This window comes from Physella acuta, unplaced genomic scaffold, assembly GCF_028476545.2.
Source record: "Physella acuta isolate Inbredline_101_S28 unplaced genomic scaffold, ASM2847654v3 ptg000561l, whole genome shotgun sequence".
Taxonomy (NCBI): Eukaryota; Metazoa; Mollusca; class Gastropoda; family Physidae; genus Physella; species Physella acuta.
This window is the reverse complement of record NW_026732080.1, coordinates 194,611-265,500: the sequence shown is the minus strand read 5'-3', so window position 1 is coordinate 265,500 and position 70,890 is coordinate 194,611. Positions and strand designations below refer to the sequence as shown.

At 40.7% G+C, this 70,890-nt stretch overlaps 5 protein-coding genes and 5 non-coding genes across 12 annotated transcripts; 7 read left to right on the top strand and 3 right to left on the bottom strand.

Annotated features, from left to right (window-relative positions):
• Window positions 1-17,947: 17,947 nt before the first annotated feature.
• Window positions 17,948-37,873, bottom strand: LOC131946441 (lim and transglutaminase domain protein ltd-1-like). 2 transcript variants are annotated; one of them, XM_059307207.1, is made up of 13 exons: window positions 37,234-37,873; window positions 33,996-34,123; window positions 33,478-33,692; window positions 29,672-29,843; window positions 29,157-29,251; window positions 28,965-29,044; window positions 28,159-28,330; window positions 27,459-27,538; window positions 27,104-27,272; window positions 25,239-25,321; window positions 23,615-23,758; window positions 23,121-23,321; window positions 17,948-21,681 (listed from the first exon to the last, which is right to left on the bottom strand). In XM_059307207.1, the coding sequence occupies exons 1-13, from the start codon at window positions 37,365-37,367 to the stop codon at window positions 20,523-20,525; spliced, it is 2,832 nt and encodes a 943-aa protein (XP_059163190.1). In that variant the 5' UTR covers window positions 37,368-37,873; the 3' UTR covers window positions 17,948-20,522. The 2 variants fall into 2 exon arrangements, with proteins under 2 accessions (XP_059163190.1, XP_059163191.1); XM_059307208.1 differs by lacking the exons at window positions 33,478-33,692; window positions 33,996-34,123; window positions 37,234-37,873 and adding an exon at window positions 31,295-31,473.
• Window positions 37,874-39,088: 1,215 nt separating this feature from the next.
• Window positions 39,089-39,161, top strand: Trnar-acg (transfer RNA arginine (anticodon ACG)). The gene has a single exon. It is a non-coding gene; the product is annotated as a tRNA-Arg (tRNA).
• A 309-nt stretch (window positions 39,162-39,470) lies between these two features.
• Window positions 39,471-39,543, top strand: Trnar-acg (transfer RNA arginine (anticodon ACG)). Its single transcript has one exon. It is a non-coding gene; the product is annotated as a tRNA-Arg (tRNA).
• Window positions 39,544-41,052: 1,509 nt separating this feature from the next.
• Trnar-acg (transfer RNA arginine (anticodon ACG)) lies at window positions 41,053-41,125 on the top strand. The gene has a single exon. It is a non-coding gene; the product is annotated as a tRNA-Arg (tRNA).
• Window positions 41,126-41,462: 337 nt separating this feature from the next.
• Window positions 41,463-41,535, top strand: Trnar-acg (transfer RNA arginine (anticodon ACG)). Its single transcript has one exon. It is a non-coding gene; the product is annotated as a tRNA-Arg (tRNA).
• A 607-nt stretch (window positions 41,536-42,142) lies between these two features.
• Window positions 42,143-42,215, top strand: Trnar-acg (transfer RNA arginine (anticodon ACG)). Its single transcript has one exon. It is a non-coding gene; the product is annotated as a tRNA-Arg (tRNA).
• Window positions 42,216-43,615: 1,400 nt separating this feature from the next.
• On the top strand, window positions 43,616-47,153 carry LOC131946428 (tubulin delta chain). Of its 2 annotated transcripts, none has more exons than XM_059307186.1 (5): window positions 43,616-43,682; window positions 44,431-44,969; window positions 45,253-45,508; window positions 45,854-46,018; window positions 46,313-47,153. In XM_059307186.1, exons 2-5 carry the CDS (start codon window positions 44,442-44,444, stop codon window positions 46,714-46,716), a joined length of 1,353 nt encoding a protein of 450 aa, XP_059163169.1. In that variant the 5' UTR covers window positions 43,616-43,682; window positions 44,431-44,441; the 3' UTR covers window positions 46,717-47,153. The 2 variants fall into 2 exon arrangements, with proteins under 2 accessions (XP_059163169.1, XP_059163168.1); XM_059307185.1 differs by having other exon boundaries at window positions 43,628-43,776.
• An 84-nt stretch (window positions 47,154-47,237) lies between these two features.
• LOC131946433 (protein ABHD11) lies at window positions 47,238-54,350 on the bottom strand. Its single transcript, XM_059307194.1, has 6 exons — window positions 54,267-54,350; window positions 51,629-51,779; window positions 49,690-49,863; window positions 49,270-49,440; window positions 47,937-48,124; window positions 47,238-47,452 (listed from the first exon to the last, which is right to left on the bottom strand). Exons 1-6 carry the CDS (start codon window positions 54,344-54,346, stop codon window positions 47,299-47,301), a joined length of 918 nt encoding a protein of 305 aa, XP_059163177.1. The 5' UTR covers window positions 54,347-54,350; the 3' UTR covers window positions 47,238-47,298.
• Window positions 54,351-56,765: 2,415 nt separating this feature from the next.
• LOC131946438 (protein ABHD11-like) lies at window positions 56,766-63,067 on the bottom strand. Its single transcript, XM_059307205.1, has 6 exons — window positions 62,887-63,067; window positions 62,431-62,581; window positions 58,258-58,431; window positions 57,819-57,989; window positions 57,483-57,670; window positions 56,766-57,133 (listed from the first exon to the last, which is right to left on the bottom strand). The coding sequence occupies exons 1-6, from the start codon at window positions 63,009-63,011 to the stop codon at window positions 56,980-56,982; spliced, it is 963 nt and encodes a 320-aa protein (XP_059163188.1). The 5' UTR covers window positions 63,012-63,067; the 3' UTR covers window positions 56,766-56,979.
• A 69-nt stretch (window positions 63,068-63,136) lies between these two features.
• LOC131946440 (intraflagellar transport protein 22 homolog) lies at window positions 63,137-69,725 on the top strand. The gene is made up of 6 exons (XM_059307206.1): window positions 63,137-63,269; window positions 64,947-65,029; window positions 65,765-65,848; window positions 66,533-66,631; window positions 67,188-67,285; window positions 69,116-69,725. Exons 1-6 carry the CDS (start codon window positions 63,231-63,233, stop codon window positions 69,265-69,267), a joined length of 555 nt encoding a protein of 184 aa, XP_059163189.1. The 5' UTR covers window positions 63,137-63,230; the 3' UTR covers window positions 69,268-69,725.
• The last annotated feature ends 1,165 nt before the right edge of the window (window positions 69,726-70,890 follow it).

Below are 70,890 nucleotides of genomic sequence, written 5' to 3'. Positions count from 1 at the left end.
ACATTAATGCAACTTTCTGCCCACACAAGTTATACAACAGAAATGTTGAGATAAACCAGTTGTAGTGTGTCGGTCGGTTTATGGGTTGAATCGTGGTTTAGTGGATTGGATCGTGTGGCTGAGTGTGGTTGTGGCGAGGTATTTCGGCTGTATGTGTATGTTAGTGTAGTTAGATGGTTGATGTGGTAGTTAAAATGGTAGTTGTATGTTAACAAAGGCACAATTTACCGTCGAAATATGAGCTTCTTCAATTCTACTGGGCCGTGGAGGCTGATGAAGTGGGATCAGGGGTGGGGGAGGTTGATGAAGGGGGGTCAGGGGTGTGGGAGGTTGATGGAGGGGGTCAGGGGTGGGGGAGGTTGATGGAGGGGGTCAGGGGTGTGGGAGGTTGATGGAGGGGGTCAGGGGTGTGGGAGGTTGATGGAGGGGGTCAGGGGTGTGGGAGGTTGATGGAGGGGGTCAGGGGTGTGGGAGGTTGATGGAGGGGGTCAGGGGTGTGGGAGGTTGATGGAGGGGGTCAGGGGTGGAGGGGAGGGCGGGGGTAGATAGAAGGAGAGTAGAGAATGAAGGTGTCACTCGGTGTATTGTAAAACAAAATTTCTCGTTGTTAAATATTTGATTTTATCAATAAAGGCGATCAATATTGACGGTACGTCACGTGGTCAACTGTGGTGGGGGAGGGGGGGACGGGGTGCTTATAAGAACAGGGCGAGTGGGGTTGAGAGTTCCATATAATCAATACTGTTATGACAGAACGAAGATGGCCGTTGATTTTTTCTTAGACTGAAATGGCTGACATTTTTTTCAAGACTTTTTTGATCTGCTTGAACGGTCAGCCTTATGATTTCAGATTGTGTTTCATCAGTTTGGTGGGGAGGGGAGGGGTCTGGTGGGGTGTAGGGTTGGTTAAAACAGGTCTGGTGGGGGAGATGTACGGTTGGTTAAAACAGATGCGGTGGGGAAACATTGCTTCATATACGGGAGTTAGTCTTTAGCCACACACCACCACATGCCCTGCCCCACACACCACCACATGCCCTGCCCCACACACCACCATATGCCCTGCCCCACACACCACCATATGCCCTGCCCCACACACCACCACATGCCCTGCCCCACACACCACCATATGCCCTGCCCCACACACCACCATATGCCCTGCCCCACACACCACCAAAGCCCTGCCCCACACACCACCTAATCAACTCCACATCCACTACATCACCTCCACATTCTCACTCCACTAGTTCTACAGCACCCTCGACCAACTCTCAAAACACCCCACCCTCTACACCATCAACCACAGCAATCAACACACCAACACACCACCCTCTACAATACCACCAACTAACGCAATCAACACCCCCCCTCACATTACAACACCCCCCAACCTCTTTCAATTCTTCTCCCTTCCCCTCCCCACCACCCCTTTCACCCGGCCAGCTCATCAATTCCCCCCTCCCCCCTCCCCCTGACCACCAGAGCAAGTTTATTACCTCCCATCTTAATTTATTTCTCTATTAGCCCGGCCCTCGTGTCCAGACACTGTTGATTACGTAATGTCTTTTACTATTCCAGACCGGCTGGCAACAGTCGGCACTGCGATTACACGCGGTATCGATACAGCCGCAGGTATCGACTATTGGTGGTCTCGCGAAGGACAAAGGCACAGTATCGATACCGGAGATATAGTGACGCGAGTCTGTACATCCAATAGTTTGGTAGCATTTGATTAGGCTTACAACACCAAGGAATTAGAATGAAGATTAGGGGCGTGGTTAGGATTAGTGATAGGTTACGTTTGGTGTGATATGGCTTAGGATTAAGGTGTTTGTTGGCTTCTTTACTGAGCCGTTTTTGGCAAATTAGACTTCAATAAAGGAGAAAGTGAAATGTTAGTACTCACGATCACACAACACCACAACATCACCACAACACCACCACACCACCACTACAACTCATTGTCTGTTTTCAAATAAACCCTAGACGATAATGTCACTGAAGTTTGTCGTTTTATAAAACCTTACGGCCTTACGTCAATTTCGGCTGATGTCCAGTTAGTTTTGTAGTCGGCCTGAATGTAGTCGGCCTTATTTCCTGTCGGCGTTTTGTTTATGTCGGCCTTTTGTCCATGTCGGCCTTTTGTCCATGTCGGCCTTTTGTCCATGTCGGCCTTTAGTCCATGTCGGCCTTTTGTCCATGTCGGCCTTTTGTCCATGTCGGCCTTTTGTTTATGTCGGCCTTTAGTCCATGTCGGCCTTTAGTCCATGTCGGCCTTTAGTCCATGTCGGCCTTTAGTCCATGTCGGCCTTTAGTCCATGTCGGCCTTTTGTCCATGTAGGCCTTTAGTCCATGTCGGCATTTTGTCCATGTCGGCATTTTGTCCTGATTCCGCTGTTTTGTATCAAGTCCAACCACGCCCAAGAGACGAGCTAGAATGATTCAGTCACTAGGTGTGAGGGGTCACTACTGTATCTAAGCTAACATTTACACCACATGCTGTGACGGCCTCCATCCCCACCCTCTCCTTCTCACTAACCACCGTGTTAGCTCCTCTCCCCCACCCCACCCCCCACCCCCCCTAGCTGCTATATACCTAACCTCCACACTACCAAACACCCCATCCTCCTAGCTGATGTGTTGCCCCTTCAACCCTCACCCTTGTTGACGTGTACCCCTCCCCCCCCCCCCCCAGCTAGCGTGTTAGCCCCAGACACGGATTAGTGTCCGTGTGCTCACCCGGATCAATGCGGATTAGATCAAAGCTTCCAGAGCAGGCAGCACGAGGCTCGCGTGGGAAGATGGCCTGCAACCTTGACCTTGCTAAATAGAACAACATCGTTTTAGCCGTGACGCAACAGGGCGAGTCACGAAAGGCGCGCTACAAGCTTGGGTTCTACGTCTAGCGAGCCAAGCACGGGTAGGTGAAGCAGAGCTCATCTTATTTTTCCCCGTCGCAGTTTTATAAAAAACCAAGACTTAATTAACACGGCGTGCTCTTGATTACACAACAGCTGCACGGTGAAATCAGTGAAAATAATAATAGACATATGGAGATGTTACATAGACACATGGTGATGTTACAAAGACACGATGTTGCTATTTAGCCACACGATGTTGTTATTTAGTCACACAATGTTGTTAGTCATACGATGTTGTTACTTAATCACACGATGTTGCTACTCAGTCACACGATGTTTCTATTTATTCACGTGATAAAATAACTCAGTCACGTGATGTTGCTATATGACCACGACGGCCAACACTGAGCTACAAAGTCTTGCACGTCCCAGCTACCTGTGGGTCTATCGAAGAGCTTTAGCTGAGTGGCCCAGGAAACCTTTGAGGAGACCATACAGTATTGTTGGCTTACCCGTCCAAATTACTCGAGTAATTACCCCACCACACCACACCCAGCCACACACACAACATCCCACCAAACCACACACCACCACACACCGCCACACACACAACACCCCACCACACCACACCCCTGCCACACACACAACACCCCACCACACCACACACCACACACCACCACACACCACCACACACACAACACCCACCACAACACACCCCGAAAAACACACCACATCACAATTGTGGTGTGCCAGAATCAACACACCGTGGGGGTCGTAGGATGGACCCAGAGATCAATTTCTCAAGGATCCAGAGATTGTCAACACGTCATTTATCTTGGTGTCAAAAGGCGGACACAAACTGTTAGGGACTGACATGTCACACTGACCAAGGTCACCTAGTGTAGTGACGTGTCACACATTACTGGCCGAGGTCACATATTGCAGTGACATTTCAGACTGACCACTGTCACCTAGTATAGTGACGTGTCACTCTAACCATACTTCAAGCTAGGTAGCGGATGACGCGCATCATTGCACATCGCATTCAGCCAATCAGATTACTGATTTCCTTCGCGTGCCATTCCTGATTGGTTGATTCAAATTTAGAATGAATGACCGTCCAGCAAGCGCCGCTGTTACAATAACATGACATACATGATATAACATGACATGCATGACATGACATGACATGACATGACATGGCATGGCATGGCATGACATGACACACGGTGTAGCAGTACATAACAATACACACACTGACATTGTACAGCTGTCAGTGTCCACCTTAAACTAGGTCAAGAGCTGACCTCATCAAATGATGTCTGTTGCATCAGTCAGCCCATCAAAAACTTAATTAGCTAACAATTTCCGCCTTCTAGTTAGGATTTGAACCCGCTTCGTAACGTCCAGTCCTACATGTCTACAGCACTATCAACCCGACCACCTACATGACGTCACAAATCAATCAATTGCACGCCATCGCTGGCACCCCCACGTGATCGATCCCGCTCGATGCCAGCACACGATGCCAGAGTCCCGTGCGACGGAATGACAGCAACACACCTGCACTCACCTGTGTAGGTGAGCAGTTAATCTCTGGCTGCAGGACGCGGGGATTAGCGCGTCATCTCGCGTGCCACCGTGAGTCACAACATTGATCGGAGGGTGAGCAGCAGACGAGAGACACCAGCAACATCCGAGCTACACGTCACAACTTTCGCCTCACCCTGGGGGTGTCGTCTGCTACCATCAGCACTCGCCCCCAGCGTGGATGCACGTGCCAGAATTAGGACGGTACCTGCGGGTGACGCCACAGCGCGACCCTGCGACAACAGCCGTGGGTGAAACCTGTCAATCTAGTACTCGCGGGGTCACGTGGGGAGCCTAAGACAAGAATGAGTCATCCACATGAAACAACGGGTGGGGGGGGGGGGGGGGCATTGCGCGAGAGACGCACAACAGCGACGTGTGATAGTGGAGCATTCATTGATGGGTGGGGGGGGGGGAGAGAGACAGGGACTCAATGACGTCTTATCCTCTCGATTATAAATTTTAGGGGAAAATAATTTGTAACAAGATCACCATAAAGGCAGCCATGCGGAGTGGCAATAATGATTCAAATTACAGGGGAGGTAACTCTCAGTTCCAGACTTGTAAGCAGACGTGGATGGAGATGGCGCCAAACTACGTCAGGTGAATTCAAACTAAGGTTATAATTAGAGCTATACACGGTCTAATAGAGGGATAAATCCAGGTACGGCATGTCGCGTAAACAGAACTTAATGAGGCGTGACGACGGGTTTGAAAGTAGGTCAATTATAATTTGATGTCAGTGTGATGACGTCATGTTTAAGTTTAAATGTTTTAGTTTCAAGGGGTGGAGTGTGCTAGCTTCCCTACCCCACTGGTCTCACTTGGGGGGGGGGGACGACAGCCCGACCCTGGGGACATCCCGACCCTGGGGACAGCACAGTTAGAAAATCTGCGTCAAGTATTGTCTTGTGTGTGCTGTATTTGATCCTCAGCTGTTGGATGTTGACAAGCCTTGAAAACAATTGTGTATCGTGGTATCTACACGCCATTCCTGGTGACCGGCACTAACGACAGCTGCACATGTCAGTGTCATGGTCACGACTCACCACTGCACACATCCTGTCACCAAAGTTATTTTTAAATGGTGAGCAGCAACTCAATACCCAGCTCTAGCTTGCCCGTCCCTCCCTACCCCACCCTCCTTAACACAGCCCCCACCCTCCTACACACGACACCTTCCTGCCCCACCCTCCTACACACCACCCCCCCTCCTACACACCACCCCCCACCCCGCCTCCACCCTCCTACACACCACCCCCCCCCCCGCTCCACCCTCCTACACACCACCCCCCCCCCCGCTCCACCCTCCTACACTCCACTCCACAGCGACAACCTCCTACACACCACCCCCCCCGCTCCACCCTCCTACACCCCCCTCTCCACCCTCCTACACACCCCCCCCCCCCGCTCCACCCTCCTACACACCACCCCCCCCCCCCGCTCCACCCTCCTACACACCACCCCCCCCCCGCTCCACCCTCCTATACACCCCCCCGCTCCACCCTCCTACACACCACCACCCCCCCCCCCCCGCTCCACCCTCCAACACACCACCCCCCCCCCCGCTCCACCCTCCAACACACCACCCCCCCCTCCACCCTCCTACACACCACCCCCCCCCCCCCCGCTCCACCCTCCTACACCCCCCCCCCCCCGCTCCACCCTCCTACACACCACCCCCCCCCCCGCTCCACCCTCCTACACACCACCCCCCCCCCCCCCGCTCCACCCTCCTACACTCCACTCCACAGCGACAACCTCCTACACACCACACCTTCCTGCCCCACCCTACTACACACCGCCCCACCCCACCCCACACACACCACCCAGAGCGCCATCTACCCAGCTAAATGACAGGAAACAAAGCCCCCACAAACAATAGCCCACTCACCAATCAATTCAGCGCACCTGCATTCTTCAGCACGCTCGTGGACAGTCATACGGCTATTTTTAGCTTGTGACTAAACAGGGGACACAACTAGAATAATATCAAACAAAGAGTTGTCCCTAGGTAGCTTTTGTTGAGTTTTTTTTGCGTGTCATAACTACCGATTTAAGGACAAGATCGTCAACAATGGCGGGCGGTATCGACTACATGACAGGTTTGATTAATCGATGCGACGACTACTCTGTGGATTTACAACAGACAAGCCTGACAAGGATCGAGGAAACTTGCTCCCGATACCAGAGGAAGTACTTTAGGAAGATTTTTTTTTAACTGTTGTGTTATGTACGCAATGTTTACACTACACTTACTGCTAATTTAAACGTCGTGAGATTTTGATATTGAAATATTATCTGCATATTGTGAACATAAATATCGTACTAGTTACTCTAGTTCGTTTATTAATTGATATCAGTTTGTTTTTGTTTTTTTACATCTGTAACTACAATTCAAACGGACCGGAAATGTAAATCGAGCCACAATTTAATTACTAAACCCTACACCTAAACGTGCTCTTAAATTACCTCCAGGCCACAATATGAACCCAACCCATGGAGTAGCAGCCCTAACACAATATGAACCCAACCCGTGGGGTAGCAGCCCTAACACAATATGAACCCAACCCGTGGGGTAGCAGCACTAACACAATATGAACCCAACCAATAGGGTAGCAACACTAACACAATATGAACCCAACCCGTGGGGTAGCAACACTAACACAATATGAACCCAACCCGTCGGGTAGCAGCCCTAACACAATATGAACCCAACCCGTCGGGTAGCAGCACTAACACAATATGAACCCAACCCGTGGGGTAGCAGCACTAACACAATATAAACCCAACCCGTGGGGTAGCAGCCCTAACACAATATAAACCCAACCCGTGGGGTAGCAGCCCTAACACAATATAAACCCAACCCGTGGGGTAGCAGCCCTAACACAATATGAACCCAACCCATGGGGTAGCAGCCCTAACACAATATGAACCCAACCCGTGGGGTAGCAGCCCTAACACAATATGAACCCAACCCATGGGGTAGCAGCCCTAACACAATATGAACCCAACCCTTAGGGTAGCAGCCCTAACACAATATGAACGCAACCCATAGGGTAGCAGCCCTAACACAATATGAACCCAACCCATGGGGTAGCAGCCCTAACACAATATGAACCCAACCCATGGGGTAGCAGCCCTAACACAATATGAACCCAACCCTTAGGGTAGCAGCCCTAACACAATATGAACGCAACCCATAGGGTAGCAGCCCTAACACAATATGAACCCAACCCATGGGGTAGCAGCCCTAACACAATATGAACCCAACCCATGGGGTAGCAGCCCTAACACAATATGAACCCAACCCTTAGGGTAGCAGCCCTAACACAATATGAACCCAACCCATATGGTAGCAGCCCTAACACAATATGAACCCAACCCACAGCCCTAACACAATATGAACCCAACCCATAGGGTAGCAGCCCTAACACAATATGAACCCAACCCATGGGGTAGCAGCCCTAACACAATATGAACCCAACCCACAGCCCTAACACAATATGAACCCAACCCACAGCCCTAACACAATATGAACCCAACCCATAGGGTAGCAGCCCTAACACAATATGAACCCAACCCATAGGGTAGCAGCCCTAACACAATATGAACCCAACCCATGGGGTAGCAGCCCTAACACAATATGAACCCAACCCATATGGTAGCAGCCCTAACACAATATGAACCCAACCCACAGCCCTAACACAATATGAACCCAACCCATGGGGTAGCAGCCCTAACACAATATGAACCCAACCCATATGGTAGCAGCCCTAACACAATATGAACCCAACCCACAGCCCTAACACAATATGAACCCAACCCATGGGGTAGCAGCCCTAACACAATATGAACCCAACCCATGGGGTAGCAGCCCTAACACAATATGAACCCAACCCATGGGGTAGCAGCCCTAACACAATATGAACCCAACCCATTGGTCCCACAAATTAGACTATAAACACGGCTTACAAGTACAGTACCAAGTTTTACAACCTTGTAAACGGTAAAACAAAAAATCGGAACTTTGGCTCAAACCGAAACGAAATATATGGAAACCTCATGTTACAAGCTGAGAAAAAATGTAATTACAAACTGCAGGTGTAAAGTGGTTAAACAGTGCTCAAAACATGAACAAGAAAAACGTTAATTATTGGAAGGTAATCCTCGGTGTTTGGAGGAGGGGTAAAAAAATGTAAGCAGAATTTGTTGGACTGACGATTTCACAGAAAGCAGAACTTCAGTTAGAGCAAGAAATGTTCTAGAACTTTAGTTACAGCAAGAAATGTTCTAGAACTTTAGTTACAGCAAGAAATGTTCTAGAACTTTAGTTACAGCAAGAAATGTTCTAGAACTTCAGTTATCTCAAGAAATGTTCTAGAACTTCAGTTACCTCAAGAAATGTTCTAGAACTTTAGTTACAGCAAGAAATGTTCTAGAACTTCAGTTACCGCAAGAAATGTTCTAGAACTTCAGTTACAGCAAGAAATGTTCTAGAACTTCAGTTACAGCAAGAAATGTTCTAGAACTTCGGTTACCTGGTTGTTTACCAACTGTGAATAATTAGATCGATGTATAGATTTTAAAACTTTAGCCGGCAGCTACACGGCAGCCGGCTGGCTCACGGCTTAGATGAGCACATCGCTGTACAGCCTACTGCGGGCAGGGTACCCCAGTTTGTCCCGTCCCTCTCACGTTTTCCCTGTCTTGTCCCCTGTCTGTCACATCTTTGTTCGATGTTTGAAGCAGTCACATCTTTGTTCGATGTTTGAACCGGTCACATCTTTGTTCGATGTTTGAACATGTCACATCTTTGTTCGATGTTTGGACCGGTCACATCTTTGTTCGATGTTTGGACCGGTCACATCTTTGTTCGATGTTTGGACCGGTCACATCTTTGTTCGATGTTTGAACATGTCACATCTTTGTTCGATGTTTGGACCGGTCACATCTTTGTTCGATGTTTGGACCGGTCACATCTTTGTTCGATGTTTGGACTCGACCTGTTTGTCACCCCCAATGGGCAGGGTTTGACGAGGACATTGTCACAAGTCATACAAAGATGTCACACGTTTCCCCCCCCCCCCCCTCCCCACATACAGCTAATGAAACCAAATGATCCATCTATGAACGTCAACAAAAAAAAACGTTCTTGAAAATCGATTCGTTTTTTTTTAAGCAAATCGATAGAATTATAATTTCAGCCCTCTGCCCCAACATTTCTCTGAATGGTAAAAAAAAAGGGAAATCAACAGAAATATAGAGGGGTGGTGGGGGGAGGGGGGGTGATTTTAAAATGATTACAGCAGCGAGTTAACAGCAGGCTACCCGTCTGCTACGGTAAGCGGCTCAATGTGTAAGCAACATATGTCGTGAATTAGCGCATATGGAGGAGAGGGGTGGGGGTGCTTGATTGGAGAAACTTCTAGCAACAAAAACATGCATGAATAATATTTGATCGGCGGTATGGCCTTGGGCAAGCACAATCTACAGGCGTTGTGAGGATGGTGGGTTCAAACCCAGGGGACAATTCAGTGATAACGTGTCAATGATTTTGTCATTTGATGGCCTGACGTGTCAGTGATTTAGTCAGTTGATGGCCTGACATGTCAGTGAGCAGAGTTCAAAACCTTCTAGTGTATACATTTAGAGGGCAGGTTTTCTCATCAGGATAACGTTTTATTTGAGCTTGGATTTAAACTTAAACATTTATTTTGATGAGTTTCGGAACCATTAAGAGAATAAAATGTGTAATAAAACGATAAAACGTAACACCCTCGACACCCCCACCTCACGGGTTAAGTAAAACAAACAGAACTGCCATAGGGGTCATCCATAAATGACGTCACGCTTTTTTGACGATTTTTACCTCCCCCCTCCCCTCCGTCACACGTCGTCACAAAAAGCCAGACCCCCCCCCTAAAATGACGTCACACCTCAACCTACAACACCCCTCAAAATTGCAGTTGAATTTTTTAAAAACATCGATATTTTTCCAAAATCTTGTCTAAACTATTACAATTTATTAAAACAGTTATCTAAAACGCGAAATAACGTCTAAAATTCGTTTTCTAACATTGTTTTTTATAATGCAAAAATGTGACGTCGCAACATCTGTCCCCCCCCCCCTCCCCCTCATCACACATCGTCACAAAATTACGGACCCCCCCCCCTCCCCCCTACGAGTGTGACGTCATTTATGGATGACCCCATAGGCGAAAAAAAATTAGAAAAATAAATTTATAGAACGCACATTTTTTAGATTATAAACATGCAAATTTGATTGTTTCCACGAATTAACTGTTGGTTGTTATATAAGTTTATGTGTATACTGGCGAGAGAATGTCACAACAAAATATTACCTTACAGTACTCAGTTACTCCTAATGTCCTATGTCCACGTGACCAGTGCTAATCCAGGTCAAGAAAACAAATCCACCGAACAAATCACAAAGGCCATCCCACGGCACAACAAGACAGGAACACCATCACCACCCACATCTACATCACTCGCCCGTTCATCGCACGCTCCAGTCCCCACAACTCTAGTCTGAGTGAGTTACCTCCCCCAGTCGATCTTACTCCGACCAAAGCTAGATTTTTCTCCCCTGCGCTTCGGGGATCATTTTTTTTCCGACGCGAGTTTTTTGAATCGCGCGTCGCCCGCGCACCGCGAACTGGGTGTCGGGCGGAGGGCGGGGAGCCGGTGCCGTGTCGCGGGGAGGCAAGACCGGCTAAGATGGGACAGTGAGTCATGAGACCGGTCTAAGCGGTTTTTACCTCATCGATAAATTCTCCTTGTCTCTCCTCACGGCCGGCAGAAAACGAGATTTCATTTCTCAGGTTATTCACGGAAAACGGGTTAGATCAAATCCATAGGCTGCGGTAACGACGTTAAACGAGCAGCTCTTTAAGTCGTACTATCTCAGTAACGGCGTTAAACTAGTGGCTGTTTAAGTCGTACTATCTTAGTAACGACGTTAAACTAGTACTCTCTCTAAAGACGTTAAACGAGCAGCTCTTTAAGTCGTACTATCTCGGTAACGACGTTAAACTAGCACTCTCTCTAAAGACGTTAAACGAGAAGCATCGTATCATTTATGTGGCGAAGTTAACCGGGTAGAGTTACTAGTCACTAACGACGTTAAACGAGTACTCTATAACGTCGTTAACCGGGTGGTTCTTGAAATCGTACAATCTTTCAGTTTTAAGGCCTAACCTTTCAACTGGTTTTTATTCCATCAAGAATTTACCTCATGCTTCAATTTCTAGCAAAGAACTATTGGTACCCGTGGTCCATAAGAACCACTGGTACCCATGGTCCATTGAACAGTTCCGTACGGTTGTCACGTGACTAAATGAACAACGTCACATAACGTCGTAATGTCATCACGTGATTAAAAATTCGTGTCTTCTTCGTGAGTTCACAAGGACGGTGAGCAGACACGGGTATTTTGGGAATCGTTAATGGTGGATGTGGTGCTTGGGATGTTGCTGTAGTCGTTGTTGTAGATATTGCTGTTGTTGCTGTTGATGTTGCTGTTATTGAAGTTGTTAATGTTACTGCTGTTACTACTGTTGTTATTTTCTTACGCTCCCACCTTGCCTGATTGACTGAGTTCTAAAACCTTATTACTGTGTCTGCAACTGTGCACAAACGTGTTTAAAAGTGATCATGTGACCCCCCCCCCCCCCCACCTCCCACGTCATGCCTGGTTAAAATTCCCTGCACGCGCCGCTGTCACGCCGTGTTGATCGTGTCGTCTGCTACTGTCCAATGATTTGATTGATTCGTTCATGACCTGACGACCATCTTTGGTGTGTGGTGACGTCACGTTACGTCTGCCATTAGTCATAGTCGCCATCGACCAGGCTTTGTCTGGGCCCTTAAGACAGCGCGTGCTGGGGGTGGCACTGTGACGTCACTTACACGGGCGACTCAGCTGCTCAGTGGAGCATCCGTCAGCAGTTACGGCCCTTTGGAGCGTGCACGATACGGGTATTGCTCGTTCAAGGTCAATGTAAAGTTTGCACAAAAAAAAGTTTGTACAAAATAGAAGTAATATAATTTGTAAAAAAAAAAGTTTGTACAAAATAAATTTAATGTGTGTACAAGGTAGAGAGTATGTAGACACATGTACAAGGTGTACCAGCAGACACGTGAAGTGTACAGACTCCAATCAACTGACGACCTGGACCCGACCACTCAAGTTGTGGACAAGTGCCTGGACATGTGAACAAGTTGTCCCCCTTTAGTCGTCTGCGGGAGCTGGAGTGATTACCCTTGCTCTGTCCCCCACCCCCACGCCCTCCCCCCGGGTCTGCTTTGACATGTCACGTGCTAGGTTGCTCGTGAGTGGTTGAGTCCATCAATCGAGGTCAGTTGGGGGGAGGGGGTAGGTGGGGGCTGGGTCAGGGAGGGATTAGGACTTGTGAGGATGTAAGGGTGGGTTGGGATTAGGTGGGGGAGGGGCAGGGGATTAGGTGGGGGAGGGGCAGGGGATTAGGTGGGGGAGGGGCAGGGGATTAGGTGGGGGAGGGGCTGGACGAAGGTGACAGTCCGGGTGGATGGGGGTGGACGTGGTCATTGTATGTGGGGTTGCTAGGGGTCATTGGCGGTAGGAGCCAATGTCAGTGAGATAGGGGCTAGGGGTCAGTGCTGGTAGGGGCTAGGGGTCAGTGCTGGTAGGGGCTAGGGGTCAGTGATGGTAGGGGCTAGGGGTCAGTGATGGTAGGGGCTAGGGGTCAGTGCTGGTAGGGGCTAGGGGTCAGTGATGGTAGGGGCTAGGGGTCAGTGCTGGTAGGGGCTAGGGGTCAGTGCTGAAGTTGGGGCTAGGGGTCAGTGCTGAAGTTGGGGCTAGGGGTCAGTGATGGTAGGGGCTAGGGGTCAGTGATGGTAGGGGCTAGGGGTCAGTGCTGGTAGGGGCTAGGGGTCAGTGCTGGTAGGGGCTAGGGGTCAGTGCTGAAGTTGGGGCTAGGGGTCAGTGCTGAAGTTGGGGCTAGGGGTCAGTGCTGAAGTTGGGACTAGGGGTCAGTGCTGAAGTTGGGGCTAGGGGTCAGTGCTGAAGTTGGGACTAGGGGTCAGTGATGGGAGGAGCTAGGGGTCAGTGCTGAAGTTGGGGCTAGGGGTCAGTGCTGAAGTTGGGACTAGGGGTCAGTGATGGGAGGAGCTAGGGGTCAGTGCTGAAGTTAGGACTAGGGGTCAGTGCTGAAGTTGGGGCTAGGGCAGGGGTCGGCAACCTGCGGCTCGCGAGCCGCATGCGGCTCTTTTGATATCAAGAAGCGGCTCTCCAGCTCCTTGAACAAATACTAATAATCTTAATAAAAAAATAAAATGTTTGAAATAAAAAAAAAATGTTAGTGGCTCTTTAAAACCAGGGAAATTTTGAAAATTGTAACTTTTGGCTCTTCAGCTTCAAAAGGTTGCCGACCCCTGGGCTAGGGGTCAGTGCTGGTAGGGGCTAGGGATCAGTGCAAAAGTTGGGGCTAGGGATCTGTAATTAGGTAGGTGATAACTTTTAACTAAAGATAATAGCATGCTGTTTGCTGTTAGAAAAACAGAGACGCGAGAAGGTATATATTGATTTGTTTACAATCATCAAAGCTATTTTTGTTAATTTTCTGCTTACATTTGCAGGGTCTTGTTTAAAACTCTGATAAACGATATAAAATTATTTAATAGCTAGACCATCGGGACAGTAGGGTGAACTTGTACTGACCCTGGTCTAGATGAGAGGGGTCGGGACACGACCCGGGTCTAGTTGAGAGGGGTCGGGACACGACCCTGTGTGAGAGGGGTCGGGACACGCCCCTCTAGATGAGAGGGGTCGGGACACGACCCGGGTCTAGTTGAGAGGGGTCGGGACACGCCCCTCTAGATGAGAGGGGTTGGGACACGACCCGGGTCTAGATGAGAGGGGTCGGGACACTACCCGGGTCTAGATGAGAGGGGTCGGGACACGCCCCTCTAGATGAGAGGGGTCGGGACACGCCCCTCTAGATGAGAGGGGTCGGGACACGCCCCTGGATCTAGATGAGAGGGCAAGAGATTTGGTGGGGAGGCTAGGAGTGAACACCAAGAAACTGTCAGACGACCGTTCATTGAGCAACCATCTTTAGCACCCTGAACATACAGATCAAACTAACAGCTAATTAATTAATCCTTGCCCGTCATATTTAACATACAAAAGTTTACATACAGTTACCTCATCGAATATTTCACATAAAGTTGGACCATCAAATATTTAATTTCACACAAACACCGTCACCATCTGCGCCCCTCCCCCAGCGGTCCATTATGTCAACCATTAGTCAGGCAGACGTCGAGGCCCGCGCTTTGTTGTGTCGTCTGCTGGTGATGAAATATTTAACGAACAATGAAAACAATACCGTCATGTTCCGGTGTGTGACTTTACAAGCACAACTAATCCAGGTTCAATGATGGTGTTAGTTTCACTAGAGCTGTTATATTTTTAAGTCCAAAAATTGGGTAAAAATGTTCATGTTGCTGTGGTTAAAATCTGTGAAAAATGTTTATGTTGCTGAGATTAAAATCTGTGAAAAATGTTTATGTTGCTGAGATTAAAAGATCTGAAATATATTCATGTTGATGTGGTTAAAAGCTGTGAAAAATGTTCATGTTGCTGTGGACAGTGATTAGTAGGATCCCACAAAGTGTGTTGTGTTCACTGATGTGGCCAGTGCAGAGGCGTAGCGAAGGGGGGGGGGGGGGCAGGGGGGTACATATGTCCCCGGGCGCCGACCTTAGGGGGCGCCAAAATGGGTTGGAAAAACAAATTAAAATATTATTTTAGCTGCATTTTTGCTTTATAAATATAATAAAAATATATGAGGGGGGTGCAAATCGAAAGTTTGAGGGGGGGGGGGGGTGCAAATCGAAAGTTCGAGGGTGGGTGCAAATCGAAAATTGAAAGGTTGATTCCGAGGGGGGCGCCAAATTGAAAGTTTGTCCCCGGGTGCCGGGAAGGGTCGCTACGCCTCTGGGCCAGTGGTTCTCACACAGTTGTACACACACAGTTTGGGTGTGGGGGGGGGGGGGCGGGAGTAGTGAGGTGAGTGAGGGGAGACACATCGGAAACCTCCGCACACGAGAATACTGCATGTTGACATAAGTCTGTAAGGGGTGGGTGGGGGGGGGGGGGGGGGTGGGGATAAAACTACAGCTCCACCACACATACAAACCGTTATAATCAATCATTTTGACGTAGCAATACCACTCAACTAGCAATGTACTTACACACGCCACCATACACCACACAATCAGACACCACATAATTACACCACAGTAGCGTACCACCAAACACCATCACACATAATACACGAACACATGTCACAGGACCACACACACCACCACACACAACACACCACGCCACATCACACCACCACACCACGCACCAAACAACGCCACAACTACCACGCTAACCACAACAAAGACGTCACCACGCCATACGCTTTCTCAATCAACGGTAAAAAAAAATGCGGGAAATTCTATTCTTCCAGGTTCTTAGACAAGGGAGATCAATCTAAAGGGGAAAAACAAAGCTGAAAGGTAATTCAATTCCTGTACGACTTAAGAGATTGATACGGGGAGGAGGGGGGGGGGGGAGGATATGAAAAACCAACAGAGAAGATTATCCGACATTGGCTTAGCATTTTCTTTCAAAACAAGAACTGCATTATTTATCCTGAGTACTTTCTGCGCTGGGCATACCGAATGCAAAATGGTGTGCTGTTTGTATTGTTTTACACTCAAAGTATTAACAAAAGATTTTTTTTAAAAATGTTGTTTTAGAAAAAGTTGGAAAGATTAAGAAAAAGATAGTGAGGGGGCCGGGGTGAAAGAGATTGAGTTCCAAAAATAGCCGAATGCTCAGAGAAAATTAATTAAAGGACATCAGGCAATTGAATCCTTCCATCATTTTGTTGACATGGATAAAATTCGTTTTTTAAATATATTTTTGACTTCATAGCGGCCGTAAAAATAATAAAAAATAAAAACTCAGGCCTAAAAATAATTCAGAAATTTAATATTTTTAAAATCAATGATACACAATCAGAGAACTTGAAAATAATTTGTTGAGTTTAAGGCTACATTTCTATTTTCATCAAGCCTAAGTTATAAAGTTATAACCCTATGTTTTACTTTCATAAGACAAACCAAACGTTGATTGGCTGTACAGGAATTCCGTGATCGATAGATATTTGTTTACAAAATTTTGCAGATAAAGTTTTTAAATAACATAATGCTATTTTAAACCACATGACCTAGATCTAGTACTGCCATTTTGTTTACATTTTGTATAATGAAATGTATGCTAGCAGTGTTTCTTCCAGACTTTTTTCTCCGGGGGGGGGCACTTGAAATCTTCGGGGGGGGCGGTAAACTTTCTTCGGGGGGGCGGACACTGCTAAAAGTATATATTTTCTATATAAATTATATAAATTTCACTTCGTTCGGGGGGGCGGTAAAAATTTTTCGGGGGGGCTTCGCCCCCCCGAAGAGATGCCTGGAAGAAACTCTGTATGCTAGCCTACCTAATGTCATTGTTTATGTCCCTATTACCACGTAAAACCAAATTGCTTTTTCCTTTTTTAAAAATTCTGTTGAATTACCGAAAATACTAAAACGTCAAATACATCCATTCTATTTTAAAACCGAAAAAAACACGTCACGTTTAATCTAAACACAGAGGAAGTAGAGTTTATGCATTCGTCTTGGCTGAGTTAGGTGGGGGGGGGCGGTACACTTTCTTTGGGGGGAGGGGGGTCGAGCTCCCCGAAGAGATGCCTGGAAGAAACTCTGTCTGGGATAGACTTACCGACCAGGTTCGAAACCAAACCCTGTAGATGTAAACCTCACGACTCACATCTTGACCACCTCGCTTCGTTAAACACCATAGTTTTAAGCCCTCTATTGAAACAACCTAAAGTTAATTAGATTATGCTCTAATTAGATATATGTCAGCACTTTGCAATGTATCGTGAGTAGCTTTTATGTGTTAAGGGGTGGAGGGAGAGAGACCAACGTCCGAATTAAATGATGTCAATTTTTTTCCAAGGGAAGCAACAACCTTTAAAGCAAGGTCGGGAAAATTTCTTCGATTACCTCCCCGTAATAGTTACCACAGGTTCTATTATAAGGCATACACAAATGTGATTCATAAATAAAAAGAACAACAATCTTTTCAGAGAATCTCTGATGACGAAGTATATGGGGAAGATGAAGTAGAGTTCATCTGTTTCTCTTCTGAACACGGCATATGAAAAAAAATGTGGTCAGCCCTAAGCCCACATGTGGTTAGCCGTAAGCGCAACTGCCCTCATTAATTGATCATTTCAATATCAAATGTTGTTTTTATTCCTATGTGGTCTGTTACCATACATCAGACACATACACTGCATACATCAGACACATACACTGCATACATCAGACACATACACTGCAATAGCAAATAAGAGCGAAACACTGCTTGGTACAATGGTTGAGGTTTTAATGGTAGCCAATAATGACATGTAAAACTACTTTAAGTGTGGTAGCAAGTCTTTCAACTTTACAACAGCATACTGATGGGGGACAACAACCTTCTCATGTGAGGCCTCAGGCTACACCCACAGGCCTAGGTCATGATAGGCCTCAGGCTACACCTGTAGGCCTAGGTCATGTTAGGCCTCAGGCTACACCCGCAGGCCTAAGTCATGTTAGGCCTCAGGTTACACCCTGCCAACACAGAGACTGTAGACATCCATCAATCCTACACTATGATACACATCTACTTAACGTGGTGTCCTTACAATGACAACATGTACTACTGTTTAACACAAGTAATAACATTGATATTTAATGTACTGATTACACAGAAATGTGTACAAAACAGCTGGATTTTGTAAAGTAAAATTGCCATGGTATGTTACATATGGCAGCAAAAAGGGATAATAATATTATTAATAGTTCGCACAAACAAATAAAAAATTATTGAAACCATCACTGTAGAAAAGTTGTAGAAATAAAATAAATGTAATCATTTTAAATTTATCCCTTGTTTTAAAAAACACCACTCCCCCCCCCCGCCACCTCCCCCCACTTACATAGGGCAGTTGTTTCATGCAGATGATGATCAAAATAAAAATCACTTAACAGGGTGAGCCTGATCTAATGTTATTTAAGTAGTAGCTATCTCCACCACTAGACCAAGAAAAGTGCACTATCTCAGGATCTGACATTGACAAAATGATACCAAAAGGAAATATTAAAAAAACATTTTGTAACTTCAACAATAAAAGCAAGGCACATGGGTAATCCACAACAACAAGATGGGTGATGGATACTTTATCCAATTCATTTGATCAGTTTAAACAACAAATTTAAGGATAAAAACATCGCAAGCATCATCGGTATTTTTTGATCCATAAGAAATAAAATGGGTATTTCCTTAGAAAAGAAAGCCGTCTGCTAATTTTTAAGAAAAGCCGTCTGATATTTCTTACACTGAAATTTGTTCCAGCTAAAAGAAAAATGAAGGGAGAAAATCAAGTGAGACCAGGATCACAGAAGAGAAATGAGCAAAAGTTGGATGAGATTTTTTCGTGAAACAAAACAACAGACAAAATTAAAGGGATCACATGCCACTCAATGAAAATATTTTCAACAGCTTCAGCAAAAATATCAGGTAAATAAAAATCTTCACCAGAGACTTTTTAATGCCACAGGAAAAAAAACATTACAACCAGCACAAATGAGTAAATGAAAGTTTGACACTCCCATAGTTGAAACCAACCACAACCCAATAAAATATAATTAGCTTACAGCTTAACTAGGTTTTTTCAAATAAAGCAATGCTTTGGGACAAATATTTTTTGGTGGTAAAGTGTTAACACTTTATCCATCATTAAGCTAAGTGCAACTTAATAGTGAATTAGAAAAACAAATTATAAATGTTGTTAGTAGCACGACCTATAGTTTAAATTTTATACAATCTACAAACTGTTAAACACAAAATAAATTTTATATAATCTACAAACTATTTAACACAAAATATATTCTATACAATTTAAAATCTATTTAACATAAAAATAAATTTTATACAATCGACGAACTATTTAACACAAAAATTAATTGTATACAATCTAAAAACTATTTAACACAAAAATCAATTGTATACAATTGACACACTATTTTACATCAAAACAAAAAAAAATTAATTACAGAGAAAAAAAATGTTAGTTGAGATTCAAACCAAAATTAAAAAAACAAAACACAATAAAAATCTTCAACAGTGAGTTCAGTTAACGAATTCATCAGATTAGATCTTTCACAAATCAAACAATAAGCTAGTGTGATCTAACTACTAGGATAAATTAGACAAACAATAAGCTAGTGTGGTCTAACTACTAGGATAAATTAGACAAACAATAAGCTAGTGTCATCTAACTACTAGGATAAATTAGACAAGGCTATTAGAGGAGATTTGTTAATGAGCTAACTATATGAGTAGGACAGGAACAGATGTTGTTATGTGCTAAACACAAGGCAGATAAGAACGACAAAAATGAAACTTAGTGGTGAATACATCAGGGTTATTGGTGCTACAGGACTTACACTAATTGATATGTCAACAGGCAAATAAATAAATTAAAGTCATGGATAAGGATTTTAGTTGGCCTTACATCCAGTGGATATTGGTTCCAGTTTGCCTTACATCCAGTAAGATAAATGACATTGTTTTAACATTATATTGAGTTACATGCTAGGTGCTGTACACATTTCAAGAATGATGCCAATGTTAGTAGTACAAACATTTCATGCAAGTTTAACCCTCCACTCACCCTCCCCACCTCAGATAAACACAAAGTACAAGTCCACAATTGATTTCAATAATAAATTTTTTAAGTTCATTGTTTTAAAACAAACACTAATGGAAATTTTAAAAAGAAAATGTATGGTGACATTTTATAAAAGGAAGTTTTTAAACTTCAATGAAATAAAAGATGTTTAGAAAGTATTTTTGTTTTCATTTATAAATTTTGTAAATGCAATTTTTAAAAACTATTTTTATATCTCTGTTTCTGCATCTTCAACAATCTCATAATCCAACATCTGTGAAAAAATGGATTGGTCTTTAGTCGCCCCCTGAAATCTGGCGTAGACTTTAGCCACCCCGGGGATGGGGCCTGTGTTGATCTGCCCCTCCCAAGCACAGCCCACCTTGTGCTTGAGGTGGTGCCAGATCTCGTTGATGACCACAAAGACCTCCAGCGCCTGCGGGATGTCCATGCGGAACATGACCCTCTTGTCCGTGTTGAGGTCCCCAGTCAGAGGCTCGTACAGAGCACAACGATGCCACTTCTGGTACGTCTTGGGGAACATGGCCACCGTGGGGCTCGGCTCTTGGCAGATGATCAGGTAACGGAAGGCGCAGTCTAAGGACTGGGACTCCCCAGTCAGGTCTGCTGCGTACAGGGAGAAGATGTAGAAGCCGGCTTTATGGCAGCGGATCAGATAATTAGCACCAGCGTCATTACGAGAGCGAAGAAAAACATATCGGTCAATGTCCGTGATGGAGCCATCATTGACGTCAAAGTATTGGAATGTGTGGGTCAAGCGGATGTCTCGACTCAACAGGAAGTTTATCTCAATGAAGTCGTTGTTACAGACGACCAGAGGGTCGATGTTAGAGTCTGCTGTGATGCCAAGGTTTTCCATGACAGGCGTGGGGCCGAAGAATGGCACAGGGGGGTACGGGGGTGACGGTCGGCCTTTCATGTTGGTACACTGAAGCAGGAAGGTGCAGGCGCTCTCCAAACATTCAGACTTCCAGTAGTCTCCCGTGTAGATGGAGAAGTAGTAGAGTCCTGGGGCGGGCAGCGCTATGGTGAAGATGGCCTCGTTTTTGACAAACCTCAGCAGGGTTCTACCCTCCAGTTGCTTCGGTTCACTCGGCTGACGGTTAACCGGTTCCAGCATTGAACCGAATCCCAGAACTTTTGGTGTCAGAAGTCGAATTTCCACCATGCCGGTGTCAGTGGTGACCGTGGCGCCGTAGTTGGAATAAAACCTGAGGCCGTAGTTGAAGAAGGGAGATTTGACCACAGGCAGATTCAAGAATTCTGAGAAGGGGAGGGGAATCTCCAGGAGCTGCCAGTAGGGGTCGTCAGGGTAGTGCTGGTAGATGTGGTCCTCGGGGTCAGTCAGGAAGTAGAACTCGTCATACCTGGGAGGTAGAAAATTTAGTTAACTCTAGCTTTGTAGAACTCGTCGTACCTGGGAGGTAGAAAATTTAGTTAACTCTAGTTTTGTAGAACTCGTCGTACCTGGGAGGTAGAAAATTTAGTTAACTCTAGTTTTGTAGAACTCGTCGTACCTGGGAGGTAGAAAATTTAGTTAACTCTAGTTTTGTAGAACTCGTCGTACCTGGGAGGTAGAAAATTTAGTTAACTCTAGCTTTGTAGAACTCGTCGTACCTGGGAGGTAGAAAATTTAGTTAACTCTAGTTTTGTAGAACTCGTCATACCTGGGAGGTAGAAAATTTAGTTAACTCTAGTTTTGTAGAACTCGTCGTACCTGGGAGGTAGAAAATTTAGTTAACTCTAGTTTTGTAGAACTCGTCGTACCTGGGAGGTAGAAAATTTAGTTAACTCTAGTTTTGTAGAACTCGTCATACCTGGGAGGTAGAAAATTTAGTTACATTCTAGTTTTGTAGAGCTCGTCGTACCTGGGAGGTAGAAAATTTAGTTAACTCTAGTTTTGTAGAGCTCGTCGTACCTGGGAGGTAGAAAATTTAGTTAACTCTAGTTTTGTAGAACTCGTCGTACCTGGGAGGTAGAAAATTTAGTTACGTTCTAGTTTTGTAGCATTTATAATTTGTAGTTAAAATCTGTATCATTTAGCTGAGTGAGTTCTTCAATATCTTTCTACAAGCAAGAGTAAATTGTAATATTTCAAATTCCAAAGTAAATAGATATAGATTTTAAACTTAAATTTTATTTCACAAATTTGTAATCAAACAGCTTCAGTGTAGAGAGAGGAGCTTGAATGTTACATCTGGTGTAGAGGGAACTCACTTTACCTCTACAGGGAACTCAATTTATATTTAGAAAGAACTTACTTGATCTCTAAAAGGAACTTACCCCTAGAAGGAACGTACATGACCTCTAGAAGGAACTTACTTGACCTCTAGAAGGAACTTACTTGACCTCAATATGAAACCTACTTGACCTCAATAGGGAACTTACTTGACCTCTAGAAGGAACTTACTTGATTTCTAGAAGGAACTTACTTGACCTCTAGAAGGAACTTACTTGACCTCTAGAAGGAACTTACTTGACCTCAATAGGGAACCTACTTGACCTCAATAGGGAACCTACTTGACCTCAATAGGGAACTTACTTGACCTCAATAGGGAACTTACTTGACCTCTAGAAGGAACTTACTTGATTTCTAGAAGGAACTTACTTGACCTCTAGAAGGAACTTACTTGACCTCTAGAAGGAACTTACATGACCTCTAGAAGGAACTTACTTGACCTCAATAGGGAACCTACTTGACCTCAATAGGGAACTTACTTGACCTCTAGAAGGAACTTACTTGACCTCTAGAAGGAACTTACATGACCTCTAGAAGGAACTTACATGACCTCTAGAACCAACTTACTTGTGGTACATCTGGGGGAGATTGTCCTTGTGTCCAGTCACATGTCTGGCTGCCCAGGTACAGTTGACCAATCGCCAGCTGCCGTCTATGTTGACCACAGTCCAAGAGTTCCGGAACGTCTGACCATCCATCCTCATGCCAGGCTTGTAGCCCGCCCCCTTGGAGTAGCCTAGAACTATCTCACAGTGCAGGCCGGCGTAGCTGAAAAATACATCCAGATTAGAGAAAAGCCATTCTAAGAGGCAGGGAACAATGGACTTGTAACTTTTAGGTATCAGGTTTCAAGTAAACCTTGAGAGAGGAAAAATAATTTAAATTGGTTATAGTCATATCCAGGGCAAATGATCGGTGTATTAACCACGGACATTGACCTGTGGTCATATCCAGTAACTACAGACCTGTAGTCTTATACATAGACAACTGATCATGTCCGTGCTATAGACTGGACATGGGTCAAGCTTGTGACAGCCAATGAAAGAACGCTGTGAACTCACCTGCAGAGCTTCTTGTACAGCTGGTGATATGTCTCCTTCCCACTCTTGACCCCCTTCAGCAGCCTGTCTATGGCGTGAGGTCTGACGATCTCGTTCACAGACTGTTTGTTGATGTCTTTGGCAATCACCCATCTGAACAGGACTCTATGGAAACAATAAATGTGGCAATCACCCAAACAGGACTCTATGGAAACAATAAATGTGGCAATCACCCATCTGAACAGGACTCTAAGGAAACAATAAATGTGGCAATCACCCAAACAGGACTCTATGGAAACAACAAATGTGGCAATCACCCATCTGAACAGGACTCTATGGAAACAATAAATGTGGCAATCACCCATCTGAACAGGACTCTATGGAAACAATAAATGTGGCAATCACCCATCTGAACAGGACTCTATGGAAACAATAAATGTGGCAATCACCCAAACAGGACTCTATGGAAACAATAAATGTGGCAATCACCCAAACAGGACTCTATGGAAACAATAAATGTGGCAATCACCCAAACAGGACTTTATGGAAACAATAAATGTGGCAATCACCCAAACAGGACTCTATGGAAACAATAAATGTGGCAATCACCCAAACAGGACTCTATGGAAACAAGAAATGTGGCAATCACCCAAACAGGACTCTATGGAAACAATAAATGTGGCAATCACCCAAACAGGACTCTATGGAAACAATAAATGTGGCAATCACCCATCTGAACAGGACTCTATGGAAACAAGAAATGTGGCAATCACCCAAACAGGACTCTATGGAAACAAGAAATGTGGCAATCACCCAAACAGGACTCTATGGAAACAATAAATGTGGCAATCACCCAAACAGGACTCTATGGAAACAATAAATGTGGCAATCACCCATCTGAACAGGACTCTATGGAAACAAGAAATGTGGCAATCACCCAAACAGGACTCTATGGAAACAAGAAACCAGTCATGGTTGAACAAGTTCAGCACATGACGCAGATATCTTAAGGGTCAGCTGTACAAAATTGTGGCTAAATAGCCAGGGCCTTAATGACTAACACATAGATGAGTGGTAGAACACATGAATGCTAACCCAATAGTTTTGATTTTACCCCCCCCCCCCCCCCCAGCTGATGGGTACCTGACTCAATTAGGGAGGTGGCTGCACACAAAACTGTCCTCACTACCCTTTCCATTGAAGATTATCTTTACTATTTACTTTTACAGCTATGGACACATGCCACAAAATAGATGTATTTTTCAAGCTCTAACTACTGATGAAATGAATTACCTAGTTCTAGCTCTAATTAGTGGTTGATGAGATTAAATACCTGGCTCTAGCTCTAATTACTGCTTGATTAGATTAATTACCTGGCTCTAGCTCTAATTACTGATTGATTCGATCAATTACCTGGCTCTAGTTCTAATTAGTGGTTGGTTAGATTAATTACCTGGCTGTAGCTCTAATTAGTGGTTGATTAGATTAATTACCTGGCTCTAGATCTAATTACTGCTTGATTAGATTAATTTCTTGGCTCTAGCTCTAATTAATAATTGATTCAATTAATTACCTGGCTTTCTCTAGCTCTAATTACTGATTGATTAATTACTTGGCTCTAGCTCTAATTACTGAGATTAATTACCTAGCTTTCTCTAGTTCAGACTTGCAGGTTCTAGTGAGGTCACGCACTAGATCAGTCATGGTGCCATAGTCTTTGTTAGCAAGCTGCAAGAAATGACAACATTGGTTTAGGGGTTTAAATCCTTACTTTCAGATGGCAGAATAGTTTACTAGATGAACAAATCCTTAGACAATAAGACATGTTATCAAAAGTTAGCTAATAACTTTTTTCTTCTAAATGTTTCTTTGGTTCCTTAAAGTTCTAAGCTTCCCAAATGTTATATAAAACTGTCAGACTTCTGGTTAACTTTTGGTTAACTTTTGAAAAGTTTGAATATTCAAAACTTTAAATTATAATAAACACACTGAATTCAAATTCTTGACTTTCATTGGGTGTGGGCTAGGTTTCTTAAAGTTAGAGTAGCATTGATAAATCATAAGCTAGTGGACATTTAAAAATTTCACAGCCATCACTGGCATGGGAGGATATCCCATCATGGGATATTGGCAATATGGGGGATAGGATAGGGTGGGGGAGGGGGTGTTGACAAGAAATTGAAGGGCTGGGGTGTTGAAAAAACATGGGGGGGGGTTGATAGGACACTAGGGGGAGGTGCTGGGGTGTTGACAAGACAGGGAGGTGCTAGGGTGTTGATAAGACAGGGAGGTGCTAGGGTGTTGACAAGACAGGGAGGTGCTAGGGTGTTGACAAGACAGGGAGGTGCTAGGGTGTTGACAAGACAGGGAGGTGCTAGGGTGTTGACAAGACAGGGAGGTGCTAGGGTGTTGACAAGACAGGGAGGTGCTAGGGTGTTGACAAGACAGAGGGGTGCTAGGGTGTTGACAAGACAGAGGGGTGCTAGGGTGTTGACAAGACAGGGAGGTGCTAGGGTGTTGACAAGACAGGGAGGTGCTAGGGTGTTGACAAGACAGAGGGGTGCTAGGGTGTTGACAAGACAGAGGGGTGCTAGGGTGTTGACAAGACAGAGGGGTGCTAGGGTGTTGACAAGACAGGGAGGTGCTAGGGTGTTGACAAAACAGAGGGGTGCTAGGGTGTTGACAAGACAGAGGGGTGCTAGGGTGTTGACAAGACAGAGGGGTGCTAGGGTGTTGACAAGACAGGGAGGTGCTAGGGTGTTGACAAGACAGAGGGGTGCTAGGGTGTTGACAAGACAGAGGGGTGCTAGGGTGTTGACAAAACAGAGGGGTGCTAGGGTGTTGACAAGACAGAGGGGTGCTAGGGTGTTGACAAGACAGAGTGGTGCTAGGGTGTTGACAAAACAGAGGGGTGCTAGGGTGTTGACAAGACAGAGGGGTGCTAGGGTGTTGACAAGACAGAGGGGTGCTAGGGTGTTGACAAGACAGAGGGGTGCTAGGGTGTTGACAAGACAGAGGGGTGCTAGGGTGTTGACAAGACAGGGAGGTGCTAGGGTGTTGACAAGACAGAGGGGTGCTAGGGTGTTGACAGAGGGGTGCTAGGGTGTTGACAAGACAGGGAGGTGCTAGGGTGTTGACAAGACAGAGGGGTGCTAGGGTGTTGACAAGACAGAGGGGTGCTAGGGTGTTGACAAGACAGAGGGGTGCTAGGGTGTTGACAGAGGGGTGCTAGGGTGTTGACAAGACAGAGGGGTGCTAGGGTGTTGACAAGACAGAGGGGTGCTAGGGTGTTGACAAGACAGAGGGGTGCTAGGGTGTTGACAAGACAGAGGGGTGCTAGGGTGTTGACAAGACAGAGGGGTGCTAGGGTGTTGACAAGACAGAGGGGTGCTAGGGTGTTGACAGAGGGGTGCTAGGGTGTTGACAAGACAGAGGGGTGCTAGGGTGTTGACAAGACAGGGGGGTGCTAGGGTGTTGACAAGACAGAGGGGTGCTAGGGTGTTGACTCACATCAATGGCCCTGAGGTCTAAAGCCTCAAAGACTGCTGGAGTTTTGTAGAGGGAACTTTTCTTGCCCTCTGGGGGCTCAGGCGGTGGCTTCATGGAGTGGTCAAACAGGCACATCCTGTCCATCTCCCTGTCCTTCTCACCTATCAACATCATCATCTCCTGGCAGTGTCTGCAGGGGAGACAACATGACATGACTTGATGCAAGGGAGTTAAAAAAAAGAAGATAAGGGGAAGTAACAAATGATTTACATAAAAAAAACATTGACACGAGGTATAATTATTAGTATTTTAATTTTATGCAGTTACTATTTAAGTATAATAATATAATAAAATCAAACTTTCAAGGTAGTGTTACCTGTCTATCATTTTGCCATTTCGTGTTTTTTCTTCCGTGGCAATTTTTTCAGTGACACTTTTAAGTCTTTCTTCCTTCAGCTAAAATATATAAGAGATAACTTTAACTGACATTAATCAAATCATTTGGTCCACGATGGTAAACATCCTAATATTGGTTTTAAACTAACACAATCCCTTTCATCACACCTTCCCTGTCCCCACTCCTCACGCCTATCCACCCCTACCCCATACTCAACAATCCCACAATCTATAAACATTGTAAAGACATGAATCACTGAACCAGAACCCTCCCCCCCCCCCCATTTCAATGATTTTACCCCCATGCCTCTAGCTCGACTTTTTTGATATGTATATATTTGTAAATCAATCTTCAATCTGTTTTTGTAATAACCTTTGGAGCTTATTTAATCCCTTATGAGAACACTGCAAACCACTTTGTTTAAAATGATGGAAATGAGTTTGATGTTGTTTTATGAGAACACTGCAAACCACTTTGTTTAAAATGGTGGAAATTGAGTTTGATGTTGTTTTACTTGTTTTATAATAAAAATAAAACTATTTACAAAGTCTTAAACTTCTAAATTAGAAAACACAGTCACGGAATAAGATCTTTAAATTTTTTAAACATTCTAACTCTCAGAATGGACGAAACAGAATGAATGTGTTATGTGTAAATAAACGATTAAAAGAAGACGAACATTCCTGAAGTGTTCCTCAATCCTGTCCCTCTCGTCCACCAAACTCCGAGGGACGCTGTTGATGGACAGATTCTCCAGGGATGACAGCAGATCATCCGCAGCTTTCTCTTTCTCGTTCTCCACAGCGTCATCCAACCTCTTCAACTCTTTCTCTCTCTCCTCCAGGAGAAACCTGCAACCACGGACAAAACAAGTTTGTACAACCAGGTACTTCAAAATTTGGGTTGTACAACCAGGGACAAATCCAGCTTGTACAACCAGGGACAAATCCAGTTTGTACAACCAGGTACTTCAAAATTTGGGTTGTACAACCAGGGACAAATCCAGTTTGTACAACCAGGGACAAATCCAGTTTGTGCAACCAGGGACAAATCCAGTTTGTGCAACCACGGACAAATCCAGTTTGTACAACCAGGTACTTCAAAATTTGGGTTGTACAACCAGGGACAAATCCAGTTTGTACAACCAGGGACAAATCCAGTTTGTAAAACCAGGTACTTCAAAATTTGGGTTGTACAACCAAGGACAAATCCAGTTTGTACAACCAGGGACAAATCCAGTTTGTACAACCAGGGACAAATCCAGTTTGTGCAACCAGGGACAAATCCAGTTTGTGCAACCAGGGACAAATCCAGTTTGTGCAACCAGGGACTTCAAACTTTGGGTTGTACAACCAGGGACTTCAAACTTTGGGGTGCAAACAAGAACAAAAAAAAGACCTGAAACCTTGGTCTGACTACTAAGCCCAGCATGAGATAAATAATATGCTAAAGGTGGATTGGAAATGTTTTTGTTTAAAGTTTTACCGGAGTAGTCTCTCCTCCTCCTCCCTGTGTCTCTGCTCCAGCATAAGTTGGCCATCAAAGATTCCAGCATTTTCAAAGTCCTGCAGGAACATTTCGATTGGTTAAAATATGTCACATGTAAGGTAAATATAGAAATGTGTACTTGTATCAACAGAAAATTTTTATCAAAGACTGGCAGAAGTTTGTACTTACATCGTAGCTAACTAGTACAGACTTGGGATGGGGGGAGGGTTTGGCTGGTTGCTGGCGCTGCTGCTGATACTGGTTTGGACGATAATTCTCGTAGGCTGGAACAGGAAATAAAAACTCACTGTTTGTTTACAGTAGATAGTTGATCAATGGTAGGTTTTAGGTGTACATGCAGTGTTTAAACAAAACTGTGCAGTAGTTTTGAACCCACTGCAAAGTCATTTGTAGAAAACTAAGACTTTTTTAAGACGTTCTAAACTCTGTGCACACAAAATACCAGTGCACACTACAATTTCCCCTTAGAGGAAATGTTGTATACATGCAAGGCAGATGTTGTATACATGAATTGTATACATGCAAGACAGATGTTGTATACATGGATTTTGTACATGTAAGGCAGATGTGTACATGAATTGTGTACATGCAAGATAGACGTTGTGTATATGAATTGTGTAAATGCAAGCCAGACGAGACATTGTACTTTTCTAATGTAACCAAACAAACCCTAGTAGACTTACTTTGGTCCATGGATGCATTAGGTGAAGACTGGGTCGTCCATGCCGACGTGTCATTCAGGTTGCCTGGGGTCAGGCTGGCCAAACTGTCCCCACCAGGACTGGGACCAGGACCTTTAATGGGCTGGGGCTTGACAGGTGTGGCAGGAAGTGGGCGTGTCGCTGTGCCTGTCACCTGCAGGTAGAAAGATCTAGATGAGCATCACATATAGGTACACATACAGGTACATATACAGGTACACATACACATATCTAGATGAGCATCACATACAGGTACATATACAGGTACACATACACATATCTAGATGAGCATCACATACAGGTACACATTTAGGTACACATACAGGTACACATACAGGTACACATACAGGTACACATACAAATATCTAGATGAGCATCACATACAGGTACACATACAGGTACACACACATATATAGACGAGCATCACATACAGGTACACATTTAGGTACACATACAGGTACACATACAGGTACACATACAGGTACACATACAGGTACACACACATATATAGACGAGCATCACATACAGGTACACATTTAGGTACACATACAGGTACACATACAGGTACACATACAGGTACACATACAGGTACACATACAGTTACACATACAGGTACACATACAGGTACACATACAGGTACACATACAGGTACACATACAGGTACACATACAGGTACACATACAGGTACACATACAGGTACACATACAGGTACACATACAGGTACACATACAGGTACACATACAAATATCTAGATGAGCATCACATATAGGTACACACACAAATATCTTAATAAGTAAAAGCATTATGGCTACACAGAACACAGCTATATAGGCTACCAACACACATATCTGAATGAGCACACTGATAGCACTATGGACTTCCCACACACATATCTGATGGCACTCCCCACACACATATCTGATGGCACTACCCACAAAACATCCCCACAGCACTGAACCACTGAACTCAAATAGAGCGGGTTGTTGTTGACTGGAAGTATCCCATTACATAGCAGGTTCATCCATCCATCGATCTATCCACGGCTACAAGGTGTGCAGACAGCAAGCTAATGTTGAACCACCAGCAACTAGTTATACGCCAACAACTGGCTTCAACTTCACACCGTCACGCTTGACTAACGTCAGAAGCAACAGAGCTGAAAGCTTGCTTTAACTTGGTCCGCATCAATCGTTCCATCTCGCATTCCGCGGCCAGCAACCGTCATTCGACTACAACAGACCTAACTCAGTTGTTTCCAAACAGGTAGTTGAACCAGGTAGTTTTTTGTTTGTTTTTTAATTTATATATGTATTGGTATCTTTTTTTTTAAAGTTTGTTTTATAAAATAAAATATTGCTTATGGCAAAATTTCGGACTTCAGCAGGTAAGCAAATGGAAAGAAATTTGCTTAGTCTGTTTTTTATTATGAATAAGTTCAGTTGATAGCTTAGTTCAGGAATATGGATAGAAACCTAGTCTAGTGCTTAATGCTACAAACAAAAGTAGGGGTGGGAGGGGGATATTTGACACGTAAACTAATTGTCAACCTAAAACCAGACAGTTTTGTTCCTATCTAAAGTTGCCTAGTTTTGAAGAAAAAAATACCTCGTCGATCACAACACAGATCATAGCTCTTGGACAAATCCAAAACTTGGACGGGCAAGGAATGGCTAACTCGATGTGTACTAACGCTGGCTAACTCGAGGTGTACTAACGCTGGCTAACTCGAGGTGTACTAACACTGGCTAACTAGCACCACTAACACATCCTAACTCGGCATGTGAGGCTACCTGTGTGAGGCTACCTTTGTTTGTGTGCAGCTACCTGTGTGTGCAGCTACCTGTACAGCCCTACCAGTCGGGCACTGTGACAGCACGCGAGACCGTCTAACGGCAACACCGACCGGCTAATCTAACCGGCTAATGACCACCTGCCCGTTATCAGGTCAGGCCAGTGGTCAGCGTTATGTTGACTCGGTTACTGAACATTCGACTACAGTGAGATCGGTCTTTAAAGACGCGATGACTACTAGATTTTGTGCTAAGGTGTCATTTGGTTCGGGTAAAGTTTCGTCTCAAAGCGGTAGATCTAGACTGCTCCAGTGTGTGATTGGTGTAAAACAAAACTCGACTGTAGCCTTTAGCCGAGTTGTTGATAACCGGGTTCTAGAAGTTATCGCGCGGTTGTGGTCCTTGACCTCTGTAGCACACTCCCCCCCCCCCCCCTCCCTACCAGCCGCCTAGACAATGGAAGATTGTAGAGAGCTGATCTCTCCCCCCCCCCCCCCCCCCTATCAATTACAGAAGAAATTCAAACTTCCTGTAGGATGGCCTCAGATAACTGTGACCTCTGACCCCGCTCGCAGGCTGTCTACAATCAGTCAAAGTTGTGGGTTAATAACAGAGTGAGGAAAACTATCCCATAATTTCTCAGTGTTACCCACTACTGGAGTCAAGAAAACTATCCCATAATTTCACTATGGAGTCTGATGTGGCATGCTCAGCTTTATTGAGTACCTAGAGCGTGTTTATCTGACCCTAAACCAAACCTCACAAGGCGATGTTGGACAACTACAGCCACTCTACTGCAACTGCTTACCTTGACATAACTTTATCTCTCATCGCATCATCACATAGGCTTATAAATAATTATTTAAAGTCATCTTTAGAAAGGCTTATAATTATTTAATCTCATCACAACAAAGGTTGTTTTTAATTCTTTAATCTCATTAGTCAACTCATTATTAACACACACACAAAACACAACCTAAAAGACGTACAACTCGCAAACAACTCCCCCCCCCCCACCAGCGTTTCTTCCAGGCATTCACTCCCCCCCCCCCCCCCGAAGAGAGTCTACCACCACCCCGAACGAAATCTATATAGAAAATATGTACTTTTAACAGTGTCCGAACCCCCCCCCCCCCACTACTGGAGTCAAGAAAACTATCCCATAATTTCACTATGGAGTCTGATGTGGCATGCTCAGCTTTATTGAGTACCTAGAGCGTGTTTATCTGACCCTAAACCAAACCTCACAAGGCGATGTTGGACAACTACAGCCACTCTACTGCAACTGCTTACCTTGACATAACTTTATCTCTCATCGCATCATCACATAGGCTTATAAATAATTATTTAAAGTCATCTTTAGAAAGGCTTATAATTATTTAATCTCATCACAACAAAGGTTGTTTTTAATTCTTTAATCTCATTAGTCAACTCATTATTAACACACACACACACCACCTAAAAGACGCACCACTCGCAAACAACTTCCCCCCCCCCCCCCAGCGTTTCTCCCAGGCACCCCCCCCCCCCCCCCCAAGAAAGTCTACCACCACCCCGAACGAAATTTATATAGAAAATAAGTACTTTTAACAGTGTCCGAATACCCCCCCCCCCCCCCCAGAGAAAGAAATCTGGAAGAAACACTGTTCCCACACAGACAACAAGAGAAAAGGGCAAAACTTAACAGGGGCAATAACTCTTTTAATTTTACTTTTACAATCCAACATGATTGTTTCCCTTTCAGAATCGACCATGCAATAATTGAGTTGTTAGTGATTTTGTGTTATAAAACGTTTAATGGGGCAGGACACAACCCCACGGTCATTTACCCCAATAGAAAGGGTCTAGTCATAGCAAATATTTATGCCGCATAAATAAGCTTTCTTAAAGGGAGGCTGTTAGTGAGGGGAGAGGGGGGGGGGGGGGTTATGACCGCGGGGGGGGGGGGGGGGGGGGGGGGGGTGATGTCCTAGCACCGTATCCTAACAGACGACCCACCTGAAAGATGTATCTCTTGCCCGGGCCGGTGGACGGGCCCTCAATGCCCATGGGCGGGACCTCTCCGCTCTTGATCTGCGAGACGTTTTTCCCGACGTGTGTCCGGCAGTAGATCTCCCGGTCCCCGTCGTTGGCATCGTTCCGATGGAAGGTCTGGATGGTCAGGGGGAGGCCGCAGATCCTGCACCGGAAGCACTGCTTGTGGAAGAGTACACCTGGGGGGGGGCAGAGGTTAAATAAAAGATTAGAGTTTTGGCTTGGGGTGGAGTTCAGAAGTTAAATAAGTTAAGGTCAGAGTTTTGGGTTGAGGTGGGGGAGATGATAGATTACATTTAGTGGGAGTTGACCATTGCACTAGGGGAGTTCAGAGATATGGTATAAATGGGGGGTTAAACTTATGTTACGGGGGTTGGAGCGGGTCGAATGATAATCGGGTGTAAGGAGGGTTTAATGTTAAACTGAAGTATGGTGGGGGGGGGATAGACTGGGGTGAGTCCCAGGGTGTGACAACCACTCACCAACATCCACCTTGTCCTGGGGTAACACCCGTCTGTTGCACCTGTGACACGGGTCAGTGGCCGCGGGCTGGGGGGCTTTTTCATACTTGAACTCATACAAGGTGGCTTTCTCGTAGGTGAAGGAGTACCTGGGGGAGAGAGGTGGTAGACATCAGGAACTTTTGCCACAGGTTGTGGTACACATAACCAAAAATGAACCGGGAGTGATCTCCCCTAAACTTTCTCGAATATTCTTATATAAAACAACAGGGGATGGGAACTCGGAATTTTAGTTATGATTTTTAATCCATTTAAATACTGAAACTTTTTAAAATAGAATAGAATCTCATAGAAAAAAGAATTGCGCACCAAGCGAACGCCGAATAAAGATGTGTATAATAGTGCGGAATATTATTAGTACTTTATAAATTCACATTCGTTTTTTGAGAAATCGGAAATAGTGAAAATTACTACTTTCGGTCAACGGAAATTACTCAAAATTTGAAAGAAGGCAGAAAATTAGATCTTTTACTTACATGTGAAATTTCATTTGTCTATTTGAAATAGTACTCAAGTTATAGGCTTTTGAAAAATTCAAAGTAGAAAAAGTTCCACTTCCGGTTATCGGAAATCGCTCAAACGTTGATACGGATCTACGATTTTGATATAATACTTATATATGAAATTTCATCAACCTAGCTGTAACGGTACTCAAGTTATCGTGTTTACTCACACACACACACACAAATACACACACACACACACACACAGACATACGGACAAGATTGCAAAACTATGTTTTTCCTACTCATTGAGGTGTAAAACGTCGAGATTTGTAAAAATCTCGATTTTTTTTTTTTTGCACGATTACAATACTTTCTCTATACTTCGTATATACGAGAAAGTAACAAGTACTCCATTACACATATCGGTCGATTGGGCAGATGACCTCGGCACTTGGGGTCATCACCGTGCCTCTAGCAGTGACGTAACGTTACTGCCTCTAGCGGAGCTCCCCACCGGCGGGTCGACACAATGCTAGGCTACACACATCAAACCTAACAAATAAACCGGAAATAGAATGAAGTACCACTTCCGGTTATCTAAGGTCACAACAAATTGAAAGTAATTCAAGTATAAAAATCTTATACTTTTATATGATGTGCGTCTACCTAACTGAAACAGTTCTCATGTTATCGTGTTTCCACGGAAATGGAGCAAAGTCCACTTCCAATATCTGAATCAAAAGTAATTTTTTTAATACAATAAGGCCTAAACACATATTTTAGAAATTTCGTTCATCTAACTTAAAAAAGGTACTTAGCTTATAGACTTTTGAGAAACCGGAAGTGGAGCAAGTACCACTTCCGCATACCGGAAATCGCTTTACAAATTTCAAATAATACTTATATAGGAACTTTCGTCAGCCTAACTAAAATGGTACTCATGTTATTGTGTTAACACACAGACACATACACATACAGACGAACAGGGTGGCAAAACAAAGTGTAGCCGGCCCCGGGAGGTTATGAAGCGACAAAATTTGTCAAAATATATATCTCGATTTCTGTGCGATTAAAATACATCCTTTATATTTCGTATACAATAAAGTAGGGAGTTGTAAAACGGCGAAACCTGTTAAATTTTCATTAACATTTGTGCACGACAACAATACTTTCTCTATACTCAGTACACGATAAAAATAAAACCGTACAAATAGGAAACCTAAGACATAAACTGGTACTGAAACTGGAGAAAAATCTCTGAATAAGACGCGCAAGATGTGACGTAGGGAAGTTCTCGTCTGTCTTCACCTCCCCTCACCCGCCTGCTCTGGTTATGTTAACTTCAAATGTGCCGTCACGAAATCTAGCATGAATCAACAACTGAAACCTTACACGCTGCAGCCATGCAACCTGATACACGGCGCTAGTCAACCTAACACAGTCAAACTGACACAGTCAACCTGACACACGGCGACACACAGCGCTAGTCAGTGTGTAGGACGACCAAACTAACCAAGGGAGATGTGATGTGCTATCCTGCACATGAAACATACAGGGGTAGGGTAGTTTACCATTAGGTTGAGTTGTGTAATACGGGGTATGGGGAGACAGCACTGTCACTTTTGTTCCACATTTTGAAAACAGGTAGATGCCCTCCTAAAATAAACAGATAGCCTTTTTCACCCCCCCCCCCCCCAACACACACACCTCAATAACAATATCATTAGCTGTTTGAAACACATAATAAATGCCGCATCCCACTTTACCTCCTTCCTCACCCACAAATTCGGGCATATTACATACATTCAACGCCCCCCCCCCCCCCACAGCCATAGTTCATGCTCAGAGAGATCGTAATTGTGTAATGAAGAGAGGGAGGGGTTCAGACGTGTGACGTAATGGTATTACATTTTATTAAGAACCTTCGGAACCGAAATTGAGCAGATATTTCTGAACACTTCGGTATAACTTAAAGTTGATCAATGTACCAAAGGATGACAGAGCCCAGTTATAGAAAGACAATGTTTTGTCACATTTTGGTAAAAGTGTAGGCTGAACTGCAATGTCACATAAGGGTCTGATTTTATGTGACGATGGGTAAGGGGGGGGGGGGGTAATATGCACCTTAAGAACGACCCTTAAATCCTAACGAGCTAACTTCTCCAATCTTAATCAGCCATTTCTCCACACGAAAGTAAACAAGACACGAAGACGAACATTAAAGGACTCGATGACAGTCCAGCTAATTAAAAACATGATTAGTAATTGATAATTAGATAACGATGATAGATACCGCACGACCAATGACGCATGACCTACTTAACGGAGAGGATCAGCCGTGTACCTAATCAAATCATTCAGCAACGGCTGATTATAATTTACTTATAAAGTAATGAATCCGTTCTAAGGCTCTAGCTTGAGCCTACATACGACTTTAAGAAATACAACATAATATTTGTTTTGTTTATGTATTACTATATTTGCCGTTTTCTGATAAATCAATAAATGTTTATTCTTAACATCACTTCCGCATACCAGAAAATGTGTTCTGTCTAGAGTTTAAATTTTTTATTATTTAAATACATAGGAAATAGCTTAAATTATTCGACGTTTTAGAAAATAATTGAATTTGAAATGAACAAAAATAAGGTTGATCTTCAAACTAGTTAGATCTAGATCTAGTATATTGCCTGACTTTTAAAAGTAGACCTAAAGTCCTGAAGCCTAAAGGTAAACAATGAGATTGATCTCACCTGTAAGACTGGTCATCGCCATAAGATTCTACGATGGCCACTTTTGGTGCCAGGCTGTCGTTACTGCCCATAGATTTCTGACTTTGTTTTCTCTCATTGTTGGCGATCACTGACCCTCCGACTTTGACGGACATTTTCAGATCCGGCCACCCAACACACTACACGAGCGAGTCGACCCTAGCTCGGCGTCTTGTAAACAACACACCTGGTCACAATGTTGAATGTTAAACTTCAAATCGTCCTCTTAAAGTCTACACATTTAGTTTTTAAATGTGTTTCTTCTTAACTTTACACTATAACAAAACTGTATTTTAAACTAGATCTTGTTAAAAGGTTTTGCTTTCAATATTTAATTTTAACTGAAGGACTGATATAAGGAAGTTTAGAAACGTCCCTAAGCTACACCAGATTCTTGTTACAAGAATGACTGAAGGAAATCCAACACTTTTTTCTTATTTTAATTATTTTATATTCCACGGAAGAAGTCCAACCGAAAGTTTAAAAAACCACTTGGAATGTACAGAAATAACCGTTAGAACAGTTTCAGCAGACGTTCAATGTAAGCCGAGTCCTCGCCTCACCAAGCCAACATGTTTACAATCCTCGCAGAATGTGTCCGCCATGTTTGGTGTATACAGTAGCTGTGACAAGACACGAATAGTTGACCTACTTTACCTGACGGTCGCATTGAGTCCAGGTAGCGTGTCGTTTTTGGGAGGGTAGGATCGGCGTCACCCGTGACGTCAGTGAATCCAGATTTTTTTTTATTTTTTTGTTCTGGGATTAAAGGAAAGTATCATTCTAAATACGTGTTCAATCAGGGCTTAAGTAGTACTCGCTAATTTTTTATAGCACAGAAAACAAAACAAAAACAAACAAAAAATGAAACAGAAGGCCACGTCAAGGCTCCAAGAATCCCCAAAAAATTAACAAAGCATAAACCAGCGCTACGGTTCGGTGCTTTCAAGCGTTTTACCTGCACAAGAAAAAATATCTGGCATGAATATTGTCAGTTCTCTTCAGTCCGTACCCCAGTTTGTTAGAAATATTCAAATTAAAATGCCCTTACAGTTTGTTTTTTTTCTGAATACATGGGCATAACTTAAGAATGTATGTCTATAGATTAGAAGATTTCTAAATGCTAGGGCATAACTTAAGAAAGTATGTCTATAGATTAGAAGATTTCTAAATGCTAGGGCATAACTTAAGAAAGTATGTCTATAGATTAGAAGATTTCTAAATTCTGTGTGATTGTGATACTTGGTCAGAGTGGGGATAACAGAAGCGTACATTTTGGACAGAGGGGAAAGAATAGCTACACTACAAACTCTACTCTCAAAGATATGACACCACCAACATACATGTGGGGACAGAATGAAATAACCCAGACAAGTATAAGGACAGAGTCTACACCTGGGCGTTAAAGATGAAACATGACCAAGCCACGGTCATGTTTGGACTGTCCGATTCAACGAGCCTTTAGATTGATCCAAATGAATGCTTCAACTAATTGACCGCTTGGTTTGTTTTAAAAATAGTTTGATTCAAACCCTTGTCTGATGTCTATCATCATATTTTCCAGTTTGTGTCAAAGACACGTGGGCAGATGAAGTAGAGTTAATCTGCTACATGACCTCAGCATACACGGATATAGTGTGGTCAGCACTATGCCCAGCCGCTTCTCTAACCTGTCAGGTACCCTTACGAGCTGGGTGGACTCAGGCCCGGCATCCGAACCCGAGTCTTTGAGTAAGCGCTACCACCCGACCACGTCGTCCCATACCTGCTGACTATATCTGCTTTCCTCGTGGCAACGTCCTCATCTTTATATAAGTTAGGTGATACACTACCAGCAGGGCCTGTGGCGCAACGGATAACGCGTCTGACTACGGATCAGAAGATTCCAGGTTCGAATCCTGGCAGGCTCGTGGATAATTTTTTAAGATTCGATAGCGTCCCTTTTTACCGTCTCGTGTAGGATTGTGTGGGAGAATTTAATCTTTTTTTTTTTGAAGTAAATTATATTTCGATCGGGTGGGGGGGGGGGGGGGGGGGGGGGCACCGAAGAGATACCTGAAAGAAACACTGGCCGAGGGAAAATAGACGAAATAAGACCAATACAAAACCTCATTAACATTTATATGAGCTATACAGTTATACACTACTAAAAACTTTCGAACTTATCACAAAAAATAGATTTTTGCAAATCTAGGTCTCGTACCGTTCAGCTGTTGTAAGGGCCTGTGGCGCAACGGATAACGCGTCTGACTACGGATCAGAAGATTCCAGGTTCGAATCCTGGCAGGCTCGCCTTTAACTTTTAGATTAAGGGGAGGAGGATCATTTTGGGTAGATATTTGTTATTTTAATAACACAAAATCTTGAAACATGCATAGCGATATCAGACTAAATATATGGCTGCTTCAGTTAATCAACATACAAATGAATATGTTCCCTATCTTTGCCCATCACCTAACCAACATACAAAAAAATACTTAAAAAAAACTTTTTAAAAAACCACGTTTTTCTTGTGGACTAAAAAGTAGAAAATAAAATTTTCTTTGTGCTTCCTCGAGCTGTGCAGGTTCTTGTGATGACTGACAAAAAACGTGGGTACGTTCACCATCAAATTTCCCGACCCATCTGCCCGACCCACGTTTTTGTCAGTCATCACAAGAACCTGCACAGCTCGAGGAAGCACAAAAGAAAATTTTATTTTCTACTTTTTAGTCCACAAGAAAAACGTGGTTTTTTTAAAAAGTTTTTTTTAAGTATTTTATTTTCTCCTTTTTAGTCCGTTGCTACACATGAAAAACGTGGTTTTTAAAAAAGTGTTTATAAATACACGGACTAAAAATCTTGAGCGACCAGGATTCGAACCTGGGTTGTCGCGGCCACAACGCGAAGTACTAACCACTATACGATCACGGCCAGCGCGATCACATCGATTGGGGCCGAAGTAACTGGGTCAATAGGCCTCCAGTCTTGTCGGTATCTTTAGAAATCATGTCCTCAATTTTATGGTCCTTGGGGCGTAATTAAATTAAGCTAATTACGGTCACTAATTGCTAGTTTTTATGATTGCATCTGAAATTGTTAGGCGAAAGTAGCATGCATGCCAAATTTCAGGTCTCTAGAGCAATCAGAAGTGGGCTAATTTTCGATGTCAATTTTAACAACAAACATCCAAACAACCAAACAAACAAACGCGAAGCTGAGTTAAGAAAAAAACGTGTTAATAAATATGTTCCCTATCTTTACCCATCACCTAACCAACATACAAGTAAATATGTTCCCTATCTTTGCCCAGTACCTAACTAACATACAAATAAATATGTTCCCTATCTTTGCCCATCACCTAACCAACATACAAATAAATATGTTCCCTATCTTTGCCAGGTACCCAACCAAACCTAATTAGACAGCAACTGAAATTCAATTTGGACTTTAATTTACGCTTACCTCAGAGCTCAATCAAATTTTAAATAATTAAAGATAAAAAAATATATATCCAAAGGTTGAACAGACACATGTACCAATACAATTTCGCATGAAACTAAAATTGAAATTGATAAGGCGGTGGGGGTCGGGGCAGTGTACTTTCAGACTTTTTTCTCTCTATTGGGGGGGGGGGGTAAATTATCCGAGGGGCGCACACTGGTAAAAGTATATACTCATAATGTTTAATTCTATTTCGTTAGGTTGGGGGAGTCCCTTCGAAATACAAAACCTCATTAAAATTTATATAAGCACTACACTACTAAAAATTATCGAACTATCACAAAAACAGATTTAGGTCTTATTCCGACCGTATTTGAAGGGCCTGTGGCGCAACGGATAACGCGTCTGACTACGGATCAGAAGATTCCAGGTTCGAATCCTGGCAGGCTCGTGGATAATTTTTTAAGATTCGATAGCGTCCCTTTTTACCGTCTCGTGTAGGATTGTGTGGGAGAATTTAATCTTTTTTAATATTTGATCCGGGGGTGCACACTGGTAAAAGTATATAATTCGCTAAGTAAATTATATTTCGATCGGGTGGGTGGGGTTGCACCGAAGAGATGCCTGAAAGAAACACTGGTCGAGGGAAAATAGTCGAAATAAGACCAATACAAAACCTCATTAAAATTTATATAAGCTATACAGTTATACACTACTAAAAACTTTCGAACTTATCACAAAAAATAGATGTTTGCAAATCTAGGTCTCGTTTCATGCAAGTGTTGGAAGGGCCTGTGGCGCAACGGATAACGCGTCTGACTACGGATCAGAAGATTCCAGGTTCGAATCCTGGCAGGCTCGCCTTTAACTTTTTAGACCATGGGGAGGGGGGGGGGGTCATTTTGGGTAGATAATTGTTATTTTAATAATACAAAATCTTGAAACATGCATAGCCATATCTGACTAAATATACGGCTGCTTCAGTTAACCAACATACAAATAAATATGTTCCCTATCTTTGCCCATCACCTAACCAACATACAAATAAATGCCTATACCTTATCTTTGCCAGGTACCCAACCAAACCTAATTAGACAGCAACTGAAATTCAATCTGGACATTAATTTACGCTTACCTCAGAGCTCAATCAAATTTTAAATAATTAAAGGTAAAAAAATATATATCCAAAGGTTGAACAGACACATGTATCAATACAATTTCGCATGAAACTAAAATTGAAATTGATAAGGCGGTGGGGGTCGGGGCAGGGTACTTTCAGACTTTTTTCTCTCTACTGGGGGGGGGGGGGGTAAATTATCCGAGGGGCGCACACTGGTAAAAGTATATACTCATTATGATTAATTCTATTTCGATCGGATGGGAGAGTCCCTTCGAAATACAAAACCTCATTTAAATTTATATAAGCACTACACTAGTAAAAATTATCGAACTATCACAAAATATAGATGGGCCTGTGGCTCAATGGATAACGCGTCTGACTACGGATCAGAAGATTCCAGGTTCGAATCCTGGCAGGCTCGCATTACTTTTTTACTTTTGGAGGTAAGATTCTTGATTTGTTTTCTGCAAAACCAAAATTTCTTGTCCTATGCGTTCTGACGTTTGACCTATTTTGTAATACATTTCTCAAACCCTAATATATTGTCTGTTAAAATACAGGTTCCAAAACTTGAAATCTCGATATATTTCAAACTACGTGAAAATCTCGATTGTAATTTTAATCTTTTGTATCTATTCAATTTAGCTCGTCTCACACAATGATTACAATTTTAATAACAACCTCAATGAAGGCCTATTTCACTCACCAAACTATTTTTTTTTACTTGGAGTGGGCTTGATAGGGTCATTGGGGTCGTCCATAAATGACGTCACACTTGTAGGGGGAGGGGGTTGGGGGTCCGTAATTTTGTGACGGTGTGTGAAGATGGGGAAAGGGGGGGGGGGGGGGGGTTAGATAGTGGGACTTCACACTTTTGCATTTTAAAAAAAATGAATTAGAAAATGAATTTTAGCCGTTATTTCGCGTTTTAGAAAACTGTTTTAATAAATTGTAATAGGAATTGATTAAAATACTCCATGTTGAGAGAGTTCAGACAAGATGTTGGAAAAATATCGATGTTTTAAGAAAAATTCAACTGCAATTTTGAGGGGGGTAGTAGGCTGAGGTGTGACGTCATATTTGGGGGGGGTCTGGCTTTTTGTGACGATATGTAACGGAGGGGAGGGGGGGGGGGTAAAAAATTAAAAATCGTCCAAAAAGCGTGACAACATTTACATTATTTACATATTTTACATTAACATAGACCGTCTAGATTCTAGATCTATATTTTGATCACCGTTGAGCTCCTTCCTCTGGGAACAGGATTAATAAAGATTATATTTCGCCCTTTCGAAAATTTTGTTATTTCTTTTTAAACACGTTTTAGCAAGTGTTTCTTTTAGGCATCTTGATTAGATCTATCTCCTCCAAACGAAATACAATTTATTTGGCAATTATAAACTTTTACAAGTGTCCGCCCCCACCCCCGAAATATTTTAATTAATCATTGAGAAACCTATTTGGATAAAAAAATATAGTAAAGTTTCAAGTTTTAATCAACACAACTTGATTACTGACTTTGAATTATTACTTGATAATATTCAAAAGGGCCTACAGAAAATAGGCTATAGTTTAGTTTTCTGAAAGATTTGGCTAAGACTCGGTTTTTAAAAAGCCGTCATTTTATTTTTTACTATCGCAACAAAATTAAAAGCATAGATAGTTCTACGGTTTAAAACAATAACACAGTTCATTCATAAATGTTAATTCTGATATTAAATCGATTTTCGCATCAAGACTAGTTTGGGGTAGTTTGGCAAGCGTATAGGATTTTAATCTGGCAAAATAAAAAAAATTGTAACCGGAAAAATTTGAGTAAAAAGAGGGCTAAACTGCTGCTACTTTAACAATTTACCACTAGATTTCTCTATAATACTTTATATCTACTGTAGGCCCTAAGCCTAATCATTAAACTAATTTAACTAACTATACACACTAACTAAACCACTTAACTAAAATAATTCGTTAATCTATCGTTTTAGGTAGGCCCTACTTATACTTAAAAGTAAAATCGGCCGAGACTAGTCTAGAAAAAGAACTCTAGATTTTAGATTTCTATCTAGATCTAGATTTCTAGATCTAGTCCTAGAATCTCTAGATCTACAGATCTAGTCTACTAAGTCTAGCTAGATCTAGAGTCCTAGACTAGTTAAGTACTAGAGCTAGTAGTCTAGTAAGTAAAGTAATGTGAAAAATAAACCAGGAATGGTCTCCACTAACTAAACTTTCTCGAATATTCTGAGTGTTAACTGTTAGGTGTTAACTGTTAAGTACTGTTAACTATTAGATTTCTAGTATTAGTCAGATAAAAAAAAAACCCAAAACAAAATGTTATTTGAAGTTTAACTTCAAATAACATTTAGGGTTGTTTTTTTTTTAACAGTGTCTGATAATAGAATTTTCTTACAAAAAGGGTGTTAGGTTACTTGTAGTTAACTAATACTGACTAATAGTTAACAGAATATACGAGAAAGTTTAGGGCTTAGGGGAGAACATTCCCGGTTTATTTTTCACATTACTTACTACTAGACTACTAGTCTAGGAATCTAGAAGTTTTAAGTAAGAATTGAACACAGTTGAGTATTAAATTATTAATGTGTGATCGCGTATTATAATGCTTTAAATGTCTTGAATAGTTTCCGGCCAAATGTCTGTGATCACGCTACAGTTGGGGCAGTGTGGCAACCAGGTGGGTGAACAGACTTTCTCCACCCTGACTGACGACATATTTGCCAAGGCCACTGGCGTCAGTGCTAAAGAGAACAGGGATTACGTCGAGACATCACTTGAGACATTCTTCACCCAGTCTGAGAGAGGGAGAGATGGAACACCATCTACTCCCACTGCCAGAGCTGTCTTAGTTGACATGGAATCTAAAGCCATCTCCCAGAGCATACAGCGGGCTCGGAGAAATGGCAAATGGAGATATTCCCAAAAACAGTCCTATTGCCAGCAAAGGGGATCTGGGAATAACTGGGCATATGGGTACTGCATCCATGGGCCAAAGTCTAAAGAGAACATAATGAATTTGGTGAGGAGAGAGGTCGAGAAGTGTGATCGTCTCGGAGGTTTTGTCAGTTTTTTAAGTTTAGCTGGAGGAACAGGCTCAGGTGTTGGGGCTTACGTCACTCAGAGCTTACGGGATGAATTTCCTCACTCATTCATATTGAACCAGGTATGTGTCAACTTGAAGGCTGGTAAATCTTTGTATGAAGTTGTCACTTAAATTAGACCCTACTTTTTGATATGAGAAATAATTTATTCTTTTTATTTTTGAAAGAAAATGTTGGTGTTCAGAATTTGTATAATGATGTTGATGTTTCCAACTTTGGTGTTCTGTTATTTGTCCCAGCATGTATTTGATTGTCTATTCACTCTGTCTGTCATACAAAATGTAGGTTTTGACAATTTTATATTGTTTACTTTTAATTGATATTGTACATTTTTAAAAATCTTAGGTTGTGTGGCCCTACAGCACAGGGGAGATAATAGTCCAAAACTACAATGCTGTATTAACATTATCCCATCTTTACGACACAGCAGATGCTCTGGTTGTCATGGAGAATGATTCTCTGCATAAGATCTGCAGCCAGCTTTTAAACATCAAAAATATTTCCTTCGGTAACATCAACAAGGTGATAGCACATAAACTGACAAGTGTTCTACAGCCTAGCTTCTTCCCTCAGGCAGCTGGAGGTGCTAGGTGTGATCTAGGTGTGTATAGATGGGGCACAACTTTTGCTAGACTAGTGTTGGCTAATACGGAGATTATTACTGTTGATCACCATGCATTACTAGTTTGCTTTAGTCAAAGTTTGGCTACAGCTCTGTAGAATGTCTTGACTTCACCACATTCAGAGAATGGGCAGCTATGAGATGTACAGATTGTATATTTTCTTTAAATATTAATGGCATAGTAGTTCTTGCTTCATACAACATATGTAATATGGGCAGATAAGCCAACATATGTAATATGGGCAGATAAGCCAACATCTATAATATGAGCAGATAAGCAAAAAATGCAAGTACAATGTTCAACAAGAGTGACCACCATTGCAGGTCTTTTACTGGAACAGTTGGTGCCACACCCCCAGCACAAGTTGCTGACTGTGAAAAATATTCCCCAAATGTCAGACGTGGCTCGAGAGTTTAGTGTCTACCATTGGCCAGGCCTGATGAAAAGTTTACGCCAGATGTTGATTGCTGATGCCCCCATGGAAGAAGGTCAGTCTCATATTGGTTGTCAGTAGCAGTTGATGGCATTTTAAATCTATCAAGATGGTGTTTTAGTCTAGTACTTAACCTGTAAACTTGTTAAAAATATTTGAATATTCTTGAGCTCTAATTTCCAGTGTGAAAGAGGAATTGTAAAACAATTTCTTACTTGTGACAGGTTTATACTTATTTGTTACTCAAGATAATTACTACTATGCTCTAAATCCCTCATTACAAAAGTATTTTCAAACCGTTTAATTATTATGGTCTTAAGCTATCAATAAATGGTGCCATGTATCTCAGGTATTAACTGGGAGGTGAAACCAGCCTCAAGAACGGCTAGTGGACACACGTGCTTCAACAGGTCATTGTCCTCCATGTTGGTCCTGCGGGGACAGGAAGCTTCCAGTACAGACGCCAGCATGTTCTCAGACCCAAACATCTACACATCCTGGGTGCCAGAGGACCTCATGTCCTGCGTCAACAGGCAGCCCAGGATGTTTTGTGATTACGAAAAGTCTGCTGCGCTGGTGAGCAACAGTTGCGCCAGTGTGAAGCCACTGAACCTGGTCATGGACAGGGCCTGGAACATGTTCTCCTCGCGAGCTTATGTCCACCAGTACCTGAAGCACGGCCTGAGTGAGGAAGATTTCCTAGATTCATTCGTCAGCTTAGAGAAGGTCATAGCAAGCTATAACCACTTGTGACCAGATGTCTTGTAAGCTTAGAGAAGGTCATCGCAAGCTATAACCACTTGTGACCAGATGTCTTGTAAGCTTAGAGAAGGTCATCGCAAGCTATAACCACTTGTGACCAGATGTCTTGTAATATGTCTAGTTTACACAAATATTTATAAAATATAAGTTCATGTAATATGTACAAGCCTTGAACTTAGCTTTGAAAAAGTAAATTGCTAAATTGTAGCTACTGTGGTGTCCTCAATTGGTGTAAAGTTTCATCAAATGTTTCAACTGACAGTGAAGTGGTTTTATCACTTCTAAAACTAAAGTTAAGGCTACAGTGATTTATTGAATATTAAATACACCAAAAAAATTCGTTCATGTAATGTTGATTGTTTTTTTTTTTCTCATCAAAGCTTTCTGTGATAAAGCTATATTTTATTCATAAAATTGTTATTGTTCATAAACTCTCCACTATAGTCTATTTTTTGATAAATAAAATGACACCAAGCATATATTGTTTTCATCATTTATTTATAGGTGTTAAATATAAAATTCTAAGAGGAATGACTAAATTGTTAAGGAAACCAAAAATGCACTGGTCTAACATCACCTTGGTTTTTCATCCAGAGAGTTCAAAAATGTTTTCACAGCATTCACAAATTCAATAGGTTTTTCAGCATGTACAGCATGCCCGGCATCTTCAATGGAAGTTATATCAGCATTGGGGAACAGCTTACGTACCCTATCAACCCCTTCAGATCTGTGGACAAAATGGAAGTTATATCAGCATTGGGGAACAGCTTACGTACCCTATCAACCCCTTCAGATCTGTGGACAAAATGGAAGTTACATCAGCATTGGGGAACAGCTTACGTACCCTATCAACCCCTTCAGATCTGTGGACTAATTGTAACAGTAATATGGAGTGTAACTCGTTTGACAAGGCTACTTAATTTAAATATTTAACTAGCAAAAATAAAGTTTAGATATATAACCATGCAATTTTATTGAATGTATCCATGCTAAATGACACTGCTGAGATTAATTTTTTATTCATAGCTAGGAATTGAACAATTTCTTTCCTAGATAAACATCCAGACATGGCTGAGGGGGGTGGGGGGGGGGAAGTGTCAACACAGAATGCTAACATGAATTATTAGAAGATCCGTTATATGACTCAAGTTAAAGATTATTAATTACTCAAATAATTTTTTTTAATTTAGTCAGGCTTTAGGCTCACTCACGTGTAGTGTGGGGATTTGGTACCAAAAATAAACAGGGCTGGTTTTGTGAAAGGTTGAGCCTCTTCATGGGGGAACTGGTGGATGAAATCGTAATTGTTGAGGATAACATCTAAGTTCATCCTCCATTTTATTTCTCCATTCTCAAACTCTCTCAAGTTGGTCAGGAGAAACTGGAGAACTGCACGATTCTAAAACCAAACCACAAAATGAGAAAAAATATATTAGTTGGACATGGAATTTTTTTAAATAGTTGTACAGGTAGATTTCGTCCTTTAGGTAGATGTACTTACAGTATAGTTGTACAGATAGATGTACTAACAGTATAGCTGTACAGGTAGATGTACTTACAGTATAGTTGTACAAGTAGATGTACTAACAGTATAGCTGTATAGGTAGATGTACTAACAGTATAGTTGTACAAGTAGATGTACTAACAGTATAGCTTTACAGGTAGATGTACTAACAGTATAGCTGTACAGGTAGATGTACTAACAGTATGTTGTACAGGTAGATGTACTTACAGAATAGTTGTACAAGTAGATGTACTAACAGTATGGTTGTACAGGTAGATGTACTTACAGTATAGTTGGACAGATAAATGTAGTTATAGTATAGTTGTACAGATAGATGTACTAACAGTATAGTTGTACAGGTAGATGTACTAACAGTATAGTTGTACAGGTAGATGTACTAACAGTATGGTTGTACAGATAAATGTACTTACAGTATGGTTGTACAAGTAGATGTACTAACAGTATAGCTGTACAGGTAGATGTACTAACGGTATAGTTGTACAGATAGATGTACTAACAGTATAGCTGTACAAGTAGATGTACTAACAGTATAGCTGTACAGGTAGATGTACTAACAGTATAGCTGTACAGGTAGATGTACTAACAGTATAGCTGTACAGGTAGATGTACTAACAGTATAGCTGTACAGGTAGATGTACTAACGGTATAGTTGTACAGATAGATGTACTAACAGTATAGCTGTACAAGTAGATGTACTAACAGTATAGCTGTACAGATAGATGTACTAACAGTATAGCTGTACAGGTAGATGTACTAACAGTATAGCTGTACAGGTAGATGTACTAACAGTATAGCTGTACAGGTAGATGTACTAACGGTATAGTTGTACAGATAGATGTACTAACAGTATAGCTGTACAGGTAGATGTACTAACAGTATGGTTGTACAGGTAGATCTACTTACAGTATAGTTGTACAGATATATGTAGTTATAGTATAGTTGTACAGGTAGATGTACTTACAGTATAGTTGGACAGATAAATGTAGTTATAGTATAGTTGTACAGGTAGATGTACTAACAGTAATGACTGGGCTTAGCTGGACGTCTGCCAGTTTTCTTGCTTTGACAATTGATGTCCCAGGAGGTATTTTAAAGTTTTTCATCGCCTCTCCATGCTTGCGTAACTCCTCTGCTCCTGGACTGTTGCCTGGGACTACATCAATCGCTATCACGGCGTTTACTGTTTCAGGCTGGCCAAACGCAAAGGTTAATCAATTTTAAGAGCTAATTAATATTAATATAATATATTTATCCTTAAGTAAGTGAAATTCACTTCTCAATTTTTAAATTATTCAAATTAAAAAAATCAGGCTAGATTTTATTAAGTGAATATGATGGCCATCAAGTTTTTGTACCATAATTCTGAAATATTCTGTAAATGATCTGATGATACATTTGTAAACTGGACTCATGATGCAACACAAAAACCTGAACTTTACCTTAGTTAGAGCCAAAGTCATAGCTGTCTTTCCCCCCATGCTGTGGCCCATTACAGCGACATTCGTTAGCTTTAAGTCTTTGATTAAACCTTCCAAGTCATCCGCCATACAGTCATAGTTCAACTCAGGTGTGTGCTGGCTGTCACCATGGTTACGAGCATCATATGTAATCACCTGTAATCATGCCAATAGTCAAATTCAACTGGAAGAAGTTATTTATGAAAATTTCAAAACAAAAGATATTTGTTTGTCGATGTGTGTCTTAACTATTCCTTTTTTTTTACTTTCTCGTATAAACGAAGTATAGAAAAAGTCTTGTAATCGTGCAAAAAAAAAAAAAAATCGAGATTTTTACAAATCTCGACGTTTCACACCTCACTGATACGGAAAAACATAATTTTGCAATCTTGACCGTATGTCTGTGTGTCTGTCTGTGTGTCTGTCTGTGTGTGTGTAAACACGATAACTTGAGTACCGTTACAGCTAGGTTGATGAAATTTCATATATAAGTATTTTATCAAAGTCGTAGATCCTAATCAACTTTTGAGCGATTTCCGATAACCGGAAGAGGTACTTTTTCTACATTGAATTTTTCAAAAGCCTATAACTTGAGTACTATTTCAGATAGATAAATGAAATTTAACATGTAAGTAAAAGATCTAATTCTCTACCGTCTGTCAAATTTTGAGTAATTTCCGTTGACCGGAAGTACTAGTTTACGTTATTTCCGATTTCTCAAAAAACGCATGTAAATTTATAAAGTACTAATAATATTGCGCACTATTATGCACATTTTGTTTTGGCGTTCGCTTGGTGCGCAATTCTTTTTACTTTCTCGTATATACGAAGTATAGAGAAAGTATTGTAATCGTGCACAAAAATCACTTGAAATTTTAACAATTTTCACCGGATTACATCTCAGTCCTTCATCACATCCGAAGTATAGAGGACTTATTTTAATCGAACAAAAATTATCAATCCAGATTTATCAAAATTAAGAGTTTTTATGCGTAATCCAGTCTGAAAAACTGGGCTTTGCAATTCTGTCCGTGTGTCTGTGTGTGTGTGTGTCTGTGTGTAAACACGATAACTTGAGTACCGTTACAGCTAGGTTGATGAAATTTCTCATATTAGTATTTTATCAAAATCGTAGATCCGTATCAACTTTTGAGCGATTTCCGATAACCGGAAGTGGTACTTTTTCTACTTTGAATTTTTCAAAAGCCTATGACGTGAGTAATATTTCAGATAGATAAATGAAATTTCACATGTAAGTATAAGATCTAATTCTCGACCTTCTGTTAAATTTTGAGTAATTTCCGTTGACCGGAAGTAGTAATTTACGCTACTTCCGATTTCTCAAAAAACTAATGTAAATTTTTAAAGTACTAATAATATTGCGCACTATTATGCACTTTTTTATTTGGCGTTCACTTGGTGTGCAATTCTTTTTTCTAAGAGATTTTATTCTATTTGTGAAACTTTAAGTATTTAAAATGGATTAAAAATCATGTCTATAGCCCGAGTTCCCATCCCCTGTTGTTTTATATAAGAAAATTCGAGAAAGTTTAGGGGAGATCACTCCCGGTTTATTTTCTATGAGATTCTATTCTATTTTTAAAAGGTTAAGTAATTAAAAATCATGTCTATATTCCAAGTTATATAAGAATATTCGAGAAAGTTTAGGGGAGATGACTTCCGGTTTATTTTTACAATGGTTTGCCTAACAAAGATATTGTATGAATTATTTCCCTTTACAACTTCATTCAGGCATAAGGAATAAGAGTATCACCCTGCCTAAAGGCATCTTTCAATGCAGCAAATAATTGCAAGGTGTAAGAATTGGGAGGTTATGAAACTAAGACATACCCATGTATGCTGAGCGGTATTTCACTAAACCAAATTTGTGTCTAGAGTCAATGAAAAACTAAAACTTTACCTTCCTGCCATCACTAGCAAGATGCTTTGATAGACTGTGCAAATGTCCTTTAGCACCATACAGACCATGAAGGAATATAAGTGGGGTTTTCTTAACGTCAATTGTGTTCTTATGGTCTGGGTAAGTTGTGTACGACACCTGAACATGTGCACTGTACAAGTTTCAAATTCTTAATTAAGATATATATATATATATATATATATATATATATATATATATATATATATATATATATATATATATATATATATATATATATATATATATATATATATATATATATAGGCATTGTTGCATTGTCGGGCAAGCCGTTGAGAGAATTAGCCTATACATAAAATTGAACATTGACTCTTTTGTGAGATTGGCATCCGGCACCCGCAACTGTACACATATCGCTAAAAACTCTCTACCCCACCGCCACAAACCTGCACCCCCCCCCCCCTCCCATCTCAACTCTCTGTCCTCACCTAAATTCCATCCATCCATAATTACAATTGAGCCAATTTTTAAAAATAAAAGCCGTGGACCGTGTTTTCACTGCTACGTCGAAAATGTGTCAATATTTTTCTAGTTTTAGCCTTAATAACAATTTGTTTGTTGATCTAATTTACCTCTAATCAATATGCCGCTACTTAAAATTTTGTGTTTGTCTCCTTGTTCATTTGCATTAATACCAAAATGATCCAATCGCCAAGAAACTTTGGGAAGTCCTTTAGAATAATTCAGACAAACTTCTACTGACCGTGACATTTCCTACCACAACTCCATACATTGGGAGCAGTGCCTCTGATAAGGGGTGCATTCAGTGTTTCTTCCAGACTTTTTTCTCCGGGGGGGGGGGGGGGGGGCACTTGAAATTTTCGAGGGGGGGGGGGGTCGCGGTAGACTTTCTTCAAGGGGGGGGGGGCAAAGCCCCCATCCCCCCCCCCCCCCTCCCTGAAGAGATGCCTGGAAGAAACTGCATTTAGTGGCAGGCCTTTTATGCGGGGATGATGTGCTGAGGTCATTTAACACCTCTCAAGACAACAGGCTTGCAATAGTTATGATCATGGTTATGAGCAAAGGTGTGCATGAAAACTAACGCTTTATGCTCCTTATTTTCATTGAGCATAGCATTATAGAAGTCTTCCATCATTGACGCAGTAGCGTAGCGAGGGGGGGGGGGTTACATATGTCCCCGGGCGCCGACCTTAGGGGGCACCAAAATGGGTTGGAAGAATAAATTGAAAGGTTGAGGGGGGTGCAAATCGAAAGTTTGAGGGGGGGGGGGGGGGCGCAAATCGAAATCTCGAGGGGGGGGGGGTGCAAATCGAAAAGTTTGTCCCCGGGAAGGGTCGCTACGCCTCTGCATTGACGTCACGCATCCAGAGTTTCTTCCAGGCATCTCTTCGGGGGGGCGAAGCCCCCCCGAAAAATTTTTACCGCCCCCCCGAACGAAATGAAATTTATATAATTTATATAGAAAATATATACTTTTAACAGTGTCCGCCCCCCCGAAGAAAGTTTACCGCCCCCCCGAAGATTTCAAGTGCCCCCTCGGAGAAAAAAGTCTGGAAGAAACACTGCACGCATCCTCCGCTCCCCGATCACCCCTTCATTATAGGTCATAAATTGCGGTCCTACGTAAGTTGACGTCACATTAACATAGCCTATGTGACATCGTTTATGGACAACCCCATATCAATCATTTTGGGTATTCACTATTTGGTATCAACATTTTGACAACAAATGTTATTCAAAATGTGTATGAAAGGTTAGGACTTGAGATCTACCATAAATGACATCCCGCACTTAATCAGTGGAGTAACTGGTTTTTGAGAGACGTTTTACGTGGGAAGGGGGAAACACGAAACGTTATGTATGTCGCCTAATACAAAAATGCTAAAAACATTCTTTTTTGTTAGAATTATAGCTTGACTTCTTAAAAGGCAGGACAAAAAGGTTATTTTCGACATCAGGACTATTTCGTGACAGCGAAAATGGGTGGGAGGGGGGGGGGGGGTTCTGAGGTGAAGAGAGGTAAAAAAAAAAAACGTGACTTCATTCTTGATTAAATCACTAATTAAAGAGGAAAAACATGAAAACATGAAATAAAAATTGCAAACAACAATAGTAGTAGTAGTAGTAGCTCTACAAAAATCGGGATTTCCTTAATTTATAAAAAATTACATCAAGTCAAGTCAATTAAAAACATAATTTAAAAAAAAAAAAAAAACGCATACTTTGTATTTAAAAACAAGACAATCGAATTTAACAGCAAACTATTTGTATACAAATAGAAATTAAAGGGAAATGACTCAAAATATTTTCTCAAGTTGGCCGCTGTTTTTAAAAGCAAATTTAGTATCTGTTGTTAAACGTTAATTTCAGGATATTTTTATTGATTTAACCCTTAACTGTGGTTTAATATTCAATTATCTTTAGTATTTTAGTAGAATATTCAATAATATATTCATATTCAAGCCATATTCATTAGTTACCTTATCCCTACATTACTAGCGCCTGCCGAATTGATTACGCTAAAACGATAAATAGATTACCTTAGTTAGATTAGATCTAGATCTAATTACTAGATTCTAATTAGTATTACTATTAGTATTAAAAAATTAAATACAATTATAAATAAAATTAAAATTACACGGGTGAAGAAACTGTTGAAAAATGCTTCCATTGCTTACAAGGCGTTTTTGTAAAATAATAAAGCCTGCCGATACGCATTATGAACAAATGCAAGTGAATTTATAAAGTAGTAATAATATTCCGCACTATTATACACCGATTGTATGGCGTTCACTTGGTGCGCAATTTTTTTCTACGAGATTCTATTTTATTTAAAAAGTTTAAGTAATTAAAAAGCTTGTTCTTGCCCGAAGTTTTGCTCGCCCGTTTCGATCTAGACAGACAAATAAACAGGATTAAGACAGACAAAGGAAGCAAGTGAAATGAAAGCTCATAATAAAAGTTAGTAACTACACCTGGAGGTTAAAGATGAAACATGACGAAGCCATGGTCAGCGCTGGACTGCCCGATTCAGCGATTGTCTTTGGACTGACCCAACTGAATGCTTCAACTAATTGACCGCTTTATTTTTAAAAATCGTTTAATTCAAACCCTTGTTATCATCTTAGTTTCCAGTTCGTGGCCAAGACACGTGGGCAGATGAAGTCAGAGGCGTAGCGAGGGCGGGCGGATCGCACCGGGAGACATCATTTAGGGGGGTGACACCAAGGCAAAAAAGCATATACACATACATGTTCGCGTATGCGGCATATATTTAAATTATAGGCCTATGTAGGCCGACACAAACACACACACACCCCCGAACGAAATGAAATTTATAAAGAAAATATATACTTTTAACAGTCTACCGCCCCCCCCCCCCTCCGGAGAAAAAGTCTGGAAGAAACACTGGTCACCCCCCCCCTTTCATCCTTAGCTTATCCTTATTGTTGTCAGACATGTCCCCAGACCCTGTACCCATCAACCTTTTAAACTGTTGTCACAACTGGAAGGCATGTTCTAGCAAGTAGTTCGCAGGCTAGCTAAACTGATAGTTCGGTACCTGGCCCACTGACCCATCAACCTTTTAAAATGTTATCAAAACTGGAAGGAATGTTCTAGCAAGTAGTTCGCAGGCTACCCATCAACCTTTTAAAATGTTATCACAACTGGAAGGCATGTTCTAGCAAGTAGTTCGCAGGCTAGCTAAACTGATAGTTCGGTACCTGGCCCACTGACCCATCAACCTTTTAAAATGTTGTCACAACTGGAAGGAATGTTCTAGCAAGTAGTTCGCAGGCTACCCATCAACCTTTTAAAATGTTATCACAACTGGAAGGCATGTTCTAGCAAGTAGTTCGCAGGCTAGCTAAACTGATAGTTCGGTACCTGGCCCACTGACCCATCAACCTTTTAAAATGTTGTCACAACTGGAAGGCATGTTCTAGCAAGTAGTTCACAGGCTACCCATCAACCTTTTAAAATGTTGTCACAACTGGAAGGAATGTTCTAGCAAGTAGTTCGCAGGCTACCCATCAACCTTTTAAAATGTTATCACAACTGGAAGGAATGTTCTAGCAAGTAGTTCGCAGGCTAGCTAAACTGATAGTTCGGTACCCGGCCCACTGACCCATCAACCTTTTAAAATGTTATCAAAACTGGAAGGAATGTTCTAGCAAGTAGTTCGCAGGCTAGCTAAACTGATAGTTCGGTACCTGGCCCACTGACTCATCAACCTTTTAAAATGTTATCACAACTGGAAGGCATGTTCTAGCAGGTAGTTCGCAGGCTAGCTACACTGATAGTTCGGTACCTGGCCCACTGACCCATCAACCTTTTAAAATGTTGTCACAACTGGAAGGCATGTTCTAGCAAGTAGTTCGCAGGCTACCCATCAACCTTTTAAAATGTTATCAAAACTGGAAGGAATGTTCTAGCAAGTAGTTCGCAGGCTAGCTAAACTGATAGTTCGGTACCCGGCCCACTGACCCATCAACCTTTTAAAATGTTATCAAAACTGGAAGGAATGTTCTAGCAAGTAGTTCGCAGGCTAGCTAAACTGATAGTTCGGTACCCGGCCCACTGACCCATCAACCTTTCAAAATGTTATCACAACTGGAAGGAATGTTCTAGCAAGTAGTTCGCAGGCTAGCTAAACTGATAGTTTGGTACCTGGCCCACTGACCATAGGTCATCCCACGACCCAATTGTCCCTCACTGTCAAAAGAAATCCTCGTGTCTAGCATCTGTGTGAAATGCTCGATTCTTGTAAATGTTGAGGTATGTTTCGCGCCAGCTGTTTGGTTATCTAACGACACTAAAAGATTGTATATCTCTTAACTGACATGCTTTCTTTAAGACAAAAACACTCATGTTGCACAATACTGATCTGTCTATGATACTGTTTCAGTGTTTACTTAGGAATTAGGAATGTTTATTTTTTGAACTCAAGCCTGTTTTTTTTTTACTACTGTGATGTTGGATTTAAATTATTGAACCTAGTCAGTAGTCAATTTTTACTTCAATAATTTTTAATGGACCACTTTTAAATTTAAAAAAAATGTAGAGATATTCCATGCAGTTATCAATGCATTAAAAAAAGTACTATTTTGAAAATTTATAATGGTACACCTACGCAGAGTTTATTTCCCATATTTCTTTTTTCTATACTCTCAACATTACAAACTTTTGTTTTTATTCTCCATAGGCTTAATTGGCCCCATAATTTTTACACTAAAACTGTCATATCTATACATAATTTTGGTATCATTTTGAAGCAATTAGTTCCTTTAATATGACCATGTCGTTATTTTGTCATTTTCATTTATTAAAAAAATTCGTGCAACTAGCTATCAGCTAGGTTTTTCATCCAGAGAGTCCAAAAATGTTCTAACAACATTCACAAATTCAATAGGTTTTTCAGCATGAACAAAGTGCCCGGCATCTTTAATGGAAGTTATATCAGCATTGGGGAACAGCTTAGGTATCCTATCAACCCCTTCAGATCTGTGGACAAATTGTAACAAAAATATGGGGTCTAACTGATTTGACAAGGCTATTTAATTCTTTTTAAGAAAATATTTAACTAGAAAAAATAAAGTAAAAGGTCATATCTAGATCTATGATAAATGAACACACTGTAGATATTAATTATTAATTCATAACTAGGAATTGAAATTTTTTTTCCTAGATTAGATAAATAACAGCCAGACCAGGTTGAGAGGGGGGGGGGGTGTCAACACAGAATGCTAACATGAATTACCATTTACCAGAAGATCATTTATATGACTCAAGTTAAAGATTATTATTTAAAGAAGTTAAAACAAAATGTTAGCAAAAATTTGGGCTCACTCACTTGTAGTGTAGGGATTTGGAACCAAAAATAAACAGGGTTGGTTTTGTGAAAGGTTGAGCCTCTTCTTGAGGGAACATGTGGATGAAATCGTAATTGTTGAGGAAAGCATCTAAGTTCATCCTCCATTTGATTTCTCCATTCTCAAACTCTCTCAAGTTGGTCAGGAGAAACTGGAGAACTGCACGATTCTAAAACCAAACCACAAAATAAGAAAAAATATATTAGTTGGACATGGAATTTTTTAAAATAGTTGTACAGGTAGATTTTATTGTACAGGTAGATGTAATTACAGTATGGTTGTACAGGTAGATGTACTAATAGCGTAGATGTACTTACAGTAATGACTGGGCTTAGCTGGACGCCTGCCAGTTTTCTTGCGTTGACAATTGATGTCCCAGGAGGTATTTTAACATTCTTCATTGCCTCTCCATACTTGCGTAGCTCCTCCACTCCTGGACTTTTGCCTGGGGCTACATCAACCACGATCAGGGCGTTCATTGTTTCAGGCTAGCCAAACGCAAAGGTTAATCAATTTCATAAAACAGTATTTAAATTTAAGAGCTAATTAATATTAATATTATATATCTATCCTTAAGCAAGCAAAATTAACATTTTAATTTTTAAATTAATCAAGTTTAAAAAATTAGGTTAGATTTTATTAAGTAAATATGATGGCCATCAAGTTTTTGTACCATAATTCTGAAATATTCTGTAAATGATCTGATGATACATTTGTAAACTGGGCTCATGATGAAACACAAAACCTGAGCTTTACCTTAGTTAGAGCCAAAGTCATTGCTGTCTTTCCCCCCATGCTGTGGCCCATTACAGCGACATTCGTTAGCTTTAAGTCTTTGATTAAACCTTCCAAGTCATCCGCCATACAGTCATAGTTCAACTCAGGTGTGTGCTGGCTGTCACCATGGTTACGAGCATCATATGTAATCACCTGTAATCAAGCCAATAGTCAAATTCAACTGGAAGAAGTTATTATGACAACTGCAAAACAAAAGATATTTGCCGATGTGTGTTCTTAACTTTACTATTTTTTGTAAAATGGGTTACATTACAAAGATATTGCATGGATTATTTCCCTTTACACGTTTATTTAGGTATTAGGAATAAGAGTACCACCCTGCCTACAGAGTTTCTTCCAGGCATCTCTTGGGGGGGGGGGGGGGGGGGACGACAAATGAGATGGAATTTATATAGCAAACATAATTTTACTAGTGTCGTCCCGTTTCCCCCCCCCCCCCCCCCCCCCCCGGAAAATGTTGACCCTCAGATAAAAGAGTCTGGAAGAAACACTAACACTGCTTGCCTAAAGGCACCTTTCAGCAGCAAACAGTTGCAAGGTGTAAGAACTGGGAGGTTATGGCACTAAAGGCTTGTGAGGACCTGTGAGGGTGGGGATTTTTACGAAAGGCGGAACGAATGAATCCAACAACACGCAGTTCAAGTTCAACTATAATTGTTCTTTATTAAAATGATATATATGTTCAAGTTTCTACCTAACTGATCTACACTGTACTATTTACTTCTACTACTGACTGTTCACTATACTACTAACTCCCACGACCAATCCTAACACTATCTACATTCTACAACCTAACACCTTCTCTACTCTTCGCTATCTAATCATGATCTCCTAACTATCTACATTCTCGGCCGTCTCTGCCCGCTACCTAACAACTACTGGCCTATCGCTCTACTGCCCCACGCCTCAGTGGTCAGCTGACCGTCCCACGTGACCGGTCAGCCCTGTGCGCCCATTGGCCTCTCTAACCAACCAACTAGGCCTATAGTCTGTTTCTGCTAAACTATATCTGCTCAACATGTCTGACGTAATCTTGCGTCATCACATATCTCCCTCCCTTTCTGTAGCTGACAAATTATATTTTTCAGCGTCTACTACTAATCTAATACATCAACAACTATCTATCTTACTACTCTATTCTATCCCTAACATCAATCATGTAAATCAAATACAAAATGGGACAGCACAGTTTACAAAAACATAAAATCTTGTATCTGTGTTCTTGAAAAAAAAATGTCATTGTTTTCGTTCTTGTGTAGGTATCCTGACGTCTGTGGTGTCTCTGCTTGATAATGTATGTCTATGTTTCATGGTATGTGTGAATCCAATCATGTGAAACTCAGTTCTGGCTAGGTTGTCGTGTACTGGCCTTGAGCTAATCTTAGTAGAATGTGTAACTGGTTGAACGGCTCAGCGAGCAGTGTGTTTGTGTAAGTGTTATGTAATCGCTGGCGTTCCTCTGTGGTGGGTGGGTTGTGGCGTTGGTCGACGTAAATTCCCGTGAGGCGGGTGTACGCGTAACTTTCGTTGGTCAATGTGATGACGCAACAATCTCAACGCTGGTTGAGACGTCCAAGCAGAGTGGTTATACGATGAACTGAAGCTGTCTGATGCGGCGGCGAACAATGACGTAACGTTCCGACGCTGGGAACTTGGACGATGGGTCTTCTACCCTTTGTATGTGCCGACGTAGGTGTACGTAGCTGGCGGTCTGTTATTCAACCCCAGTGCGGGGGCGAAGCGGTGGCGATGCGTCCGCTGTCTTGACCAGGGCAATTCTCTGTTAAGCAGGGCTGTTCGCTGTCCAGGTAATTCAACGTAATCAGGGCTTCAGGTGGCGGCATTCTTTGAAGTGTCGGCTTCATCTCGTCTCATTCTGAATAGCGCTGGTGGGTCTGAAATTGTATTACGAGACCATGAGCAATGGTTTTACGTGACTATCTTAGTGCCCGCGCAGACAAGTATTCAGACAGAGGTACCTTCCATTAAAAAAACCTCAATCCCAAATTTAAACGTGCTGAACACTTGTCTGGCGGTACATACAGCATACAAAATTAACATTACAAAAATAACATTACAAAAATAACCAAATACAAAATAGTACACTCTAATCTAACAACAATCTGTAAAGCCTAATAAACTCAATAGACGTAAACACTACTAGAGCTTAGAAATAGCTTCACAAAAAGAATAGACATGTAAGTGTATATCAATAATCGTGCCGTTTCAAATAACATTTGAACACGTAATCATATAGTGGAGCAGCTCTCACTATCTGACTTCTGACAAAAAACAGGCTGGTTTGACTTAATGACTGACTTCACTTTTGACTTTAGTAACTTGACTTATTTCACTTTGACTGACTTCACTTTGACTTCAGTAACTTGACTGACTTCAATTTAACGACTGATTCCACTTTGACGACTTCAATTACTTCAACTTGACGACTAACTTCACTTTGAAGACTAACTTGACTTTGAAGACTAACTTGACCTCGACGACTTCACTTCAATTCAACTTAAAAGACTTCACTGACCGACTTAAACTTCGACGACTTAAACGTCTTCACTTTGACTTCAAAGACTTTTTCTTTGACTTCAACGACTTCAATATGACTTCAAAGACTTCACTTTGACTTCAACAACTTCAATATGACTTCAAAGACTTCACCGACATCACTTTGACTTCAAAGACTTCACTATAACTCGACGATTTCACTTCTTCACTATGACCTCAACGACTTTAATATAACTTCAAAGACTTTTCTTTGACTGCAACATGACTACGTCACTATGACCTTAACTACGACTTCAACAACTTATTGACTGACTTGACTGACTTCAAATAACTTCTTTGACTTCAGTTCTGACTTATACTTCACTGACTTCAATAACACAATTGACTTCAGATTTGACTACACTGACTTCTGACTGTACGACTTCACGTCGATTTCCTCGACTACTTAGATCAACACAAAAACTCGACTTGACTTCACTTTTGTCCGTTGTTCAAAATCATTTATGGGGACGGTCCGGGTCATATTCTTGGTCATGGGGTTGATGTTCTTGGGCAGTTGCGTGTTATCTATGTGCTGTACTTTCCGTTTCACTAATTCTAACGCTAACTCTGCTTTTGTTCTTGACATGCTTTACTATCTTGACTATCTTGTTTCCTAATTTATTCTCTACAAATGTTTCAACTTCTTCTCCTGTTTTGTCTAATAGTATGCCCTGTTTATAGCATTGAAACTCTGCCTCCATGGTTGTGTATGTGTATGTGTGTGTGTTGAGGAAAGTAAACAAAACTAAGGCAACAGGGCGTAACAATAGAATGTGTAAGGCAGAAAAACCACTGGTACAAACTATCCAGCACGGGTATAAACCCAAACGTTTAAAAAAAATGATGGAAGGTACTTATCTTTTTGAACATGGTGACTGTTCCCTTGTATTGGTAATCCACTCGTTCCGGTTGAAGAAACCCGCTGTTGTGTTGAGTTGAAGAAAGCTGTACACCAGATGTACTCCGTCATGAGTAGCTGATATACTTTCTTTCCTGTCCTCGACCCGCGCTCCACCAGATGTGAGGGTGGGGATTTTAAGGGAGGCCGGAACGAATGGATCCAACAACACGCAGTTCAAGTTCAACTATAATTGTTCTTTATTAAAATGATATATATGTTCAAGTTTCTACCTAACTGATCTACACTGTACTATTTACTTCTACTACTGACTGTTCACTATACTACTAACTCCCACGACCAATCCTAACACTATCTACATTCTACAACCTAACACCTTCTCTACTCTTCGCTATCTAATCATGATCTCCTAACTATCTACATTCTCGGCCGTCTCTGCCCGCTACCTAACAACTACTGGCCTATCGCTCTACTGCCCCACGCCTCAGTGGTCAGCTGACCGTCCCACGTGACCGGTCAGCCCTGTGCGCCCATTGGCCTCTCTAACCAACCAACTAGGCCTATAGTCTGTTTCTGCTAAACTATATCTGCTCAACATGTCTGACGTAATCTTGCGTCATCACAGGACCCTACCCAGGAGTACCCATGTATGCTGAGTGGTATTTCACTAAACTAAATTTGTGTCTAGAGTCAATGAAAAACTAAAACTTTACCTTCCTGCCATCACTTGCAAGATGCTTTGAAACACTGTGCAAATTTCCTTTAGCACCAAACAGACCATGAAGGAATATAAGTGGGGTTTTCTTTACATCAACTGTGTGCTCATGGTCTGGGTAAGTTGTGTACGACAGCTCAACATCTGCACTGTAAAAGTTTTAAAATCTGAATTGAGATATATCTATTTAAACAGCAAACAACAAATAGATCTATATCACAATATACTTCTATTACAGTTTAAAGTAAGCCTTAACAATGTGGCAACTTTTTCGCACATTACTAGCCTCGGCCGATTTTACGCACCTAAAATAAATAAATAAAATTATAGATCTAAATAAATAGTATTAAATACTAAATACTAAATAAATAGGTAGTAAATAGGCCCCTACATAACAATAAATTATAAATATTTTTTATTAGGCCTATTAGATAGATAACCTAAATAAAATTACATTGGTGAAGAAACTGCTGAGAAATGCTTCCATTGTTTACATTGCGTTTTCGTTAAATTATAAAATAATAAAGACTGTCGATACGCAACATCAACAAACGAAACTTTACTCCTCAATCCGATCATTGTTTGTTGGACTAGATCTAGATCTTCTTATTTAACCTTTTTTTTTGTTTCATCCGTGTATAATAACCGCTCAAGTTTTTTAAATGTTTTATGATTCAGAGTAGCCTCCCATTGAATTCCATTGTTGCCAGTGTAAACTATGATAATTTAACAGTTTCTAAACACTTTTATTAATTTATTTGCTTCAATTTTACATATTTTACCAATAAGTTGCGAGTTATGTCTAAAGCCAAAGTAATTATGGTTGGACCAACTGCGGTAATATTTTAATAACTTATAGATCTATTTAAAATTTTACGACTCAATATGGATATCATGATGAGATCATGTCAATAATTTTAAATAATAAATAAATTATTAAATAGGGCCTATCAATTTATCATCAAACTCAAACATTTAAGAATTTATTTCAAAATTCATCATTTAGTTAGGGGTTAGGCCTTAGGCCTATTGAATTTTAATTAATAATTAATTTAATAATTATTGGACTACGTTGATTGATAGTATTTTGTACTCAGTACTGTACTAGATTAGATCTAGATCTACTAGACATAACTATTTTAGTATTTTATTAGGCCTACTAATTAATAATTAATTAATGTCTTTTTTAGTTTTAATGACCTAGATCTAGCTAGTTACTAATACTTAGTAATACTTAATCTAAGACACTATGGTTAGATCAGAGTTTCTAAAGTTAGTAATAGTTTTAGATTTTAGGTTATAAAATAGATAGATCTAGATCTAGTAATCGTAATTAATAGACCTATATTATATTTATATATATTTATATAATAAATATGAGACTTTATTTTCATATGTTGCTAACTCTTACTGGTGACTAATTAGGGCCTACTAATTATAATTAATTATATTAACGAAGTGTCTATTCACAGCCGGCTGCGAATAGCCGTATTGGGGCTATTCACAGTCGTGACTGTTTTTGATAGATTTAAATTTTAATGTTAAAAATATCAAATTGAGCATGAAGATGTGTGGTCGAGTGGTCATAGGGAGAGGCTGTCATGCCAGAAGGTGGGTGTTCAAATCCATCAGATGCCAATTGGTCTGACCCTTAATGTATGCCTCTTATTGTTATTATCAAAATATTTTTTTTACAATTATGTCTAGATTCTACTTCAGTTACTCATGGGAGGGTTATTTTTGTTAATTTTTTTTCGTTTGTGACGTAATTGTTGGCATTTCAGCAAAAAAAAAAGACCTGTCCCGTAGATTTTTGCTAAGAGAAAAAACAAAAGTGTGATGGAAACTGAATAATAGCTGATGAAAAGGACATCCTATTTCACCTGATATTTATTCTAGATCTATGTGATAATGTGAATTTTTAATGGTAATTGATAGTTGAATAGCAATGTGAACAACCAAATAAACTAATGCTTAATTAGTATTATTCATTTAAAAATTACTAGATCTATTATTCTAGTGTATAGATTTAAAGTGTAAAATTGATCATCTAATCATCCTTGACCTACGTAGCTTGTAGCAGATATGTCTGATATGAGCCTAAATAAAAGTTAATCTATACCTCATTCCCCAGTCACAATAAATGCTTTTATTATTTTAAGATATTATTCAGTCGTATTTAGTATGAAATGACAGCCGACTGTGAATAGCCGTATTGGGGCTATTCACAGTCGGCTGGGAATAGCCCCAATACGGCTATTCCCAACCGGCTGGGAATAGCCATGGCCTTATATTAATATCCTACTAAGTCCTATAGCAAACTAAGTTAAATCCTAACAAATCTTAAGAGCAGCAGAGGGGGGGGGGGGGGAACAGTATCCATGGTTACGATATTGTCCTGATATTTTTGTAGAAAACAGTTTTGACTTTAAACATTTATAACAATAACTGTTTATAATATTTAGAATATAGTGTATCACAAGTATGATATATTACATCTTATATTTTTGACAGTCTGGAAAAACATTTTTAAGCAATTTTCTAGCAGACGCAACAGAATTCTCAGGTGGAGAATACCACCCTACTCAAGGTGTCAGGTAGGTACTAAAACTAGTTTGCACATTCAATAACAAATTTCAGAATTTTTCTCTGTGCCTCACATATTAGTAGCATCATTTTATAATTACTTTTGTGGCCTTGCAATCAAGTAATAGAGCTCATGCATGTTTTTGCAAGTTTTATTGCTCATTTTGTCTAAATGGTACCAGATGTATGATGGGGAAATGTAAAACTTGAGCAGATTCATTTTAAAATTACAATTAGCATGACTGTTTTTAATAGAATTCTTGAGTTTAAAATAACAATTATCATGACTGTTTATTTTAGAATTCATGAGTTTAAAATAACAATTAGCATGACTATTTATTTTAGAATTCTTGAGTTTAAAATAACAATTAGCATGACTGTTTATTTTAGAATTCTTGAGTTTAATAACAATGAGCATGACTATTTATTTTAGAATTCTTGAGTTTAAAATAACAATTAGCATGACTGTTTATTTTAGAATTCTTGAGTTTAATAACAATGAGCATGACTATTTATTTTAGAATTCTTGAGTTTAAAATAACAATTAGCATGACTGTTTTTAATAGAATTCTGGAGTTTAAAATAACTATTAGCATGACTGTTTATTTTAGAATTCTTGTGTTTAAAATAACAATAACCATGACTGTTTTTAATAGAATTCTGGAGTTTAAAATAACAATGAGCATGACTGTTTATTTTAGAATTCTTGAGTTTAAAATAACAATTATCATGACTGTTTATTTTAGAATTCTTGAGTTTGAAACTGGAGCTGCTGATACAGGACGTGGTGGGATAGATGTGGAACTATGGGACTGTAGTGGTGACAAAAAGTAAGGATGGTCTTTGTAAACAAATATCAGTTAAACTTTTTGTAAACAAATACCAGTACAGTGTTTTTAAACATTTCATCCTCTCCACACCTTTAACCATCCCTGTACATTTTTAATGACTGAATAGAGTTTTACTTTTACTCAAATATATTTTTTAAAATGCTTTCTGAAAAACGGCCTTCCCCCTCCACCCCTATCATTCATTCACAAGCTTGTCTAAAATTTACATAATTTAAAATGTGTTTGTCAAATTTAACTTGAGACTAATAAAATGTATTTTGTGAGCAGGTTTAACTTGAGGCTAATAAAATGTATTTTGTGAGCAGGTTTGAACCTTGTAACTTGAGACTAATAAAATGTATTTTGTGAGCAGGTTTGAACCTTGTTGTAACTTGAGACTAATAAAATGTATTTTGTGAGCAGGTTTGAACCTTGTTGTAACTTGAGACTAATAAAATGTATTTTGTGAGCAGGTTTAACTTGAGACTAATAGAATGTATTTTGTGAGCAGGTTTAACTTGAGACTAATAAAATTTATTTTGTGAGCAGGTTTGAACCTTGCTGTAACTTGAGACTAATAAAATGTATTTTGTGAGCAGGTTTAACTTGAGACTAATAAAATGTATTTTGTGAGCAGGTTTGAACCTTGTAACTTGAGACTAATAAAATGTATTTTGTGAGCAGGTTTGAACCTTGCTGGCCAGCAATGGTGAGAGATGCCTCTGGTGCTATTTTTGTATTCAACCCCGACCACCCAAATCATGATAAAGAGCTGGATATCTGGTAATAAATACATTTGAACACTAACATTTGCTCTATTATTGGAAGATTAAAGGCAGATGCTTTCAGAGCATCAATTACTTCCTTTTGAAAAAATATAATTATTTCTACTTATATGGAAGTATACTCTATACCTCTGTACCATACATATTCACAATATAAATTATATACAAAATATGCATTGGTCCTTATAATAATATCACTTATTTATCCATCATTATAATATTTTAATTATAGAAATAAATGCTGAGACATACGGTAATAAGGATGCAAATAAAGTCATGGTGACCTGCATTTAACCTCCATATTAATTCAATGTCATCATGACATTTTTTATCTCCATATGCAATAAATTTCTTTATGACATGTTAACAGCATTCAGGAGTAGATAATAACTTTGTAACTTTAAAGATAAAATATCTATGCAAAGGATTGCTCAGATGAAACAATTGATTGGGAATTATATGTTTTCTGTGTCCTTTAAAAATGTCAATATATTTCCAATGTCTTTATAAATTTGAGCTTTGAAACTACTATATTTGATTGTAATTTACCATAGGTATAACTTTATAATTGGGAACCAGCATCTCAAAGAGTCTCAGTGTTATGTATTTGCTCACCATAAGCCCAACACAGCAGGGGAATCATCAGAACCATGTGAGTTCAATAGTTTCAATAAGGTGTCCATATCAAATTGATGAATTTTTATCCATGTGTGATGTACATAAATAAAAACATGTAAAAAGCGGAGGTTAAAGATTAGTGGTGCAAAGATTGCTGGCTCATAATGAAAACTTGGTTGAATAATTTTATTAAAAATATTTATTATTCTATTTATTTTTAAAGTATTGGTTGCTACAAAAACAGCAAACAAAAATTAAATAAATGTTTGCAAAATTTTACATTCATCTTAAACTTATGAAATACAATCCAGAAAACTTGCTTGATAGTTTTAAAAATAATTTGTGTATCTGAAATTCAAATAACCAGAAGTAAATAAAGAATTATTGTGTATAATAATTAGATTTTAGAAATCACAGTTTCAATCTACAAGTTTATTTTTTCCTTTTAGAAATTTTTGTTTTGTAAATAGAGCATCATGAGTAAGGTTTCTGCTAGCCTTCTTTGGTCATGTAAAAGTAAAGTAAGTAAGGTTCTCTTTCAAACCTGATGGTCTAAGGTTCACTTGTTTCTGTGACCTCTGCATTTAGAGGGATAGTGTGGTCAGCACTATTCCCAGCTGCCTTTACTTTCCCTAATGTGAGTTGAGTACCCATCAGAGCTGGGTGGACTCAGGGACGGTCTTGTGACTTGAACCTAGATTTGAACCCAAGACTTACGGGTTAGCGATTCAGCTCTCTACCGCTAGGTCACTCCGTCCCATCTTTGGTCATGGACTTCCTGATAAAATACTGTAATATTTTGAAGTTATCTTACCTACAGCTGCTAAAATGCCCAGTTTTGCTCTAAAAATTTTCCTTGCTTCAGTACAATAACACTTTATTTTCTTTCTAAACACCCTGCTTACTTTTATTTTTATTTTCAAAATGTTGTAATGATAGAAGTTAAGATAAGCCATTTTTAGAAATTATAAGGTCAGGTGATATTTTTTAAATGTATTTCAGTAAACTAAAACAAAATAGCTCTTATCTTTGCTGTCTCTTTCTCTGTGAATTAACACCTGCACGCTCAAGCACTTACACTAAAGTGCAGATCCACATTTTTAAAAATCTCTCTGCTCTTGTTATTTGAATATCAACAAAGAGCAAGCAAGGAATCATGTAGCTTGTTGTAGCGTACATTGGTTTTGTTCATTCCTCAGCCTAGAGCTGAAATTTCTACAAATTAAAGTTATTTGCCCCGCCTATCATAAACCAACACCTAACATCATTTATCCCTGCATATCTTACAGCTAAAATTATTTGTCCATGTTTCTCATACAGCCAACAGCTAAAATTATGTATCCCTGTCTATCCTACAACTAAAATGTTGTATCTGTCTATCCTACAGCTAAAATGTTGTATCTATCTATCCTACAGCTAAAATGTTGTATCCCTGTCTATCCTACAGCTAAAATGTTGTATCTGTCTATCCTCCAGCTAAAATGTTGTATCTGTCTATCCAACAGCTGAAATGTTGTATCTGTCCTACAGCTAAAATGTTGTATCTGTCTATCCTACAACTAAAATGTTGTATCTGTCCTACAACTAAAATGTTGTATCTGTCTGTCCTACAGCTAAAATGTTGTATCTGTCCTACAACTAAAATGTTGTATCTGTCTGTCCTACAACTAAAATGTTGTATCTGTCTGTCCTACAGCTAAAATGTTGTATCTGTCTATCCTACAGCTAAAATGTTGTATCTGTCCTACAACAAAAATGTTGTATCTGTCTATCCTACAACTAAAATGTTGTATCTGTCCTACAACTAAAATGTTGTATCCCTGTCTGTCCTACAACTAAAATGTTGTATCTGTCTGTCCAACAGCCAACAGCTTCAGTAAGATCCCCCTCCTCCACACCAGTCTAGACGAAGACGCGGAGGCTGTGAGACGAGAGTTCAGCAGATTTCTCTCATCACTTGTGAAAGCCATGTCTAGCAATAGAGAGCAAGAGGAACTAACTCTAATGAACCAATAAGCTCCCTTTAGTCAGACATTTTTTACTGTGATACTTTTTATACTGTTTTGTGTTGGATACATTTAATTTGTTTTTTTAAAACTAAATTTTCCATGGATATGGTGAAGCAGAAATATTGTTTTTTATTACAAATAGACACATAAGGTAAATACGTAATTGATTACAAAATCTTTTCCCTATATTTTAAATTCACATTTATTGGCATTACTTCTAAAGTTAGAACTTTGATATAAAATTGTGCTTTCCATAGCTGAATATGATCCTGCAATTTAAGAACTGTGCCATATATTAAATTTGGTTTAACATTGTTGAGATAAAACTACTTACAATACTAAGGTATATGAAGGTTCAGCACTACTTAATGTTGTATTATAAGTGTTTTATAGTTTCCTTATAGTCATGCAAGAGTTTTGAAACATGGCAGCTCAAAATATCAGAAATTTATTAAAGTTGATTTGAATTTTTAAAAATTGTGTTGTTTTTTTTAAACGGCCATATCAGTATGGGAAGTTAACAAATCTTCTGGATCTGTCATGTAGCCATGATCTGTTATGTACAACAAAGACGTAGCGACCCCTCCCGGCGCCTGTGGACAAAGTTTCAATTTGGCGCCCCCCTCCCCCCCATATATTTTTCATATTTATTATTCAAAACTGCAGCTAAAATGAGCTTTTAATTTTTTTTCAACCCATTTTGGTTCCCCTAGGGTCGGCGCCCGGGGTCATACGTACCCCCCCTCCATTGCTACGCCTCTGATGTACAAAACATCTAGTTCCCCTGTACCCTAAGACCACCACTGTTTGTTGTCAAGTTTTTCTGTTGTCCCAGATTTGTGAGAAATGGTGGAGCTAGCAGGGTAGACAATCTTGCTAAACATTGAACAGATAACAAAAGTAAACAGGCTACACTGGTTTAGCCTGGGTGATCATATACAATACTTGACAGGTGAGGTAGTACTTGCCTCGTTGGTTAGGTAATATATAAACTGTGTCGGCGTTGTCGTCCCCCCCCCCCCCCCCCCCCACACACAGTCATACTTTAAGGGAGTCTAGAAACATTTTTCTAATCAGAAATGGCATATGTTGACCCATTCAAATGTAATTAAAGTTTAATCTGTATATTTTAATTAAACAACGTACGCCACCTTTAATTAAATTATTCATTTGACGTGATAGGTCTATCTGACGCAGGAAAAACAGAACTTAAAATTATTCCTGCTTGATATGGTAACTATGCAATCTTTGTTAAGCTTTCAACTTACAACTTTAACTAGTTGCCCAGTCCATACCACACACGTAACGACATCCACACATACATCTAGAATTTTCTAACACATTTATTTCAGATGCGGATCATTCAAAGGTTGAATAATGTAGCTTATATTTTAGGGCAACGCGTAAATTACAATAGCCTCAGTCTAGAAGTAAACCGACTGAGCAGATGTTACAAATGGCACGAAATGGAAATTTTGACCTGGCAACTTTGCTTGCAGCAAACCACGAGAATTCTCTGGATTAAAAAACTTGCTCAGTTCTTCACTGGGTCGGGTGTCACACACGGGAACAGGGCATCCCCCCCCCCCGATATTACCTCCCAGGAGTAATCAACCCCCTGTCAATTACC

Coding starts and splice junctions, on each gene's coding strand:
- LOC131946441 (XM_059307207.1), bottom strand. CDS start 37,367: ATGTCCGTCAAAGTCGGAGGGTCAGTGATCGCCAACAATGAGAGAAAA. Junction 29,844..33,477: donor GCAAGAGATACATCTTTCAG/GTGGGTCGTCTG, acceptor TTCTACCTGCAG/GTGACAGGCACAGCGACACG. Junction 23,759..25,238: donor TCTGAACTAGAGAAAGCTAG/GTAATTAATCTC, acceptor TTGTTTCCATAG/AGTCCTGTTCAGATGGGTGA.
- LOC131946428 (XM_059307186.1), top strand. CDS start 44,442: ATGTCTGTGATCACGCTACAGTTGGGGCAGTGTGGCAACCAGGTGGGT. Junction 45,509..45,853: donor AGGTGCTAGGTGTGATCTAG/GTGTGTATAGAT, acceptor CCACCATTGCAG/GTCTTTTACTGGAACAGTTG. Junction 46,019..46,312: donor TGATGCCCCCATGGAAGAAG/GTCAGTCTCATA, acceptor CATGTATCTCAG/GTATTAACTGGGAGGTGAAA.
- LOC131946433 (XM_059307194.1), bottom strand. CDS start 54,346: ATGCGTATCGGCAGGCTTTATTATTTTACAAAAACGCCTTGTAAGCAA. Junction 49,441..49,689: donor TGACTTTGGCTCTAACTAAG/GTAAAGTTCAGG, acceptor GCGTTTGGCCAG/CCTGAAACAGTAAACGCCGT. Junction 48,125..49,269: donor AGCTAAGCCCAGTCATTACT/GTTAGTACATCT, acceptor GTTTGGTTTTAG/AATCGTGCAGTTCTCCAGTT.
- LOC131946438 (XM_059307205.1), bottom strand. CDS start 63,011: ATGATCGGATTGAGGAGTAAAGTTTCGTTTGTTGATGTTGCGTATCGA. Junction 62,582..62,886: donor TCAGCAGTTTCTTCACCAAT/GTAATTTTATTT, acceptor AAACTTTTACAG/TGCAGATGTTGAGCTGTCGT. Junction 57,671..57,818: donor AGCTAAGCCCAGTCATTACT/GTAAGTACATCT, acceptor GTTTGGTTTTAG/AATCGTGCAGTTCTCCAGTT.
- LOC131946440 (XM_059307206.1), top strand. CDS start 63,231: ATGTCTAAAGCCAAAGTAATTATGGTTGGACCAACTGCG. Junction 63,270..64,946: donor TTATGGTTGGACCAACTGCG/GTAATATTTTAA, acceptor TATTTTTGACAG/TCTGGAAAAACATTTTTAAG. Junction 66,632..67,187: donor GATAAAGAGCTGGATATCTG/GTAATAAATACA, acceptor AATTTACCATAG/GTATAACTTTATAATTGGGA.